Source organism: Triticum urartu, chromosome 5A, assembly GCF_056163025.1.
Source record: "Triticum urartu cultivar PI428250 chromosome 5A, HENAU_Tu73, whole genome shotgun sequence".
NCBI lineage: Eukaryota > Viridiplantae > Streptophyta > Magnoliopsida > Poales > Poaceae > Triticum > Triticum urartu.
Window position 1 is genome coordinate 281,707,578 of NC_141877.1, and position 72,089 is coordinate 281,779,666.

Consider the following 72,089-nt stretch of genomic DNA (forward strand, 5'->3'; position numbering starts at 1 on the left):
CTTGCCGGGGCCCCGGCAAGGGTCTTGCCATGGCGCCTGCTGTCATCCCCGGCAAGGCTCTTGCCGGGGGCCTTGTGGTCCTCCTTGGCTGGGATCCCGCCAAGGATCATCATCTTCTAAAGGGTGTATCTGATCTTGAATGTCTTCACAAAGATCTTCATGCCACCACGGGGATGTCTCCCGAATCCTTGCCCCATGGGGGCAGTGGACTCAAGGGTGACTCACTCCGTAGGTGTGGGGCGAGCTGCCACGGCAAGGGTCTTGCCGGGTTTGCTAAAACCGCCTCCCGGCAAGATCCCGCTTCGTCCCCTTTGCTCTTTGTGGTCTTGGTCTTGGCGTCGTTTTGCTTCCCCTGGGCTTCGTCCTTACCTTGGCTCACCTCCCTTGCCTTGCTCAGTGTGATGGTGCCCGTGGCTCAGACTGCCCGTGCACAGTTATAGGGGTACAAAAAAGTGTACCCCTCTTTTTGTACACCGACAGGAGCCCCCGGGCCTGGGCCACACGTAAGCGCAATCGCGTCGTTGGGCTAGGCCCAAAAACGGTGCGCGGGCAGGCGGGGCGGTTTTTACCGCGGTAAGTCTCTTCGCGCGCTGCACTTCCCATGCTTCCCGCGCGTGGCGGTGCGTGGGGAGGCGTGTGTGACGTGGGTGGCATGCGTGGGGCTGAGCTTTGCATGCCTGCGTCACGTCGTAGTAAAGGGGGCGGTTTGCGCCTTCCCCATAAACGGAGGGAGGCGTGGAGGCGCGGCCCATTTACTGAACGGGGCCGAGGCGTGGTCTTCAAGGCGTCCACTCCCCATGATCACGGGGTGGGGAGAGGTCGCCTCACCCATCGCCTCGGTCCTGCACGCCTGCCACGTGGCCCTCATGCGCTTGGGGTGGTGAATGGTGGAGGCGGGAAACCGGGCCGCCGCGGGCTGGGGCGGCGGGTCGGTCCTAGTTCCCTGCGCCTTCCGCGTCTTGATTGGCTGAGCAGGGCGGCCGAGCCCCCACCCCGTTCCTTTATAAAGAGCGGGAGGGGGATGGCGTCCCGCATTCCTTCATCTCCTCCTTCCTTCAGTTTCTGCTCCCCCTTCCATCCGTCATGGAGAGAGGGAATCCTGGTCCTTCAATGGTGGCGGCGAGGGTCGCCGCTCGACAACGCGTCCCTCCTTCTCCTGCACCCGCAGTGGCAGAGCCAGCTGCGAGGGGAAGGGGGAGGGGGCGAGGCCGTGGGCGAGGCCGAGGCGCTCGGGGAAGAGGAGGACAGGGCGGCGCGCCGGCCTCGCCTCCGCCAGCAGTTCTTCCCCCCGTGGAGGGCCACGTTGGGGATGACCCTTGCAAGTTCTTTGTCAGGCTACGCTAGCCGCCTCGCCATCGCCTTCGTCTCCCGACTCCATTCGCGTGGGAGATGGAGCTGGATCCACCGGAGTCGTTGTGGCTGCACATGAGGGGCTGCGCGATCAGTGGCACGCGGGCCCGCGTCGATTTCCCCGCCCCTCACGTGATGTATCTCCGTCGGGGATGGAAGACGTTTTCCCATATCCACCGCTTGACGGAAGGGCTCACTCTCCATTTTAAGCTGATGGAGGGCGGCCTTCTCTCCGTCAAGGTCTTTGGGTGCTTTAGGACCCGTGCAAGGTGCTGCGTGGAGAGCTCTTCTGATAGTGAAGACTCCTCGGGCGGGAGTGATGAGGAGGACAGCGGCAGCGACGACGAGGCTAGTAGGCGGCAGGATGACGGGTCCGATTAGGTGTCGGGCGCCGCTCCGTGCGGCACCGGCGATACCATCATCCGCGTCGCCGGCTCCCTGAACTTCTCGGGGTCGTCTCCTTGGGCGGCTGGCATTGGGAGGCTGCGGAAGAGGAAGAGGGCGGGCGGCAAGGCCGTCAAGTCGGAGTACGCGGGCACCGACGCCTTCGACGCATGCTGAATTCCTGCCGCCTCGTCTTCGAGCTCTGCTTCCGGCGCTGCCATCACCATCCAGCCTTCGGTCGGCCACCGAGATGTTCTCTTGGTGTCTTCTGCCACCCGTAGCTCGCCTAGGCGCCCCTTTTGACCTTTTCGCCTCCTTGACCTACCTCCTGAGGGGAGGGACAAGAAAGGGATTACAGGCACCTTATCTCTTTTTAGTTTGTAAGCCTTCGGGCCTTATGTGAATTTAAAACTTGTAATCCCATCATTCATGTTTTTCATTCCCTATGGACTGTACCTGAGTGGAATGTTTTTAATGAAAAAGGGATGCTTGTCGGGTCATTTGTTTATGGGTAGAACCCACGACAAGGAGTACATCCTTGATATCCTTAAGATAAACATTTCCTTGCCTAGCAACAGGCCTTGCCGTCTCCCCACTTCGCTCGACCTTCCTCACACCTTTGACGGAGGCAGGGATGAGGTGGGTTCAGGCTCCTTGTTTCATCCTCTTGCTGCCGCGACTACTACCAAACCTGGCCCCAGGAATGAGCCCTAGAGCCTAGAGTTAGGGGAGCACGGTAGTTTTAGGAAAAAAACGAGTTTTCACATACCTCAGTCCATAAGGGAATGCATGATAAGGGATGAAGAACTTATCTGAAGCTATAGCCCCCGGCAACTCTGGTTTGCCGTGGGTGAATCTTTGCTCTTGCAGCCCCCGGCAATACTGGCTTGCCGGGGTCTAGATGTTGTTCTGTCCCTCTTCTCTTTTTCGTCCTCAAGTGATCCGGCAAGGATACCTATGAGTTCTGCGAACCAAAGAAGACGAAAGAATGACAAAGAGACGCACACTCGACCTCTAAGCTAGGGGTTAGTCGCCGCTAAGCACTATCAACCCTAACCAAGGACGAGACTCGACCTAGCATGCATGCTATAACTTAGGGCGCCAGCGCTTCATTTATTTATGCTCAGGGTCTGCGCCTGGCTTTGTACAAAGGGTTACATGCATCATCGGCAATGCTTGTACAAAAGGTGGCTTGCCGGGGGGCCCGGCAAGCCATGCCTCATGGGTAAAACTTGCGAAGATGCTCAATGTTCCAGGAGTTACTCACCGGAACGGCATCTTCGGTCTCCAGGCGGACTACGCCGGGCCTGGTGACTCGTATTACCCGATAAGGGCCTTCCCACTTTGGCGTCAACTTGTTGGAATTCTTGGCCGATTGAACGCACTGAAGGACAAGGTCGCCTTCCTCAAGGCTTCGGGCATGTACCTTGCGGCTATGGTAGCGGTGCAAGGCTTGCTGGTAGCGTGCTGCTTTCACAGCCGCCCGAAGATGATCTTCCTCAAGGAGCATTGCGTCATCTTGCCGCAGTTGCTCTTGCTCAAGCTCATCATAAGCGAGCACTCGTGGTGACCCGTATATGAGTTCAGTGGGGAGAACTGCTTCTGCCCCGTATACCAGGGCAAAAGGTGTCTGGCCGGTGGCTCGATTTGGCGTCGTCCTGATCGACCAAAGAACCGTCGGCAACTCATCAATCCAGTGCCTTCCACTCTTGTGCAGCCTATCAAAGGTCTTTGTCCTTAAGCCTCGCAGTACTTCAGCGTTTTCCCTCTCAGCTCGACCATTGCTTCGTGGGTGAGCAACGGAAGCGAAACAGACTTTGCTGCCGAGGTCTTGGATATATTGCATGAAGGTGCGGCTTGTGAACTGTGTGCCATTGTCGGTGATGACCCTTTTGGGTACACCAAAACGGCACACTAGTCCCTTGAAGAACTTGACGGCCGACTGAGCTGTGACCTTCCTCACTGCCTCCACCTCCGGCCACTTTGTGAACTTGTCAATTGCAACGTACAAGTACTCAAAGCCCCCGACAGCGCGGGGGAAAGGGCCCAGTATGTCGAGCCCCCAGACCGAGAAGGGCCAGGAGAGAGGAATGGTTTGAAGGGCTTGAGCTAGCTGATGAAGCTTATTTGAATGGAACTAACACGCTTCACACCTGGTGACTAGTGTCGTCGCATCCTGGAGGGCGGTGGGCCAGAAGAAACCTTGCCGAAATGCCTTGCCGGCAAGGGCCCTCAACCCGATGTGGGATCCACATATGCCTCCGTGTATCTCCGCCAACAGCTCCAGTCCTTCCTCCTGAGGGATACACTTCAATTTCACACCATTCGGCCTCTTTCTGTACAGGACGTCATCGACAAACTGGTACATGGTAGAGCGACGGGCTACTTTTTCTTCTTCTTCCTGCTCTTTAGGAAGTTCCCCTGTTTGGAGGAATCGGACGGTATGTTGTGCCCACGCTGGAGCCTGGGGCTCGACGGCGAGGACTAAAGGCATTTCCTCCGCTATAGGAGCGGCTGTCTCGACGGCAAGAGCTCGACGCTCCGCCGGAGCTAGCCGTCCCGTGGCGGGCTCAGTGTCCCCGGCAACATCCTTGTCGGCGGCTCCGGGGAGCTCGGCGGGAAAGTACTTGCCGGGTCCTGATTTCCTCCTCTTGTTCTGCTCTTTTGATGGATCAACGGATGGCTGAGTTAGCTGGAGCACAAAGGTACCTGGTTCCACAGGTAGCTTGAGGGCAGCGCGTTTTGACAGGTAATTGGCAATATCGTTCTCCGCTCGGGGAACGTATTCAGCCTGTATACCGTCGAAACGCTCTTCCAGCTTTCTCACTTCATCGACGTAGGCCTTCATCAACGGGCTCTGATAGTCCTTGTTGACTTGCTTGACGACGAGCTGCGAGTCGCCCCTGACGATGAGCTTCTTGATTCCGAGGTCCGCCGCGATCCTAAGACCGGCAAGCAGCCCCTCGTACTCTACCGTATTGTTTGTTGACACCTCCCTGGGGAAGTGCATCTGTATCACGTACTTGAGGTGCTCTCCGGTGGGCACGACAAGCAGTACGCCAGCCCCGGCGCCGTGTAAGGAGAAAGCTCCATCAAAGTACATGATCCAACTGCAACTTGCCTCCTTGTTGGGGAGAGTAGTTTCTTGGGCTTCTTCGTCAGGCGTTGCGGTCCATTCTGCAGTGAACTCCGCCAGGACTCGGCTCTAAATCGTCGAAGTACTTTCAAACTTGAGGCAAAGCTGGGCAGCTCCAGTGCCCATTCCACAATTCTTCCCGTTGCATCTGAATTGTGCAATATCCGTTGCAGAGGGAGGCGAGTGACGACAGTGATCTCATGTGCCTGGAAGTAGTGACGCAGCTTCCTCGAGGCCATAAGGAGGCCGAAGAGTAGTTTTTGCACGCCGGAGTACCTTGATCTAGCCCCCTGCAGGAGGGAACTAACAAAGTAGACCGGGTGCTGCATCATTTTCTTCTTCGGCGGCACTTCAACTGGCTGTGTCGTCACTGCAGTGGTGGTGTCGGGCTCTGTCGTTGCCATTACCTCGTCGTCAACCTCTCTCTGCGCCACTAGTGTGGCGCTGACCACCTGGTTCGTTGCCGCCAGGTATAGCAGCAACGGCTCATGTGGCCTAGGCGCAACTAGTATTAGCGCGGAGGAGAGGTACTTCTTCAAATCTTGCAATGCTGCTTCGGCCCCTGGCGTCCACTCTATCGGGCCCGCCTTTTTCAGGATCTTGAAAAAGGGAAGGGCGTGCTCGGCAGACTTGGAAATGAATCTTCCCATGACGGCGACGCAACCAGCAAGCCGACGCACATCCTTGATTCGCTTGGGTGCTTCAATCTGCTCTATAGCTTTGATCTTGTCCGGATTGGCCTCTATCCCACGCTGTGATACAAAGAACCCGAGAAGCTTGCCGGACGAGACGCCAAAGACGCACTTCTCAGGGTTCAGCTTGAGATTGATCTTGCGCGGGTTTGCAAATGTTTCTTGCAAATCCGGTATGAGGGTTGCCCTGTCCTTGGTTTTGATCACTATGTCATCCATATAAGCTTCCATATTTCTATGGAGCCGGGGTTCAAAACCAATCTGGACCACCCTTGCAAACGTCGAACCAGCACTCTTCAGCCCGAAAGGCATCCGTATGAAACAATCCGTACCACATGGGGTGATGAATGTTGTTTTCTCTTCGTCCTCTCTTGTCATGAAGATCTGGTGGTAGCCGGAGTAGGCATCGAGGAATGACAACAAATCACACCCAGTTGTGGAGTCAACAATCTGGTCGATGCGCGGCAACGGGAAGGGGTCCTTAGGACAAGCCTTATTGATATCTGTGTAATCAATACACAGCCTCCACTTCCCATTAGCCTTGCGCACTACGACCGGATTGGCCAACCACGTTGGATGGAGCACTCCTCTTACCAAACATGTTGCTTCCGGTTTCCGGATCTCCTTTGTGATGAACTCTTGTCGTTCCAAAGCTTGCTTTCTGACATTCTGCTTGACGGGCCGCGCATGAGGACAGACAGCAAGGTGGTGCTCAATCACCTCCTTGGGAACGCCGGGGATGTCGGAAGCTTGCCATGCAAACACATCGACATTCGCCCGCAGGAAGGTGACGAGCGTGTCTTCCTATTTGTCATCAAGGGTGGAGCTTATGGTGAAAGCCCCTCCCGTGTCGTCCTCATTGACAGAAACTTTCTTGGTTCCCGGTGGTATGGCCCTGGGCTTCTTGTTTCCGCCGGTGGAGCTCTCTGGCACGTCCTCGATGGGAGCACTACACTCCGAAGAGGTGCTCTTGCCAGAGTGGGTGTCCGAGGTCTCACCGGTCTTCTTCTTCTTCTTCCCTCCCGGGGTCCCAGCAGCAGGAGCAAGTTCCCTAGTGGCGGCAGCTGCTGCAACTGCTTGCTGGTATAGTTGGTCAGCGCAAATCAACGCATCTTTCTTATCGGAGGGGATGGTGATGATCATCACAGGTCCTGGCATCTTCAGGGTGTTGTAGGCATAGTGTGACGCCGCCATGAACTTGACCAGCGCTGGGCGACCAAGGATCCCATTGTAGGGCAAGGGGATCTTGGCAACATCAAACACGATCCTCTCCGTCCTGTAGTTTAGATCGCTTCCAAAAGTCACGGGCAGCGTGACCTTTCCCTTAGGTTGGCTTCTTCCCGGGTTGACCCCCTGAAACGTGCCCGTCTCCTCGAGGTCTCCATCAGGAATCTGCAGTTTCTCGATCACGGCAGGCGAGATCAAGTTCAGACCGGCCCCGCCATCGACTAGCATCATTGTCACCTTGAGGTTGCATATTGTTGGTGAAACCAACAATGGCAAGCACCCGACCGCAGTAGTGTGATCAGGGTGATCCTCAGTGTCAAAAATGATAGGTGTGTTGGACCACTTCAGCGGCCTCTGGGCATCAAACATGGCTCTGCCGCTGTAATCTCTCGCGCCCACTGTTTAAGCTGGCGGAGAGAAGTATGCAGCGAGGTGCTGCCGTCGATGCACATGGCCTCTGTAGCTTTCTGAAACTCTTGGTCGCCGGATTCTTCGTCCTCTTCGTGATCGTCGTCTTCTAGCTTTTTGTCACGGCCCCGGGCGGGCCTCTCCTGTTGTTTATCTTTGCCGCGACGGCCCGCCTGACCGTCACGCTTCTTGTCGGACCCCTCAGCACCGTCTTGGCCCTTCTCCTTGTCCCGCCTCTCATATTCAGCCCTCTGCTTCTCAGCGAGGAGCTCAACCTGTCGGCAGTCTTGGAGAGCATGGCCTTTGGTACGATGGATCTTGCAGTATCGCTTGTCGGAGTTCCCCGGCTTCTCGGCAACCTCCAAGGCCCGGCAGGCGACACATCCGGCAATTTCCTTGCCGGGGTCATCTGCCTTGGTTTTCTTGGTGGAGCCGGTGTCCCCAGGTCCCTCGACGGCAAGCACGACTTTACCTTTGCGCTTCCTATTGCGGCGCCGGCCCTTCTTCGCCGGGGCGGCAGTATCTTCATCTAAGGAGTCGGTTTCCACGCCGGCGTCTTCGCCGGGGTACTTCCTTCCCTCTTCAGCCCGGGCACATCTGTCAGCAAGAACATAGAGTTCTGCTACATCTTTCACCTTGTTCATTGCCAGGTCTTCGCGCATCTTGCGGTTACGCATGTTCTGATGGAACACGCTGATGATGGCAGCAGGGTGAACATCAGGGATATTGTGCTGTATCCGGCTGAACCTCTGTATATACTTAGGGAGACTCTCGCCTCCCTTCTGGGGAATGACGTGCAGGTCGCTTGCTTGGCCATGGGCTTGGTGGCCTCCAGTAAAGGCGCCCACAAACTCATGGCACAAATCCGACCAGGAGGAAATAGAGTCTACTGGCAAGTGCATCAACCATGACATGGCGTTGGGTTTAAGAGCCAACGGAAAGTAATTCGCAAGCACCTTATCGTCGCGGGCTCCGGCAGCTTGCATCGCAATGGTGTAGATGCTGAGGAACTCGGACGGGTGGGTCTTGCCGCTGTACTTTTCGCCCACGTCAGGTTTGAAGGTGCGGTGAGTGGGCCATTGGAATTGCCGCAGCTCACGGGTAAAAGTCGGACAGCCTACCTCGTAAGGTAGGCCTCCAGGGCTCTTCGGTGCCGGGTGGTTCAGAGCAGGCCCTGCTCGCTTGTCTGACTGGTGGCGCGCTCCGCGCCGGCGCTTGATAGTGGTTCAAGCGTCTTCATGTTCTCGTTCTCGAAGGACTTGGCGCTGGTCACAGTGGGTCCGCGGGTCGGACGACGCTATGGAGATTTCGTCGCCCGCAACGTCGCGACGGGCTAGCGTCCGCGATACCGGGCGAGGAGGAGGCGAGTGCACCGTGGTCGCGGCGCCGCCGGCTTTCCTGCCACTGGTGCGTGGGACTCCGTCGGAGCATCAACCCGGGGGCTCCATCGGACTCGGTTCGTCTTTGTTGGCCACCGCAACAAGGCTTTGGATAGTGGATCTCCATTCGTCGAGTTTCCCCGTAGTGGGAGGAAAATCGAGGAGCAACTGCGCGCGCGCCAGGGCTTCTGCTGGCGTCGGTGGCAGCGAAACCTGCACGGATCGCGACGCGCTTCGACTTCTGACCATGTCAGAAGGAGCTCTATCACGACCCCGCGGTCGCATGCCATCTTCACCAGTGCCTCGGCGAGCGGGCAGGTCTTCTACCTCCCGGGAGTGGCACTCGGGGCTCTTCCCGCGGCGACGCCCGGGGTCTTTGGCGTGATTGCGCCGTTCGTCGCGCGCCGCTTGAGAGGAGCGCGCCGTCGGTGCCAGCGTGGGAGTCTTGGAGGCCCTCGCATCGCCTTCGGGCGGGGCGGTAGCGATCTTGGAAGGCCCCGCGCCACCCGCGGAGGGCCTGGCTCCGTCTTTGGATTTGGCGGCGTGCGGCCCATTACCAGGCACACGAACATCGCCGCCTCCCAAACTCCGGCTGCTGGGACGGTGTTGGTGTTCGCGAATGGCGCCACGGGTCCTTTCTGCGACCGGTCCGCTGCTCGCCCACGTCGGGACGGGATGTCCGGCTTCCGACGGGCCAACCGCCACCGCCGTCTTCTTCTTGGGCGCCATGACGATGAAGAAGCGTCGAACTAACTGCTAAAGCCGATTCTCACAACTGCGCGGCCCCCTACCTGGCGCGCCAAAGATGTCGGTGGGAACGACACCTATGGGATCACAAGAATCCCTACTACGGTTGCGGGGCGCGGGGTCGTGAGAAGAGCGGATCAAACAGATAACACACGGTTCGTTTATCCAGGTTCGGGCCGCGGGGATGCGTAAAACCCTACTCCTGCTTTGGTGGATTGTATATCAGTGTTCTTGAGCTAGCTATGGGGCGTGAGGAGCTCCAAAAAGCCGAATCCTCCTCCTGGTCGCCTCGGGCCTCCTTTTATAGGAAAGGGGGTGCCACGGTAGCACCAGGAGGTGGAAAGGGGACAGTGATGTGTGGTTATCCCTCACATTACATGACAAGGCGCATTTAATGCGTCTTGCTCAGGTGTCCTTGCTTTATCGGGGACGGGGGAGAGCCCTGTCTCGTCCGTCGCCGCTCCCTCTCGCGTCGACACGCGCCCTGGCCAGCGGCACCCGCGGTGCCATGTAGGCAAGCAGGCAGCTGAGGTGGCGCAGTGGTGGGTCTCCATGAAGATCTGCATGCTGCCACGCAGGTGCCTGCCCAGCTGGTTGGGTCGGCAGCTGCATGTGAACGGCGGTGGAGGTTTGACTGGCGTGGGCCTGATGGTGGCCCAATGGGTGTGCTTGGCAAGGGCCTTGCCGGGGCCCCGGCAAGGGTCTTGCCGTGGCGCCTGCTGTCATCCCCGGCAAGGCTCTTGCCGGGGGCCTTGTGGTCCTCCTTGGTTGGGATCCCGCCAAGGATTATCATCTTCTAAAGGGTGTATCTGATCTTGAATGTCTTCACAAAGATATGCATGCCACCACGGGGATGTCTCTCGAATCCTTGCCCCATGGGGGCAGTGGACTCAAGGGTGACTCACTCTGTAGGTGTGGGGCGAGCTGCCACGGTAAGGGTCTTGCCGGGTTTGCTAAAACCGCCTCTCGGCAAGGATCTTGCCGGGGGGGCTTGCTTCGTCCCCTTTGCTCTTTGTGGTCTTGGTCTTGGCGCCGTTTTGCTTCCCCTGGGCTTCAGCGTTACCTTGGCTCACCTCCCTTGCCTTGCTCAGTGTGGTGGTGCCCGTGGCTCAGACTGCCCGTGCACAGTTATAGGGGTACAAAAAAGTGTACCCCTCTTTTTGTACACCGACATTTTGTGATAGCATCCAACACAACGGAGTGTTCCTTAAGTTCTTCAGTAAAATACTTATTATGCTCAAATTGTGTAGCCATATATTCCTTAGTACTTTTCTCAATTTCAACAAAATATTTGGGAAGGAACATCATAATATTTTCTTTGAGGCATCATGACTACGCAAATAAGAACGCACACAAAAACAGATCTGGCAAGAAAACGGCGAACGGAAAAAGAGGGGCGAATAAAATGACAAATTTTTGTGAAGTGAGGGAGAGGAAAACGAGAGGCAAATGAAAAATAATGTAAATTGCGAGGAGATGAGAATTGTGATTAGGAACCTGGTATATGTTGAAGATCCTCCCTGGCAACGGCGCCCCTTTTGATGTCACTTGAAGCTACGTCGGTATTTTCCCAAAGAGGAAGGGATGATGCAGCATAGCGGCGGTAGGTATTTCCCTCAGATGTGAAACCAAGGTTATCAAACCAGTAGGAGAAGAAAGCAACACAACGTAAACAGCACCTGCACACAAATAAAAACTTCTCGCAACCCGACGTGTTAAAGGGGTTGTCAATCCCTTCCGGGGTACGGCGCCTCAAGATAGGCAAACAGATGTGAGGTAAATTTGTAGTACACTGATAGATCGAACGCCAAATAAAATAAATAATAATAAATTGCAGCAAGGTATTTTTGGGTTTTTGGATTAATAGATCTGAAAATAAATGTGAAGTAAAAGTAGATCGCAAAGGCAAATATATGAGAAAGAGATCCTGGGTTCGTAGGTTTCACTTGTGGCTTCTCTCGAGAAAAATAGCAAAGCGGTGGGTGAACAAATTACTGTTGGGCAATTGATAGAACTTCAAATACTCATGACGATATCCAGGCAATGATCATCACATAGGCATCACGTCCAAGATTAGTAGACCGACTCCTGCCTGCATCTACTACTATTACTCCACACATCAACCGCTATCCAGCATGCATCTAGTGTATTAAGTTCATGGAGAAACAGAGTAATGCAATAAGAACGATGACGTGATGTAGACAAGATCTATCTATGTAGAGATAGACCCCATCGTTTTATACTTAGTAGATCTGATGCATACGTGTCGGCTCCCCTTCTATCACTAGGATCAAGCACCATAAGATCGAACCCACTACAGATCAGCTCTTCCCGTTGCAAGATAAATAGATCAAGTTGGCCAAAAAAACCCAAATATCGGAGAAGAAATACGAGGCTATAAGCAATCATGCATAAAAGAGATAAAAGAAACTCAAATGCTTTCATGGATATAAAAAGATAGATCTGATCATAAACTCAAAGTTCATCGGATCCCAACAAACACACCGCAAAAGAGTTACATCATATGGATCTCCAAGAGAACATTATATTGAGAATCAAGAGAGAGAAAGGAAGCCATCTAGCTACTAACTACAGACCTGAAGGTCTACAAAGAACTACTCACGCATCATCGGAGAGGCACCAATGGAGGTGGTGAACCCTATCCGAGATGGTGTCTAGATTGGATCTGGTGGTTCTGGACTTTGCGGCGGCTGGATCAATATTTCATCGACTCCCCTAGGGTTTTGGGAATATTGGGGTATTTATAGAGCAAAGAGGCGGTCCGGGGGCACCCGAGGTGGACACAACCCACCAGGGCAAGTGCCGGGGATATACCCCGCGGTATGACCTAGCCGGAGATATGTCCCGGGCGGGACTTGGTATTTCATTGATGGCAAGGCAGATTATAAGCGAGATTGTAAGCCGGCAGACAGTTATAAGTCAGATTGTAAGCCGGCAGACAGTTATAAGTCAGATTGTTAGCCGGCAGACAATTTAAGCCAGATTGTAAGCCGGTAGAAAGTTATGACTCAGCAAGTACTTAGCCATGAAAATGAGTCGCGTGGTATTATGAAGCCCAAGACGTTAAGAAGCCCATGGAGAGAAGCCCGAGATGGGAAGTCAGAATAGTTTAAGTTTTAATCCGACTAGGACTCTACATGTAACCCACCCCTTTAACTTATATAAGGAGGGGCAGGGCACCCCAAGAGGGACAAGTTTCAGAAGTTTCACGAGTTGGACAGATTAGGGTTAGACAAACAAGTCTATAGCTCTCGAATTAGAGCACTCTTGTAATCATGATCATCATCATCAATAATAATGAAGCATGATGTAGGATTTTACCTCCACCGTGAGGGGCCGAACATGGGTAAAAACCTTGTGTCTCTCGTTCCGCTCAACCCCTCTCAAGCTACCACATAGATGCGTTGGCCTTATGACTAAGTCCTCTCACTAGGACATCTGCCGTGACAATTCCACGACAGTTGGCTCCCACCATAGGGCAAGACACACGATGGTGTTGAGTTCTTGGTGGGATCTTTTCTAGGGTTCAAGAAGTTTGCAATTTTCCAGTTCAACGAGAGCCGACGTGGAAGATTCACATCAACATCAAATTCACTAGATCCCAAAGGGGAGAGTCTCCGTTTGATTCAGCAAGGATTCATCGGGTCTGGTGGGTGCAAGTCGCCGATGCGTACAAGGTTAATTCCCGATCGAGTTATCGGATGAGACGAGGGATCGGGCACTATTTGGAAATTTACTAGCCTTATGTCCGATGGATCAAAACAAAACAGAAGAAAAAAAGGACCAAAAGTAATCACGTCCACGACCTGGAAAAGACGGCCACAACCCGTGGCTGACCTGGACACCGTCTCCCGTCCGAGTCGCCGTCGTGCTCACCTCTGCGGGTTGGTTTTGAGCCGCCATCGCTAAGTCGCCGCTGCGGGCAAATCGAACTGCCGCCAAAAGTCGCCAGCCTGCCACCTCAATCTGCTTCCTCGGGGCCTCCTGAGCTGCCCGGCCTTGCCTTTGCTTCCTGCGGGCTACCAATACGGCGTTGACCCGCTGCCCTCGTGACTCGCCTCCCTGCAGCCCGTCTGGCCGGTTCAGCCGCAGTTTCTCACGATCTCGAGCCACCTCGTTCCAGCACTCTGAGCCGCCCCTGCCTTGGAGCCTCTCCGTATTAAGTTGCCGACGCTGACGAGCCTCCGCGTGGCACATACCTAACCGCCCCCACAACGCTTGCCACACCGAGCTGCTTGCTCCGCTGTGGCCGGCCCTGAGCCGCCCTCGTCGCGTCCGGGCTGTCCTGCCTTGCACCGTCATCGGAGGGCTTCCCCGCGTTGAGTCGCCACCGGATAGCCTCCTCGCGTTGAGCCGCCACCGGATAGCCTCCCCGCGTTGAGCCGGACTCGGACTGATCGACCGCGCACCCGCCTGGAATCTGATCTGAGTCACCGTCATCCTCGTGGTCCAAACCGCCCCAATCTCGACTCCGCCGTTTCTTCTGCTGAAGGCGTGGCCGTATGAGCCGCCGTTGCCCTGGCTCGCCCTCTACATCAAGCTGCCGTGGCCGCCTCGCCGTCGGGTCGCCCCTCCGGTTTTCAAGTCGCCTCCCCAGGCGCGCGTCCACACCTGCGGCCTCGCCTCCCGCTGCCATTCTACTGTGGCTACCTCTTGAGCCGTCGTTGCCGGTGCGCCAAGCCGCTACCGCCTAGCGTCGTCTCCCTAGCGATTCTCTGAGCCGCCGTCGCCTCGAGCTCTTGTTTCCACTTCGCCGGGTGGCCCTGCCTCCAAATCAAGTCGGCCCTGCTGCGCCTCTGCTCCACCATGGTCCATGGCCTTGCCTCCGGGACACCTCTGACCTCGAGTCACCTCTGTGGCTACGACCGTGTCAAATCACCGTTGTTGCTCGCCTCTGCGCGCCTCCGCTGACCCGCCGATGCGCCGATGCGATCACCCGCTGGAGCTACTATTGCTCCCACGTTGCATCGCCTCCGGCGTAGGGACCCCAAGTTGGCTATAAGTATGCCGCTACGGTCAGCGGTCGCACCTCGGGCCACCGTTTCATCGACTCACCTTTGAGCCGCTGCGTTTTCACCTCTGCCATGGATGCGCCTCGGCCTCACGTCAAGTCGCCGGAAGGCCTCCACAACAACCTTCTCCACCATAGCGGACTGACTCTGCCGTCACGGCCGTTGAGCCGCCAGTCCCCAGCAAGATTTGCCTCCGCCTTGAGACGATGTGTTCCTTCAAGTAGTCAAGTCAAGCTGCCAAGTAAATCGAGGCGTCTCACGTGCATATTATGTACTGCAAAACATATGGGAGAGGCTCGAAGGCCACCATACGAACACTGATGTGTCGTCTGGTCAAACTTCCACGACTCCTCAAAATTGTCCAAGTAAATGTCATGATAGGCGTTGGAACGTGCTGCTAGCTACTGCCTATTGGTCCGTCTACTGAAGAAAAGAAGAAGGAGAAGCAGACGACGAATCGGAAGCGGACGTACTGCGGCCGACCCGAGCCGCCCATCTCCGACGATTTGAGTCGCCCGCACAAGTCGCCCCTGCTGGCTGCATTCGTGCGACCCGACCATAACCACTACCGACGAGCCGCTGCTCCGCCACTGCAAGTCGCCGCTGCTGTGGTCTCCGACGTGATCCCCGTTCAAGCTGGCTTGCCACCTCTGCAACGACAGCCTATGAGTCGCCAAGCGGCCCTGCTGTTGCCGTTGCCGGGCATCACTTTGTTTCCACCTGTTCAACCTCTCTGCGGATAACCCGCCCCTGACACCTTGTCGGCTGACGATGTTCAGTTGTCGTGTTTGTTTGCCCATCTGGATAAGAAAAAAAGATAAGAGGAGGCCAGTTGAGAGAAAAGAAAGTCAAAGTGGTCAACAAAGGTCAAACATGACCCGGAGGATCCCTTCTGAGCCGCCCGGTGCCGCGCTTAAAGCTGCCACCTCTATCATCATTGCTGGAACCCTACGACTGATAATTCTTGATAAAAACATATCAGGTGAAATCCAGCGTGTCAAGTTTCTATTGATATATTTTTATTCAACAACAAATTACTCTCATCTGTGAATTTTTTTGTGTAGAATAATTCATCGTTGCAAAAGAGACAATCAAACTATGGCCCTTGCTTGCACCGGATGGATCAATGGACATGGTCATTTATAACCCGTCGAGATTCAACATATTTCAGCAATCCATTGTTCAACTATATGCCGGTTCGTATCACAGTCAAGTATGGAGAGTCTCAAGCCAATTCCTTAAGTAGTCTTAAGACTCAGGGGCTACGATGACATGACTCAGTAAATGTTGCCAGTTTGAGAAGATTCAAGAACTCCAGGTCATTGGAGGAAAATAATAACCCAGTCCCGGAGGCTACTGCCCTATTGGTGACAATTTAAAGGCCGTCAGAAATCTCCGGCTCAAAACGAAGATTCCGGTTTAAAATCCAGCTCAAGAGACATCTCTCTCCCATAAAGCTTTGAAGCTCTCAATATCCGGTTTAACATCCGGTTCAAAAAGAATCCATATCTCGCAGGTTCGAGTTCTCAGAAAAAACTAAAAGGTTGCCAAAGAGAATTTGCTGCCATGATGCGCGGTTCAGACATGGGTATCATGCCTTATTGGCTTATCTTATTGGTCATTTGGGGGCTTCCTACTCAAGGAGCATAGCTGTGAATATCCCTCTAGATCCGGCCCATTGCCACAGTTACAGGACATTTGGGGGCTTCCTGCTCATTGAGCATAGCTGTGAATAGCCCTCTTGATCCGGCGCAATGCCACATCTTTAGATGGTCACTTGGGGGCTTCCTGCTTATTGAGCATACATGTGAATATCCCTCTTGATCGGCTCAATGCCACAAGTCACTTGGGGGCTTCCTGCTCATTGAGCATAGCTGTGAATATCCCTCTTGATTGGCTCAATGCCACATGTCACTTGGGGGCTTCCTGCTTATTGAGCATAGCTGTGAATATCCCTCTTGATCGGCTCAATGCCAGAGGTCACTTGGGGGCTTCTTGCTCATTGAGTATAGCTGTGAATATCCCTCTTGATCGGCTCAATGCCACAAGCCATTTGGGGGCTTCCTGCTCATTGAGCATATCTGTGAACATCCTCTTGGTTCGGCTTATACGCCCTAAAGCACGTGGGGGCTTCCTGTTCAAACAAAGGTGTATTCACCAAAGAGAACATAGTGTTACTACCCTCGTGAACTGGTTTGGAACACCAGGTGTATTCACCAAAATTTTCCGGGTTATCCTGCTTTGTAGAATCTGCCACTCCGCCTGAGGAATCCCAGAATGACAAGCCGGACTCTTGACAGTCAATCTTACATAGACCCTGAACTTGTCAAGGTTAAAATGGCGGTCTTGTGAGGCCGGATTCACAAAGTGTAAAAGGTTAACTCAGTGGCTTGGAGGCCCATGAAAGCCTTGGAGCTTTAGGCTTGGCGGCCTATGAAATCCTCGTTTTCTCGATTTTGATTCATTGTATTTTTTCTGAGCATTTTTTGTTGTCATGTATTTACGCCATATTAACATATGGCTTGAGACAATTCAGGCCATGAAGCCTTCATCCTTATGGATCATACTTAAGCATATCTAGAGTTTGATAACCCGGTCTGGCTTTGGACGTTAAGTCGCCAGTATATATTTGGATTGCGCCATTGGAATCATGCGCTTATAAATCATTGGGTTATATTATTCAAATCTTTAATAGGAAACATGGCTGGATTTGTATTATGGTTATCAATAACCAGTATTATGATTAAGGTTTTCAAAGTCGCTTCAGTGCAATGGCTATTATTTATCAATGGATATGATTTATTCTACAATGGAAGGAATAGTCCTGAGTCGCTGCACGCTTACGACCCGGCACTTGGGGGCTACATTATTCAAGTTGAGATTACATCAAATATGCAAGTCCCATGTCACTTCCAGCATGCACCATGGCACTTGGGGGCTAATGCAAAGTCATTTTTTGCTCACTTTATTGAAGACCCGACTCATTACATCGTAATGAGACGGCCCTTGGGTGCTACTAATTTCTCCTGTCAAAAATTCAAGGTACACAAACCTTAATCCATTATATTAAAGGGTCCACTGCTCAGTTGGTAGAGTACAAGGCTCTTAACCTTATGGACGTGGGTTCGAGCCCCATGATGGGGGTTACATCATATGATGATATTTTCATTGAAGAATATACGAAGTCCCTGCTCATTATTGTATAATGACCCGGCCCTTGGGGGCTACACTGGTTGAAAGTTTTTATGAGCTTAAGGCAATTACAAGTCCCAGGTTGCTGCAAGCATGACAACCCGGCACTTGGGGTCTACATATGTGGAATGTTCAGTTTTGTCTAGTGATTGAGATGAACAACCTGGATTTCTTCAAGGTTGCAACATTTATATTGAAGCAAGTCTGAAGCTGTCACTACACTCCCGTCTTAAGACTTGGGGGCTACAAGTGATATACATATAAGGAAGTTCTACATCTTCAAGATGGCTGAAGATCAGATGAGTATTCAAAAACCAGTATTTTTGTTAAGCATTGGGAGCTGAGTCAAATGAATTATTCTTCACAATTTTTCTCTGTGAGAAACCAACGTCAGCAAATTGATTATGAAGCTGGCCTATTGACCCGGATTTTCTAGAAGAAGGAAATGACAAGGACTTAAGAATGATCAGGTGCCAGCTTACAAGAATATTTAACCCGAAGCACAACCTGTCAAATTTGTTCTTGTGTTTATGTTTCAGGATCAGTTTAACATGACTAAATCCAAATTAAACTGGGGGCTAAATCGGGGATATACCCCGCAGTATGACCCGGCCGGGACTTTGTATTTCATTGATGACAAGGCAGATTATAAGCCAGATTGAAAGCCGGCAGATTGTAAGCCCGCAGACAGTTATAAGTCAGATTGTAAGCCGGCAGACAGTTATAAGTCAGATTGTAAGCCGGCAGACAGTTATAAGCCAGATTGTAAGCCGGTGAACAGTTATGACTCGGCAAGTACTTAGCCATGAAAATGAGTCGCCTGGAGTTAAGAAGCCCATGGAGAGAAGCCCGAGATGAGAAGTCAGAATAGTTTAAGTCTTAATCCGACTAGGACTCTACATGTAACCCGCCCCTTCAACTTATATAAGGAGGGGCAGGGCACCCCAAGAGGGACAAGTTTCAGAAGTTCCACGAGTTGGATAGATTAGGGTTAGACAAACAAGTCTATAGCTCTCGAATTAGAGCACTCTTGTAATCGTGATCATCATCATCAATATCAATGAAGCAGGATGTAGGATTTTACCTCCACCGTGAGGGGCCAAACCTGGGTAAAAACCTTGCATCTCTCATTCCGCTGAACCCCTCTCAAGCTACCACATAGATGCATTGGCCTCACGACTAAGTCCTCTCACAAGGACATCTGCCATGACAATTCCACGACAACGAGCGTGGGCGTGCAAGGGCGCGCACATCGTGCGGCGGCAACAGCGACAGCAGGTGGCACATGGGGGAGGGAGGCAGAAGCTGATGACCTCACCGGTGTTTGCAGGTGTTCGGTCGTCGAAGCTCAGGGAAGAGGGTCGGGGAGCAGGACGAGGTGGCGCTCCGGTGAGCAGTGACGACGGTCTGAGGCGGCAAGGCGTCGGGGGTGATGAGGCGATGGCGTCGACAGGGGTTCGTACCCGATCCAGATTAGGATGGGGGGAGGGGGGTGGCGAACGTGGGAGGGGGGAGTGGGGCGACGGGGGTTAGGGTTTCATGTCGGTGGGGGTTATGGGGGAGCGACATGGCCGGCTGGGCCGTTTGGCTCAGTTGGCCAGGTGGAGTTTTTTGTCTTCTATTTTTTATATATTTTTCCTTTCTTGTTTTCTTTTATTTCTTTAATAGTTATAGTTTTATAAGATGTAATACCCACACCTAAAAATAGAGTTGTAAATCCAACTACTGCCACAAAAAGTTTGGTGACTAGATAAACTAGTTTAACATTTGTTTATTATGTAAAAGCATTTAAATAATTGTTTTTGCTACGGTTTTATTCATTTTAGAGTATTTAAACATTTTATAAAAGTGTGGTTTCTCCACCATAATTACCTATGCATTATTTGGCACAACCCGGACATTTTAGTTTTATTATTTGAAAACTTGTGTTGTTTGGTTTTAATTAAAATTTGAATTTGAATCGTTTTGGACTAACGCGAGTTTATCAACAGTAACCGAGGTGACGTGGCATCATTAATATAGGTTCACCGTAGCTTAATTAAGCTAGCGTTACAAGACGGATTGCAATTAATATCAAGAACAATAAAATATATGGGCACATAATTTCTATTTGCAAGAATAAGAACATCATTAATTCTTCTATATTAGTAAAACCTAGCACATCACAAATAGATTTCAGAATTATGGAAACACTAGCTCCCAAATCACATAAAGCATTGCACTCATAATTTTTGATCTTGACTTTAATGGTGGGTTCCCATTCACCATATAATTTTCTAGGAATTGAAATATCTAATTCTAGCTTTTCTTCTAAAGCTTTCGTCATTGCTTCAACAATATGTTTAGTAGAAGCTTTATTTTGTTCGTATGCATTGGGTGAATTTGTCATGGATTGCAACAAATAATTACATTCAATCAAAGAACAACTATCATAATTAAAGTCTTTTTAATCCAAAAGAGTGGGCACATCACTAGGTAAAGTTTTTACCTCTCCAAACCTACTTTTATCAATTTTTCAACAAGATTTTCACCCTCCGAATTATGAGGACGCCATCTAGCTAAAGTTGAATCTTCTTTGGTCCCCTTATCATCAATTTTAATATTACTAGACAAGGAATCAATAGAAGAAACACCAATCATCTCAATTTCTTCATCATAGCTACCCTCTAGAGATTCCGGCTTAGCCGCCATTTGATTTACTACTGTAGCTTGTGCATCGGATATTTTACCTAGCAAATTCTCAGTTTGAGCATACTTAGATTGGAGATTTGCAACTTCTTTGCTAACATGATCAAGTTGTTTTGTTATAGCATCTAACACAATAGAGTGTTCCTTAAGCTGCTCGGTGAAAAATTTATTATGCTCAAATTGTATAAGCATGTGTTCTTTGGTATTTTTCTCAATCTCAATCAAGATGTTGGGATAGGGAACATCATAATATTTCTTTGAGACATCGTGACTACGCAGACAAGATCATACACAAACAAAAGATCAACCAAGAAAAAGGCAAACGGAAAATATTTTTGGTATATTTGCAAAAACTTTTTAGAAGGGAGGAGAGGAAAACGAGAGGCAAATGGCAAATAAAGTAATTGCAAGGAGATGAGATTTTATGCATAGGTACTTGATAGATGTTGATGATGTCTCCTCGACAACGGCGCTAGAAATTCTTCCAGGTTGCTTGTATCTGCGTTGGTAATTCCCCGAAGAGGAGAGGATGATGCAGCACAACAAAGGTAAGTATTTCCCCTAGTTATGAAACCAAGGTTATCAATCCAGTAGGAGAACCAAGCAATACTATATATGTAAACAACACTTGCACACAAACAACAAAAACTTGCAACCCAATGCGTAAGAGGGGTTGTCAATCCCTCCTCGGTATTGAGATAGATTAAATTGTATGAGATTTGATAAATAGATCTGACTAAAACACAAAGTACAATAAATAAAGAAAAGTGCAAAAATGTATTTTTAGATTTAATATGATAGGAAATAGACCCCGGGGGCATAGTTTTCACTAGAGGCTTCTCTCAAGAAAATAGCATACGGTGGGTAAACAAATTACTGTTGGGCAATTGATAGAAAAGCGAATAATCATGACGATATCCAAGGAAATTATCATGTATATAGGCATGACATCCAAGATTAGTAGAACGAAACGATTCTGCATCTACTATTACTCCACACATCGACCGCTATCCAACATGCATCTAGTGTATTAAGTTCATGGAAAAACAAAGTAATGCAATAAGAACGATGACACGATGTAGACAAGATAAACTAATGTATGAATAAACCCCATCTTGTTACCCTTAATAGAAACGATACATGTGTGTCATGTCTCTCTCTATCATTGAGATTGAGCACCGCAAGATCGAACCCATCACAAAGCACATCTTCCCATGGCAAGAAAAATCAATCTAGTTGGCCAAACCAAAACAATATTTCGGAGAAGAAATACAAGGCTATAACAATCATGCATATAAGAGTTCAACAAAGACTCAAATAATATTCATGGATAGAACCAATCATAAACCCACAATTCATTGGATCCCAACAAACACACCACAAAAAGGAGTTACATCAAATAGATCTCCAAGAACATCGAGGAGAACATTGTATTGAAGATCAAAAAGAAAGAAGAAGCCATCTAGATACTAGCTACGCACCCGTAGGTACTACTCACGCATCATCTGAGGGGTAGCAAGGATGATGAAGAACCCCTCCATGATTGTTGCCCCCTCCAGTAGGGTGCCGGAAAAGGCCCGTAGATTGGATCTCGCGGTTCTGGAACTTGTGGTGGCTGGAAAAGTGTTTCGTTGACTCCCCTAGGGTTTTTGGGATTTTAGAGTATTTATAGAGGTGGAGGTCGATGGAGAAGCTTCCCGTGGGCTCCACTACCCATCAGGGCATGCCTGCCCCCCCTGGCGCGCCCTAGTGCCTAGTGGGCCCCAAGGGCCTCCTCACGTGTGATCCTTTGGCTCCTTGGGCGTCTTATGTCCAGAAAAAAATCTCCAAAAAGTTTTGTGCCATTTGGAATTCATTTGATATTGATATTCTGCAAAGTAAAATATAAGCAAAAAACAACAACTGGCACTGGGCACTATGTCAATAAGTTAGTCCCAAAAAATGATATGAAGTTGCTAGTAAATGAATATAAAACATCCAAGATTGATAATATAACAGCATGAAACAATAAAAAATTATAGGTACGTTGGAGACGTATCACATACATAAACTCATTATCATTACGAAGGCTACACCACATCATATGCATACCCTGCAAAACCAAGTTAGATGTCCTCTAATCAGTTTTAGAAAAAAATTAGTTACGCGATTAACCGGTTTTATCAAGTAATACTAGCTACCTACGTCTATAATTTAGGCGATGATTCTTGATGCTAGATTAAGTTTCGGGGTGTGTGAAAGAACAAACTTAATTAAAAGTCTCGTCCCCCCACCTTAAACTTTGTCTAATACATGAAGATCATCCATATTCGACACCTTCTTGTGTACGCGAGGTTCACTATTCTCAACTATGGTGAAGCCTAAGAAACTATTAGCAGATCGCCGAGACCCAGAGCCAAACGATTGTCAGAACCTTGTGAAAAGCGATGACGTCGATGAATTGAACCGAAGCAACACTCAAGGGAAGCATAGCAAGAACATCAATCCTCATGATACGTCCATTTTGCATCATGGGCTGTCATTACACATTATGTCACAATACTTATGCCTATTCTCTCTTATTTTACAAGGTTTACATAAAGAGGGAGAATGTCGGCAGCTGGGATTCTGGTTGGAAAAGGAGAAAATATTAGAGACCTATTCTGCACAGCTCCAAAAGTCCTGAAACTTCACGGATGATGTTTTCCAAATAAATAAAAAACATTGAGCACAAGAACTTCACCAGGGGGGCCACACCCTGCCCACGAGGGTGGGGGCGCGCCCTACCCCCCTGGGCGCGCCCCCCTACCTCGTGGGCCCCCTGGTGGCCCTCCGGTGACCATCTTCTGCTATATGGACTCTTTCGATGGGAAAAAAATCATAAGCCATCTTCTCGGACGAAACTCCGCCGCCACAAGGCGGAGCCAATCTAGGGTTCTGGCGGGGCTGTTCTGCCGGGGAAACATCCCTCTCGGAGGGGGAAATCATCGCCATCGTCATCACCAATGCTCCTCTCATCGGGAGAGGGAAATCTCCATCAACATCTTCATCAGCACCATCTCATCTCAAAACCCTAGTTCATCTCTTGTATCCAATTCTTGTCTCCAAGTCCGGGATTGGTGCTAGTAGGTTGCTAGTAGTGTTAATTACTCCTTGTAGTTGATGCTAGTTGGTTTAATTGGTGGAAGATAATATGTTCAGATCCTATATGCACATTAATACCCCTCTGATTATGAACATGTTTATGCTTTGTGAGTAGTTAATTTTGTTCCTGAGGACATGGGAGAAGTCTTGCTATTAGTAGTCATGTTAATTTGGTATGCGTTCGATATTTTGATGAGATGTATGTTGTCTCTCCTCTAGTGGTGTTATGTGAACGTCGACTACATGACACTTCACCATTTTTTGGGCCTAGAGCAAGGCATTGGGAAGTAATAAGTAGATGATGGGTTGCTAGAGTGACAGAAGCTTAAACCCTAGTTTATGTGTTGCTTCGTAAGGGGCTGAATTGGATCCATATGTTTCATGCTATGGTTAGGTTTACCTTAATACTTTTGTTGTATTTGTGGATGCTTGCAATAGAGGTTAATCATAAGTGGGATGTTTGTCCAAGTAAGGGCAGCACCCAAGCACCGGTCCACCCACATACCAAATTATCAAAGTACCGAACGCGAATCATATGAGCATGATGAAAACTAGCTTGACGATATTCCCATGTGTCCTCGGGAGCGCTTTACATCATATAAGAGTTTGTCCAGGCTTGTCCTTTGCTACAAAAAGGATTGGGCCACCTTGCTGCACATTATTTACTTTGGTTACTTGTTGCTCGTTACAAATTATCTTATCACAAAACTATCTGTTACCACTTATTTCAGTACTTGCAGAGAATACCTTGCTGGAAACCGCTTATCATTTCCTTCTGCTCCTCGTTGGGTTCGACACTCTTACTTATCGAAAGGACTACGATAGATCCACTATACTTGTGGGTCATCAAGACTCTTTTCTGGCGTCGTTGTCGGGGAGTGAAGCACCTTTGGTAGGTGGAATTTGGTAAGGAAAAATTTATATAGTGTGCTGAAACTTACTGTCACTTGTTACTATGGAAAGTAATCCTCTGAGGGGCTTGTTCGGGGTATCTTCACCCCGACCAGTAGAGCAAAGAGTTGCTCCTCAACCTACTGAACCTACTGAAAATGAAAATGCTTGCTTCAAAATTCCTTTGGGTATGGTGGAAAAACTGCTAGCTAATCCTTTTTTAGGAGATGGAACAAAACATCCTGATGAACATCTAATATATGTGGATGAAGTTTGTGGATTATGTAAGCTTGCAGGTGTACCCGGAGATGTTGTTAAGAAGAAGGTCTTCCCTTTATCTTTGAGGGGAGATGCATCGACATGGTATAGGCTATGTGATGATATGGAGTCTTGGAACTACAAATGATTGAAATTGGAATTTCATCAAAAGTTTTATCCTATGCATCTTGTTCATCGTGATCGCAATTATATATATAATTTTTGGCCTCGCGAAGGAGAAAGCATCGCTCAAGCTTGGGGAAGGCTTAAATCAATGTTATATTCATGCCCCAATCATGAGCTCTCAAGAGAAATGATTATTCAAAAATTTTATGCTCGGCTTTCTGATAACAATCGCACCATGCTTGATACTTCTTGTGCTGGCTCTTTTATGATGAAGACTATTGAATTCAAATGGGATTTATTGGAAAGAATTAAACGCAACTCTGAAGATTGGGACCTCGACAATGGTAAGGAGTCAGGTATGACACCTAGTTTTGATTGTGTTAAATATTTTATGGATACCGATATTTTTTTTGTAAATTTAGCACTAAATATGGACTTGACTCTGAGATAGTAGCTTCTTTCTATGAATCTTTTGCTGCTTATGTTGATCTCTGATGTCTACTACACAACCTTCTTCTTGTAGACGTTGTTGGGCCTCCAAGTGCAGAGGTTTGTAGGACAGTAGCAAATTTCCCTCAAGTGGATGACCTAAGGTTTATCAATCCGTAGGAGGCGTAGGATGAAGATGGTCTCTCTCAAGCAACCCTGCAACCAAATAACAAAGAGTCTCTTGTGTCCCCAACACACCCAATACAATGGTAAATTGTATAGGTGCACTAGTTCGGCGAAGAGATGGTGATACAAGTGGTATATGGATGATAGATATGAGTATTTGTAATCTGAAATTATAAAAACAGCAAGGTAACTAATGATAAAAGTGAGCGTAAACGGTATTGCAATGATAGGAAAAAAGGCCTAGGGTTCATACTTTCGCTAGTGTAAGTTCCCTCAACAATATTAACATAATTGGATCATAAAACTATCCCTCAACATGCAACGAAGAGTCACTCCAAAGTCACTAATAGCGGAGAACGAACGAAGAGATTATGGTAGGGTACGAAACCACCTCAAAGTTATTCTTTCCAATCAATCCGTTGGGCTATTCCTATGAGTGTCACAAACAGCACTAGAAAAACTACTAGAATAACACCTTAAGATACAAATCAACCAAAACCCTAATGCCACCTAGATACTCCAATGTCACCTCAAGTATCCGTGGGCATGATTATACGATATGCATCACACAATCTCAGATTCATCTATTCAACCAACACAAAGGACCTCAAAGAGTGCCCCAAAGTTCTATGGAGAATCACAACAAAAACGTGTGCCAACCCCTATGCATAGGTTCATGGGCGGAACCCGCAAGTTGATCACCAAAACATACATCAAGTGAATCACGTGATATCCCATTGTCACCACAGATATCCACGGCAAGACATACATCAAGTGTTCTCAAATCTTTAAAGACTCAATCCGATAAGATAACTTCAAAGGGGAAACTCAATCCATTACAAGAGAGTAGAGGGGGGAAGAAACATCATAGGATCCAAATATAATATAAAAGCTCGCGATACATCAAGATCGTGCCAAATCAAGAACACGAGAGAGAGAGAGATCAAACACATAGCTACTGGTACATACCCTCAGCCCCGAGGGAGAACTACTCCCTCCTCGTCATGGAGAGCGCCGGGATGATGAAGATGGCCACCAGAGAAGGATTGCCCCCTCCGACAGGGTGCCGGAACGGGTCTAGATTGGTTTTCGATGGCTATGAAGGCTTCTGGCGGCGGAACTCCCGATCTAATCTCCGTTCTAGAAGTTTTAGGTTACGTAGGTATATATGGGTGCAGGAGGTACGTCGGTGGACCGAAGGGGGGCCACGAGGCAGGGGGCGTGCCCTAGGGGGGTGGGCGCGCCCCCTACCCTCGTGAGCTCCTCCTTCATCTTCTGACGTAGGGTCCAAGTCTATCCGGTAGGTTTCCTTCCAAAAAGAACTTCTCCAGTTGATTTCGTTCCGTTTCGACTCCGTTTGATATTCCTTTTCTTCGAAACACTGAAATAGGCAAAAAAACAACAAATCTGGGTTGGGCCTCCTGTTAATAGGTTAGTCCCGAAAGTAATATAAAAGTGGATAATAAAGCCCAATATTGCCCAAAACAGTAGATAATATAGCATGGAGCAATCAAAAATTATAGATACGTTGGAGACGTATCAATCTCCCCAAGGAGAAGTGGTTTAAATATCATCCTCCCATAGAAGTAAAACTAGTTGCACCTATTAAAGCTGAAGAAAAGACTATTACTTATAATGATCCTATTGTTCCTACTTCTTATGTTGAGAAACCACCTTTCCCTGTTAGGATCAAGGTTCATGCTAAAGCTTCAACTGTGGTTCATAAAAGCAATATTAAAACATATACACCTCCTGAGCAAGTTAAAGTTGAACCTAATATTGCTATTGTTAAAGATCTCTTGTCTGATGCATGTTATTTATTTCTGTGATGAAACTGCTAGAATTGCTAAACCCTGTGATACAGATAAAACTACACCTATGGTAGGTATGCCTGTTATTTCTGTTAAAATAGGAGATCATTGTTATCATGGCTTATGTGATATGGGTGCTAGTGCTAGTGCAATACCTATTCACTTATACAACGAAATTATGCATGACATTGCACCAGTTGAGTTAGAAGATATTGATGTCACAATTAAACTTGCTAATAGAGATACTATTTCACCAATGGGAATTGTTAGAGATGTTGAAGTCTTGTGTGGGAAAACTAAATATCCTGCTGATTTTCTTGTTCTTGGCTCCCCACAAGATAGTTTTTGTCCCATTATATTTGGTAGACCCATCTTAAATACTGTTAATGCTACCATAGATTGCAAAAGGGATGTTGTTACTGTCGGTTTAGATGATATGACTCATGAATTTAATTTTTCTAAATTTAGTAGACAACACCGTGAAGAAGAATTACCTAGTAAAGATGAAATTATTGGTCTTGCTTCCATTGCCGTACCTCCTAGTGATCCTTTAGAACAATATTTACTAGACCATGAAAATGATATGTTTATGAATTAAAGAAGGGAATTAGATGAAGTATTCTTTACACAGGAACCTATTCTGAAACATAATTTACCTGTTGAAATCCTAGGAGATCCTCCTCCACCCAAGGGTGATCCCGTGTTTGAGCTTAAACCGTTACCGGATACTCTTAAATATGCTTATCTTGATGAGAAAAAGATATATCCTGTTATTATTAGTGCTAACCTTTCAGAACATGAAGAAGAGAGATTATTGAAAATTCTGAAAAAGCACCGTGCTGCTATTGGGTATACTCTTGATGATCTTAAGGGCATTAGTCCCACTCTATGCCAACATAAAATTAATTTGGAAGAAGATGCTAAACCAGTTCGTGATCATCAACGCCGTCTGAATCCTAAAATGAAAGAAGTGGTAAGAAAGGAGATGCTAAAGCTCCTTGAGGCATGTATATTTTACCCTGTTGCTGATAGTCAGTGGGTAAGTCCTGTCCATTGTGTCCCTTAGAAGGGAGGTATGACTGTTGTTCCTAATGATAAAGATGAATTGATTCCTCAAAGAATTATTACTGGTTATAGGATGGTAATTGATTTCAGCAAATTAAATAAGGCTACTAAAAAAGATCATTATCCCTTACCTTTTATCGATCAAATGCTAGAAAGATTATCCAAACATACACATTTTTTGCTTTCTAGATGGTTATTCTGGCTTCTCTCAAATACTTGTATTAGCCAAAGATCAATCAAAGACTACTTTTACATGCCCTTTTGGTACTTTTGCTTATAGACGTATGCCTTTTGGTTTATGCAATGCACCTGCTACCTTTCAAAGATGCATGATGGCTATATTCTCTGAATTTTGTGAAAAGATTTGTGAGGTTTTCATGGACGACTTTTCCGTCTATGGATCTTCTTTTGATGATTGCTTGAGCAACCTTGATCGAGTTTTGTAGATATGTGAAAAAACTAATCTTGTCTTGAATTGGGAAAAGTGCCACTTTATGGTTAATGAAGGTATTGTCTTGGGGCATAAAGTTTCTGAAAGAGGTATTGAAGTTGATAAAGCCAAGGTTGATGCTATTGAAAAGATGCCATGTCCCAAGGACATCAAAGGTATAAGAAGTTTCCTTGGTCATGCCGGTTTTTATAGGAGGTTCATTAAGGACTTCTCAAAAATTTCTCTGCCTCTGACTAATTGATTACAAAAGGATATACCATTTGTTTTCGATGATGATTGTGTAGAAGCATTTGAAATACTTAAGAAAGCATTGATCTCTGCACCTATTGTTCAGCCACCTGATTGGAATTTACCCTTTGAAATTATGTGTGATGCTAGTGATTATGCTGTAGGTGTTGTTCTAGGACAAAGAGTTGATAAGAAACTAAATGTTATTCAATATGCTAGTAAAACTATAGACAATGCTCAAAGAAATTATGCTACTACTGAAAAAGAATTCTTAGCAGTTGTATTTGCTTGTGATAAGTTTAGACCCTATATTGTTGATTCTAAAGTAACTATTCAGACTGATCATGCTGCTATTAAATATCTTATGGAAAAGAAAGATGCTAAACCTAGACTTATTAGATGGGTTCTCTTGCTTCAAGAATTTGATTTACATATTGTTGATAGAAAAGGAGCGGAGAACCCCGTTGCAGACAACTTGTCTAGGTTACAAAATGTGCTTGATGACCCACTACCTATTGATGATAGCTTTCCTGATGAGCAATTAAATGTCATAAATGCTTCTCATACTGCTCCACGGTATGCTGATTATGCTTATTACATTGTTGCTAAGTTTATACCACCTAGTTTCATATACCAGCAAAAGAAAAAGTTCTTCTATGATTTGAGCATTACTTTTGGGATGACCCACATCTTTATAAAGAAGGAGTAGATGGTGTTATTAGACGTTGTGTACCTGAGCATGAACAGGAACAGATCCTACGCAAGTGTCACTCCGAAGCTTATGGAGGGCACCATGTTGGAGATAGAACCGCACATAAGGTACTACAATCTGGTTTTTATTGGCCTACTCTCTTCAAGGATGCCCGTAAGTTTGTCTTATCTTGTGATGAATGTCAAAGAATTGGTAATATTAGTAGACGTCAAGAAATGCCTATGAATTATTCACTTGTTATTGAACCATTTGATGTTTGGGGCTTTTACTATATGGGACCTTTTCCTTCCTCTAATGGTTATACACATATTTTAGTTGCTGTTGATTACGTTACTAAGTGGGTAGAAGCTATTCCAACTAGTAGTGCTGATCATAACACTTCTACTAAAAATGTTTAAAGAAGTTATATTTCCAAGGTTTGGGAGTCCCTAGATATTTAATGACTGATGGTGGTTCACATTTTATTCTTGGTGCTTTCCATAAAATGCTTGCTAAATATGATGTTAATCATAGAATTGCATCCCCTCATCACCCTCAGTCTAGTGGTCAAGTAGAATTGAGTAATAGAGAACTCAAATTATTTTTGCAAAATACTGTTAATAGGTCCAGAAAGAATTGGTCTGAGAAACTTGATGATTCATTATGGGCCTATAGAACTGCATATAAAAATCCTATGGGTATGTCTCCGTATAAAATGGTCTATGGAAAAGCATGTCACTTACCTCTCGAACTAGAACACAAGGCTTATTGGGCTATTAAATAACTAAATTATGATTTTAAACTTGCCGGTGAGAAGAGGTTATTTGATATTAATTCACTTGATGAATGGAGAACCCAAGCCTACAAAAATGCCAAGTTGTTTAAAGGAAAGGTTAAAAGGTGGCATGATAAAAGAATACAAAAGCGTGAGTTTAATATAGGTGATTACGTATTGCTATACAACTCTCTTTTTTAAGATTTTTTGCAGGAAAAATTCTCTCTAAATGGGAAGGTCCCTACGTTATCGAAGAGGTCTAGCGTTCTGGTGCCATAAAAATCAACAACTTCGAAGGCACAAATCCGAAGGTGGTAAATGGTCAAAGAGTCAAACATTATATCTCAGGTAATCCCATAAATGTCGAAACCAATGTTATTGAAACCATAACCCCGGAGGAGTACATAAAGGACACTTTCTAGAACGTTTCAGACTCCGAAAAGGAATATGTATGTGGTACGGTAAGTAAACCGACTCCAAAACAGTTTTTAAGGCAATATTTCTCCGTTTTGGAATATTTAGAAAAATAGAAAAATAAGCAGCAGTCCGGAAAGGACACGAGGGTGGAGGGCGCGCCCTACCCCCTGGGCACGCCCCCGTACCTCGTGGGCACCTCGTGTGCTCTCCGGACTCCGTTTTCTTACAGGACACGTATTTTGGTCGGTAAAAATTCATTATATAACCTCCCAGGAGTTTTAACTCCCGTATCACGCAAAATCCTCTTGTTTTTGTTTTGAGCTGTTTCTGTCAGGGTTGTCAAGCCAGGCACTATGTCGTCTCCCTCCTCCTCCAACCATGAGGGCAATGATGCTTGGCTAATGAAGATAGAGCTGAAGAGAGAAGAACCTATGGAGATCAACAAGGATGAAGGGATCAAGAAGGCCATGGAGGACCAAGTTCCAGCAACAGAGGACACCCTTCAACTGGATCACAATCTTCTTACCCCAACAGAAATCGAAGCTTGCAAGATGATTGAGTTGGCTCGTATACAAAATAAGTATCTCACACGTGAAAATATTTTCTTGAAGGAGCATATCATCGCACTCAAGGGCATTATTCGCAAGCTAGAAGACCTCCTACGCTCAATGTGCGACTATCCATCATCAACAACTCCACCTTCTTCACCAACAAAGAAGAATTCAGTATCTGGTATGGGCACTCCACTTGGCAACTGCCAAGCTTGGGGGTGTGCCCCGGTATTGTATCACCATCACCTTTATCTTTACCATTTTTCTTAGTTCGATCCTTTTGGTAATATCTTGATGTAGTAGAATAAAAGTTCTTAGTATGATCTAGTTGTGAGTTTTGCTTTATTATCCTTCTATGTAATCGAGTCCGTGAGCTATATAATAATGATTTGTGTTGAGTCAAGGGCTTGATTATTTTTGCCATGATCCCAAGTGAATAAAGGAAAAGAGAAAGAAATAAAAAGAAACAAATAGATCCTCTGAGTCTTATGGAGAGTAATGAGCTCACATAGAAAGAGTATGATGAATAAAAGTTATTGAGGGTTGACAAACATAGTTTTGGTCATCGTTGCAATTAATAGGAAGTAATAAATAAAGAGAGGTCCTCACATTTAAATATACTATCTTGGACATCTTTTATGATTGTGAGCACTCATTAAAATATGACATGCTAAAGAGTTGACATTGGACAAGGAAGACAACATAATGGGTTATGTTTTCTTACATCTGAGATAAATTATATCGTCTTGGATCCTCCAACATGTTGAGCTTGCCTTTCTCCCTCATGCTAGCCAAATTCATTGCACCAAGTAGAGATGCTACTTGTGCTTCCAAATACCCTTAAACCAGTTTTGCCATGAGAGTCCACCATACCTACCCATGGATTGAGTAAGATCCATCAAGTAAGTTGTCATCGGTGCAAGCAATAAAAATATTGCTCTCTAAATATGTATGATTGATTGGTGTGGAGGAAATAAGCTTTATACGATCGTGTGATATGGAAGTAATAAAAGCGACAGACTGCATAATAAAGGTCCATATCACAAGTGGCAATATAAAGTGATGTTCTTTCACATTAGGATTTTGTGCATCCAACCATAAAAGTGAATGACAACCTCTGCTTCCCTCTGCGAAGGGCCTATCTTTTACTTTTATCTCCTTTACTGCAAAAGAGTCATGGTGATCTTCACCCTTCCTTTTTACATTTTACCCTTTGGCAAGCACAATATGTTGGAAAGATCCCGGTATATGTGGCTAATTGGATGTGGGTTTTCATGAACTATTACTGTTGACATTACCCTTGAGGTAAAACGTTGGGAGGAAAAACTATAAGCCCCTATCTTTCTCTGTGTCCGATTAAAACTCCATACCCATAAGTATTGCGTGAGTGTCAGCAATTGTGAAAGACTATATGGTAGTTGAGTATGTGGACTTGCTGAAAAGCTCTTATACATTGACTCTTTCTTATGTTATGATAAATTGCAATTGCCTCAATGACTGAGATTATAGTTTGTTAGTTTTCAATGAAGTTTACGATTCATACTTGATATTGTGATTGAATTATTACTCTAGCATAAGATATCATATGACAAGAATTATATAAGTTGTTGTTCTAAGAATGATCATGATTCCCTCATGTCCGTATTTTATTTTTATCGACACCTTCATCTCTAAACATGTGGACATATTTTTCGATTTCGGCTTTTCGCTTGAGGACAAGCGAGGTCTAAGCTTGGGGGAGTTGATACGTCCATTTTGCATCATGCTTTTATATCAATATTTATTGCATTATGGGCTGTTATTACACATTATGTCACAATACTTATGCCTATTCTCTCTTATTTTACAAGGTTCACATAAAGAGGGAGAATGCCGGTAGTTGGGATTCTGGTTGGAAAAGGAGCAAATATTAGAGACCTATTCTGCATAGCTCCAAAAGTCCTGAAACTTTACGGGTGATGTTTTCCAAATAAATAAAAAACATTGAGCACAAGAACTTCACCAGGGGGGCCACACCCTGCCCACGAGGGTGGGGGGCGTGCCCTACCCCCTTGGGCGCACCCCCCTACCTCGTGGGCCCCCTGGTGGCCCTCCGGTGACCATCTTCTGCTATATGGACTCTTTAGATGGGGAAAAAAATCATAAGCCATCTTCTCGGACGAAACTTCGCCGTCACAAGGCGGAACCTTGGCGGAGCCAATCTAGGGTTCTGGCGGGGCTGTTTTGCCGGGGAAACTTCCCTCCTGGAGGGGGAAATCATCGCCATCGTCATCACCAACGCTCCTCTCATCGGGAGAGGGAAATCTCCATCAACATCTTCATCAGCACCATCTCATCTCAAAACCCTAGTTCATCTCTTATATCCAATTCTTGTCTCCAAGTCCGGGATTGATGCTAGTAGGTTGCTAGTAGTGTTAATCACTCCTTGTAGTTGATGGTAGTTGGTTTAATTGGTGGAAGATCATATGTTCGGATCCTATATGCACATTAAAATCCCTCTGATTATTAACATGTTTATGCTTTGTGAGTAGTTATTTTTGTTCCTGAGGATATGGGAGAAGTCTTGCTATTAGTAGTCATGTGAATTTGGTATTCGTTCGATATTTTGATGAGATGTATGTTGTCTCTCCTCTAGTGGTGTTATGTGAACGTCGACTACATGACACTTCACCATTGTTTGGGCCTATAGGAAGGCATTGGGAAGTAATAAGTAGATGATGGGTTGCTAGAGTGACAGAATCTTAAACCCTAGTTTATGCGTTGCTTCGTAAGGGGCTGAATTGGATCCATATGTTTCATGCTATGGTTAGGTTTACCTTAATACTTTTGTTGTATTTGCGGATTCTTGCAATAGAGGTTAATCATAAGTGGGATGTTTGTCCAAGTAAGGGCAACACCCAAGCACCGGTCCACCCACATACCAAATTATCAAAGTACCGAACGCGAATCATATGAGCGTGATGAAAACTAGCTTGACGATATTCCCATGTGTCCTCGGGAGCGCTTTACATCATATAAGAGTTTGTCCAGGCTTGTCCTTTGCTACAAAAAGGATTGGGCCACCTTGTTGCACCTTATTTACTTTTATTACTTGTTGCTCGTTACAAATTATCTTATCACAAAACTATCTGTTACCACTTATTTCAGTACTTGCAGAGAATACCTTGCTGGAAACCGCTTATCATTTCCTTCTGCTCCTCGTTGGGTTTGACACTCTTACTTATCGAAAGGACTACGATAGATCCCCTATACTTGTGGGTCATCACCTCACAATCACATGTCATCTTGATCGCAACCTGCACCTACTCATAAGCCTGCTCATGATGCCACTATTGGGAAACATAGTATAAAACAAAAAAAATCGCACCTTCGATCACCCAAGATCAATATGAATATGCATTACGGGTTGGGATCATGATCGTTACCGTCCCGAGTTGTAGCGAAAGAAGAATGTGTCAGTGTACATCATACTTGGAGTCCCAAGAACTGTCGATTAACGATCCCTGGTACCACCCAGGAATGATCCCTCGAACCAAAGACCGAAAGCACGACCTCTCTACTTGGTTGCAAGCGTGCTGTGACGCCCCCGATTTAATCGTACACTAATCATACACGCAAACGTGTACGATCAAGATCAGGGACTCACGGGAAGATATCACAACACAACTCTACAAATAAAATAAGTCATACAAGCATCATATTACAAGCCAGGGGCCTCGAAGGCTCGAATACAAGAGCTCGATCATAGACGAGTGAGCGGAAGCAACAATATCTGAGTACAGACATAAGTTAAACAAGTTTGCCTTAAGAAGACTAGCACAAACTGGGATACAGATCGAAAGAGGCGCAGGCCTCCTGCCTGGGATCCTCCTAAACTACTCCTGGTCATCGTCAGCGGGCTGCACATAGTAGTAGGCACCTCTGGTGTAGTAGGAGTCGTCATCAATGGTGGCGTCTGGATCCTGGACTCCAACATCTGGTTGCGACAAGCAGAAAGAAAGAAAAGGGGGGAATAGGGGGAGAAAGCAACCGTGAGTACTCATCCAAAGTACTCGCAAGCAAGGAGTTACACTACATATGCATGGGTATATGTGTAAAGGGCCATATCGGTGGACTGAACTGCAGAATGCCAGAATAAGAGGGGGGAAAGCTAGTCCTATCAAAGACTACGCTTCTGGCAGCCTCCGTCTTGCAGCATGTAGAAGAGAGTAGACTGAAGTCCTCCAAGTAGCATCGCATAGCATAAACCTAACCGGCGATCCTCCCCTCGTCGCCCTGTTAGAGAGCAATCACCGGGTTGTATCTGGCACTTGGAAGGGTGTGTTTTATTAAGTATCCGGTCCTAGTTGTCATAAGGTCAAGGTACAACTCCAAGTCGTCCTGTTACCGAAGATCACGGCTATTCTAATAGATTAACTTCCCTGCAGGGGTGCACCACATAACCCAACACGCTCGATCCCATTTGGCCGGACACACTTTCCTTGGTCATGCCCGGCCTCGGAAGATCAACATGTCGCAGCCCTACCTAGGAACAACAGAGAGGTCAGCACGCCGGTCTAAATCCTATGGCGCAGTGGTCTGGGCCCATCGCCCATTGCACACCTGCACGTTGCGAGGGCGGCCGGAAGCAGAACTAGCCCCCTTAATACAGGAGCAGGCTTACGTTCCAATCCGGCGTGCGCCGCTCAGTCGCTGACGTCACGAAGGCTTCGGCTGATACCACGACATCGAGTGCACATAACTGTCCCCGCGTAGATGGTTAGTGCGTATAGGCCAGTAGCCAGACTCAAATCAAATACCAAGATCTTGTTAAGCGTGTTAAGTATCTGCGAACACCGACCAGGGCCAGGCCCACCTCTCTCCTAGGTGGTCTCAACCTGCCCTGTCGCTCCGCCACAAAGTAACAGTCGGGGGCCGTCGGGAACCCAGGCCCACCTCTACCGGGATGGAGCCACCTGCCCCTTCAGCCCCCAACTCCGAACAGTATCATAAGTAATGTAACAGTATAAAGTATATAGCATATGCCCATGATCACCTCCTGAAGTGATCACGGCCTAGTAGTATAGCATGGCAGACGGACAAGAGTGTAGGGCCACTGATGGAACACTAGCATCCTATACTAAGCAGTAGGATAGCAGGTAAGGGTAACAACTGTAGCAACAATGACAGGCTATGCATTAGAATAGGATTAACCGAAAGCAGTAACATGCTACACTACTCTAATGCAAGCAGTAGAGAAGAATAGGCGATATCTGGTGATCAAGGGGGGGGGCTTGCCTGGTTGCTCTGGCAAGTAGGGGTCGTCTTCGATGTAGTCGAACACACGAACATCGGCAGCGGTCTTCACGTTTAAAGAGGGGATACCGGCGAAGGGGAAACATCCGGGAAAGTATCCCCAGTGTTTCACGTTTTCGGGCAAATGAACCGGAGGGGGAAAGTTGCGTGTTCGCTATGCTAGGAATGTGTGGCGGACGAACGAGCTGCGTATTCGATTTCGTCTCGTCGTTTTGAGCAACTTTCAAGTACAAAGTTTTTTTCATCCGAGTTACGATTTATTTTATATGATTTTTCGAAGTTTAAATCAATATCCAGAATTACTAATCTATTATTAATATGAAAATCAAATAGCGAAAATTCTAAGTGCACCCGGTGCAGTGCACCCAGAGTGCACCAGGGGTTGACGATGGGGCCAGTCAACTGCCCAGTCAGCAGTTGACTGGTCCATGGTTGAATAGTCAATGGGTCTGGTGGGACCCACATGTCAGTGCCTTATCTATTGCTTATCTATTTTTATTTTATTCTAATTCCTTAATTATTTTCTTCTTTTTTTAATAGGCCGGCCCCACGTGCAGTGGCTCAGGCCATGGTTGGGTGGCTGGGAACGCACACATGCGCTCCCAGAGAGACGCCGGCGACAACGACGCATGACGAGGAGGCGAGCGCAGGGGCGAACGAGATGGGCGAGGCTGGCGAGGCCATCGCGCGGGCGCGCGGTCAGCTAGTCGGGGCGAGTGGCAGACGGAGCCGGCGAGGGCGAGTGGCGGCATAGGAGAGGAGCAGCGGTGCCGGGGGAAGTGGGGCGCGAGCGGGCTGTCCGGTGCAGTAGAGCAACACGGTAGCGACGGCCGGAGAGGGGTGCGACTAGTCACGGCGGGGCCAGCAGCAGCGGCTCGGGCCAGCGAGCCGCAGCAGAACGCAGATGCGCAGCGGGGCGTAGCAGTGGGGGCGAGCAGGGTCGACGAGGGATCTGAGGCAGCTGCGGGGCACGGCCGGCGAGCAGTGCGAACGGCCACGGCTAGCGGACACGGGACGCGGCCAGGGAGTGCCCCTGGGGCGGCCAGGACGCCCTGAGCGTGACCACACAATGGTGAGCGACAGTGGTGAGCGCGAGCTCCGGCGCGGCGGCGTACAAGTTCTACGGCGACGGATTCGACAGGAAAAAAGGGGGGGAATCGGTGGAGGTGATCACCACGGAGCTCGTGGACGTGGTTAGGAGGTCGGGGGCGCTCGGGAGGCGGCGCATCTAACGACGAACATCGGTGGCCGTGGCAAAGATGGACGATGGCGAGCTTCCGGTGCATCCGAGCTCGAACCGATGCACGTAGTCGGTGGAGGCGGAGGCACTGAAGCTCCAGGGCATGCTCTCGGGTGACGGGGATGCCGGTGGCCGCGGGATCGACGCGACAACGACGACCATGAGCTTCAGGCGACGAACAAACGAAAGAGATAGAGAGCACGAGGGGATAAGTGACGATTAGGGTTTGTCTATGGGGTTGGGGGTCTTCTTATCCATCTCCAGGGTACTCCAGATGATCGACACGGCGACAATCGGCAGCGTGGACGGCGTGCGTGCGTGCACAGAACCATGGCCTCCTCTGCACTGTACAGAGGTGGGAGTAAAAGCCTTTGTGGGCTGGGCCAAAACACTATAGCTACATAGAGCCCACCAGCACAGGAGCTTGTTGGTTTTTTTGTTTTTTTGTTTTACTGATTTTCCTATTATGTTTTCTTTTAGTCTCTAATTTATTTACTATTCTAAAAAGATAAAAGTAGTTCCTGATTTAGTATAACTAAATATACTACTGCCATATTTAACTATGGCACCCAAATAAAATAGTTTAGTATTTTACTAAAAATAAAAGGCATTTATTTAATTGTTTAAGATGTTTTATTTATTTATTGTAGTGTATTAAAATAATTTATAAAAATGTGGTTTCACCACCATAATCATCTAGGATTTATTTGCTACATTTCGAACACTTTAGATTTAATATTTGAAAACTTTTATTGTTTGCTTGATTTTGAATTTGAATTTGAATCGGTTTCGAACTAACTCGAGTTTATCAACAGTAACCGAGGTGACGTGGCACCATTAGCAGAGTTTTACTGTAGCTTGATTATCTGGGCGTCACAATTCTCCTCTACTACAAGAAATCTCATCCCGAGATTTAAGAGGGAAGTAAAGGGGGAAGGTTCGGGTTACGAAATTCTAGGGAGTGTTCTTGGTCTTGGTTGTTCTTCTCGAAGAGGTTGATCCATTACATTGATGTCTTCATTTCGCTGTTTCAGGTCATCATGATGAAGTTGTCGTCCTTTTGGTCGTTCTTCTCGAAGAGGTTGATCCATTACATTGATGTCTTCATTTCGTTGTTTCAGGTCATCATGATGATGTTGTCGTCCTTTTGGTCGTTCTTCTCGAAGAGGTTGATCCATTACATTGATGTCTTCATTTCGCTGTTTTAGGTCATCATGATGAAGTTGTCGTCCTTTCTTCGGGAACTCCATCGTACTTCCGAATAGGTAAGGGGCAGCTTTACAACAATTGAATGTTATAAAGGAAAATCATCTGGGCGGGGGTATCCCAAGAATGATCATAAGAGTATCTCTCGAGTTGAACAAGTGAAACACATCGAGAGCAAAGTAAGAAGGTACCATAAGAAGTTTGAAGCGGTAGACAACCGTCGTTGCCTGAAACAAGGCAATGGGTATAGGTATTGTGTTTAATACCAGAATTGATGATCACATGGAAGGTGGCTCGTGAATTACATATGAAGCCAAGCGTGACGAATAACTTTAGAAATAGGGTTGTACATGAGAGTCGGGTTTCGATCCTGTGGAACTTTGGGTTATGGGCCCATCGTGTGGGTTAAAAGTAGCAAGGCGATGACGATTTGCACGATCATGTAAGCAAGGCATGTCAGAGGATAGCCTGTCAGCTATGTCGGCAACAACATCGATACCAAGGGCGAGGGACGAAGAGAACCATTTTCCTGCTCGTTGAAACGAGGCGGACCAATAGGCAAAGTTCTCGTCCATCGGTGGCTACCGGGATGTCATCAACAATAGTAACAAGGTCGTGCTAGCAGAATTGTACACGTGGGTGTTTACATAAGCATGAGAATATTACTTCTTAGATCATATAGACCTCAAGAAGGTTAAACAGAACAATGGAAAGGAAAATATGATTATCAGATTAAACAGAACAATGGAAGGGAAAATGTGTTTAAACATATATTGCAGGGGTATATCCTTCCCAAGGACAAGCAGAGCATGATATCCATGTCAGGATATAATGTAGAAAACTCTTTAGGTAAGGTGAGCGAAATTTCATGACTTTACCCATACAGCGGTGTTTGGATATTTGAGCAGGAAACATTTAGCATCTGGGCTTCAAATGTTCTTGTTGAAAATCGGAGTACCACCGACATGCTTCGAGATAGCATTGACAAGGTCTTCAAGCAAAGGTCAGACTCAGGATGCCTGAGAAGAAAAAGGTGCGCCACAAATTGACGAGATGACATTGTAAGATCCTCGGGAAATGAACTATGGAAGAGAGTTCTGAAACAAGAGTTCTTCATTAATCCAAGGGAATGACGAGGGGGTGGCTGATGGACTCAGCGACAATTCATCAAGATTAGCCAAAGATGATTTCCACAATTATGTGAACAAGGAGATAACATTAGTCAGACCAAATGATATAATGATGTATGTCCAATGACAACATAACCAATTGAACAATGATAGAAAGGTGCACCCGGAAATCTGGACTAAGTAGCACGATCAATGTTCGAATGATATTCAATAAGAAATAGACTTAGAATGAAATTGTAGACCAATAACTTCAAAGCAATAGGGTTGCTAGAAGTTTAGAATTTACACATCACAGACCATTTGTCGGTATTCCGGTTAGAAACAACACGGAGACCAAGAAATGAACGCAAAAGGCGAGAGATATTACTATATCAAGAATTCTCAAGAGGTGGTAAAATTACCACGACATCCTTGACATAGAAGGTGGTAACATTCCAAGGTAAATAAGAACAAATGCTGGATAGCAAGGATCTCAAGGTATAACACAAAACACGAATAAGTTTGTGTTGAAAGGAAGGCGATAAAGTGGTCGGTGATAACACAAACCATTGAGGAGCGAGGATGGTATTTCTCATCAAGAATTCGATATATATCTTGGAAGAGCTCAGGATGTTGCTGATGACCACGACACATTTGTCGAGAGATTTCATGAAGATGTAATCGGTCGGCGATGACATCAAGTCAAATGATGATGCAGCGAAAGTCAAATAATACTTGAAGAAGAACTCATAAGAAGTTATGCATTTCCGTGGTAATCTCGAGATACCAGAGGGGGTAATACTCGATGACAGATCAAAGTAGAGGTTGGACTGGGGTATTGCTCTACCGAAGACAAGCGCTTAAACTTGCACGTGAAATGGAATCAAGGAGAAACATGGTCAGAACCATGTCCACAGATACAAGATGAACTTATAACAAGAGGATAATTATTTTAAGAGAAGCTTCCATGATAAGGTATACATCGTTTCCATGGGCATGAACACAGGGTTCAGGTCGACTCCCACTTGTTCAATGCATAACCTTTCATTCACCTCTCGTATTTTGAAAATGACATTAGTTGTTGAAAGTTTTACCTGGTGCAATACCAGATAAGTATGACCCATGAAATCTTCCGGGTTTGCACAGATTAGGGAAGGAATTAGTTCAAACCATCGGGTATCTTAGGAACATATATCGCAAACTTCAGGAGTAAATAACACAAGCTCAAAAGTAGAGCATGGTTGTCAAGGCAGAGGATACAATTTACCAAAGGCATTATATACCTGTGGAAAGGCTCACAAGGTTATTGAATATTAAGGACGATGTCGGATGAAATCCAACAATGGATCTGACGATCCACAACAGAGCTGATGTGAGTATCGGTACTCTACCAGAAGAAGAAAGAATACAAGGGGATCAGATGATAGAAACAACTGACTAACTCAAAGCTTAATTGCACAGGAATTATGATTCCAATATAAGGGATCAGAAGCAATGCTCCGAATAGGGATGGATAAGTTGAATAGTCTTAGAGGTACAATCGTTGGCAATTTGATTGGTCGAGAACCGACTCATGTTTAAAATGGCGTCTGAGCCGGAAGGATGAATTCTAGGATTTGGTTGAGGATTGCGAACATTCGCACTCATTGAATCAATGGGCTCAAAATGATAGTGGCAAGGGACGCCAATAAGATTACTAGACTTATGCGGTTAACCATAATGCAAGCAAGTAAGAATTTCTAGAACAACATGCTGTTGAGAATTTTCGAAAGATCGAATAGTATTTCGAAGACTTTTGTGAAACAGATGAACAACTGGGAGAAACAAATCCTCGGTATGTGTGAGGATTAATTTGTAGGTGTATTCAGGCGAGCAGAAACTACAACGCAGTAGGCACAGAGTTATGTCGTAGCAATACAAAGAATTTCGGGGTATCTTGTAATAACAAGATCGATTGGGAATAAAAGTAAGAACGACAGGTGTAAGCATTTATCCATAGGGATATTTTGGTGGTAGGGAATTGCAAAAGCAACGGGCACAAGGTCTCGAGAAAATATTGGAGAGTATCTTCGAAATCTTCTTGTGCAGCAGACGATCATCTCTAACAAGGGGCTCTCCGGGAGAAAGTTGTTACGAGAACCTAATGTTAGAGTTTAGCAAATTCATTTAACCCGAATAGAAGAGAGATCAGAGTCTCAGAGTATAGACAAGGAGTAAAAGATACTAATACCACCCAGATGGCGACGTGGGCCCGTAAGGCACACAACCATGTTAGTAAAAAGTTTAGTAATGTCTAGACTCGACTTCGGCCAAGGAGTGTGGAAGGGGGATTCCTACAAGCAGTCGGCTCTGATACCAACTTGTGATGCCCCCAATTTAATCGTACACTAATCATACACGCAAACGTGTACGATCAATATCAGGGACTCACAGGAAGATACCACAACACAACTCTACAAATAAAATAAGTCATACAAGCATCATATTACAAGCCAGGGGCCTCGAAGGCTCGAATACAAGAGCTCGATCATAGACGAGTCAGCGAAAGCAACAATATCTGAGTATAGACATAAGTTAAACAAGTTTGCCTTAAGAAGACTAGCACAAACTGGGATACAGATCGAAAGAGGCGCAGGCCTCCTGCCTAGGATCCTCCTAAACTACTCCTGGTCGTCGTCAGTGGGCTGCACGTAGTAGTAGGCACCTCCGGTGTAGTAGGAGTCGTCATCAACGGTGGCGTCTGGATCCTGGACTCCAGCATCTGGTTGCGACAACCAGAAAGAAAGAAAAGGGGGGGAAAGGGGGAGAAAGCAACCGTGAGTACTCATCCAAAGTACTCACAAGCAAGGAGCTACACTACATATGCATGGGTATATGTGTAAAGGGCCATATCGGTGGACTGAACTGCAGAATGCCAGAATAAGAGGGGGGAAAGCTAGTCCTATCGAAGACTACGCTTCTGGCAGCCTCCGTCTTGCAGCATGTAGAAGAGAGTAGATTGAAGTCCTCCAAGTAGCATCGCATACCATAAACCTAACCGGCGATCCTCCCCTTGTCGCCCTGTTAGAGAGCGATCACCGGGTTGTATCTGGCACTTGGAAGGGTGTGTTTTATTAAGTATCCGGTTCTAGTTATCATAAGGTCAAGGTACAACTCCAAGTCGTCCTGTTACCGAAGATCACGGCTATTCGAATAGATTAACTTCCCTACAGGGGTGCACCACATAACCCAACACGCTCGATCCCATTTGGCTGGACACACTTTCCTGGGTCATGCCCGGCCTCGGAAGATCAACACGTCGCAGCCCTACCTAGTCACAACAGAGAGGTCAGCAGCCGGTCTAAATCCTATGGCGCAGGGGTCTGGGCCCATCGCCCATTGCACACCTGCACGTTGCGAGGGCGGCCGGAAGGAGAACTAGCCCCCTTAATACAAGAGCAGGCTTACGTTCCAATCCGGCGCGCGCCGCTCAGTCGCTGACGTCACGAAGGCTTCGGTTGATACCATGACGTCGAGTGCCCATAACTGTCCCCGCGTTGATGGTTAGTGCGTATAGGCCAGTACCCAGACTCAAATCAAATACCAAGATCTCGTTAAGCGTGTTAAGTATCCGCGAACGCCGACCAGGGCCAGGCCCACCTCTCTCCTAGGTGGTCTCAACCTGCCCTGTCGCTCCGCCACAAAGTAACAGTCGGGGGCTGTCGGGAACCCAGGCCCACCTCTACCGGGATGGAGTCACCTGCCCCTTCAGCCCCTAAATCTGAACAGTATCATAAGTAATGTAACAGTATAAAGTATATAGCATATGCCCGTGATCACCTCCCGAAGTGATCATGGCCCAGTAGTATAGCATGGCAGACGGACAAGAGTGTAGGGCCACTGATGGAACACTAGCATCCTATACTAAGTAGTAGGATAGAAGGTAAGGGTAACAACTATAGCAACAATGACAGGCTATGAAGTAGAATAGGATTAACCGAAAGCAGTAACATGCTACACTACTTTAATGCAAGTAGTAGAGAAGAATAGGCGATATGTGGTGATCAAGGGGGGGCTTGCCTGGTTGCTCTGGCAAGTAGGGGTCGTCTTCGATGTAGTCGAACACACGGACATCGACAGCGGTCTCGGAGTCTACCGGAAAGAAGTAACGGAGGGGGAATACAATAAATAATGGAGCAATCAAAGCATTACAAAGCATAACAAGGCAATGCGCGGTACTAGAGGTGACCTAACGCAGTAGGAGGGGATACCGGCGAAGGGGGGAACATCCGGGAAAGTATCCCCGGTGTTTCACGTTTTCGAGCAAATGAGCCGGAGGGGGAAAGTTGCGTGTTCGCTATGCTAGGAATGTGTGGCGGACGAACGGGCTGCGAATTCGGATTCATCTCGTCGTTCTGAGCAACTTTCATGTACGAAGTTTTTTCATCCGAGTTATGATTTATTTTATATGATTTTTCAAAGTTTAAATCAATTTCTAGAATTACTAATCTATTATTAATATGGAAATCAAATAGAGAAAATTCTAAGTGCACCCGGTGCAGTGCACCCAGAGTGCACCAGGGGTTGACGATGGGGCCAGTCAACTGCCCAGTCAGCAGTTGACTGGTCCACGGTTGAATAGTCAATGGGTCTGGTGGGACCCACATGTCAGTGCCTTATCTATTGCTTATCTATTTTTATTTTATTCTAATTCCTTAATTATTTTCTTCTTTTTTTAATAGGCCGGCCCCACGTGCAGTGGCTCAGGCCACGGTTGGGTGGCTGGGAACGCACACAGGCGCTCCCAGAGAGACGCCGGCAACGACGACGCATGACGAGGAGGCGCAGCGCAGGGGCGAACGAGATGGGCGAGCCCGCTGAGGCCAGCGCGCGGGCGCGCGGTCAGCTAGTCGGGGCGAGTGGCGGACGGAGCCGGCGAGGGCGAGTGGCTGCGCAGGAGAGGAGCAGCGGCGCCGGGGGAAGTGGGGCGCGAGCGGGCGGTCTGGCACAGCAGAGCAACGCAGTAGCGACGGCCAGAGACGGGTGCGACTAGTCGTGGTGGGGCCAGCAGCAGCGGCTCGGGCCAGCGAGCCGCAGCAGAACACAGATGCGCAGCGGGGCGTAGCAGTGGGGGCGAGCAGGGTCGACGAGGGGACTGAGGCAGCTGCGGGGCACGGCCGGCGAGCGGCGCGAACGGCCACGGCTAGTGGACGCGGGACGCGGCCAGGGAGTGCCCCTGGGGCGGCCAGGACGCCGTGAGCGCGACCACACAGTGGTGAGCGATAGTGGTGAGCGCGAGCTCCGGCGCGGCGGCGTACAAGTTCCACGGCGATGGATTCGACAGGAAAAAGGGGGGGAATCGGTGGAGGTGATCACCACGGAGCTCGTGGACGTGGTCAGGAGGTCAGGGGCGCTCGGGAGGCGGCGCATCTGACGACGAACATCGGTGGCCATGGCGAAGAAGACGGGCGATGGCGAGCTTCTGGTGCGTCCGAGCTCGAACCGATGCACGTAGTCGGTGGAGGCGGAGGCGCTGAAACTCCAGGGCATGCTCTCGGGTGACGGGGATGCCGGTGGCCGCGGGATCGACGCGACAACGACGACCATGAGCTTCAGGCGACGAACAAACGAGAGAGATAGAGAGCACGAGGGGATAAGTGACGATTAGGGTTTGTCTATGGGGTTGGGGGTCTTCTTATCCATCTCCAGGGTACTCTAGATGATCGACACGGCGACAATCGGCGGCATGGACGGCGTGCGTGCGTGCACAGCACCATGGCCTCCTCTGCACTGTATAGAGGTGGGAGGAAAAGCCTTTGTGGGCTGGGCCAAAACACTATAGCTACATAGAGCCCACCAGCACAGGAGCTTGTTGGTTTTTTTTTCCTTTTACTGATTTTCCTATTATGTTTTCTTTTAGTCTCTAATTTATTTACTATTCTAAAAAGATAAAAGTAGTTCCTGATTTAGTATAACTAAATATACTACTGCCATATTTAACTATGGCACCCAAATAAAATAGTTTAGTATTTTACTAAAAATAAAAGGCATTTATTTAATTGTTCAAGATGTTGTTTTATTTATTGTAGTGTATTAAAATAATTTATAAAAATGTGGTTTCACCACCATAATCATCTTGGATTTATTTGCTGCATTTCGAACACTTTAGATTTAATATTTGAAAATTTTTATTGTTTGCTTGATTTTGAATTTGAATTTGAATTGGTTTCGAACTAACTCGAGTATATCAATAGTAACCGAGGTGACGTGGCACCATTAGCAGAGTTCTACTGTAGCTTGATTATCGGGCGTCACAAACCTTCATGATCCAGCAGCGCTTTGATGCAGCTTGAACTACATCAGTATTTCCCCAAATGGGAAGGGATGATGCAACACAACTATGGTAGGTATTCCCCTCAGTGATGAGAACAAGGTTATCGAACTAGTAGGAGAACCACGCAACACTATGTAAACGGTACCCGCACACAAAGAAAAATACTTGCAACCCGACGTGTAGGTGGGGTTGTCAATCCCTCCTGGGTAAAACGATAGATAAACTTGTAGTAGATTGGATAAATAGATCTCGCGGAAACACACAATAATATAAATAACAAAAAATAGCAGCATGGTATTTTTGGGTTTTTGGATTAATACATCTGAAAATAAAAGCAAATAAAAATAGATTTCAAAGGCAAATATGATAAAGAAGAGACCCGGGGGCCATAGATTTCACTAGTGGCTTCTCTCGAGAAAAAATAGCAAATGGCGGGTAAACAAATTACTGTTGGGCAATTGATAGAACTTCAAATAATTATGACTATATCTAGGCAATGATTATTATACAGGCATCACGTCCAAGATTAGTAGACTGACTCCTGCCTACATCTACTACTATTACTCCACACATCAACCGCTATCCAGCATGCATCTACTGTATTAAGTTCATGGAAAAACGGAGTAATGCAATAAGAACGATGACATGATGTAGACAAGATCTATTCATGTAGGGATAGACCCCATCTTGTTATCCTTAATAGCAATGATACATATGTGTCATGTCCCCTTCTGTCCCTGGGATTGATCACCGTAAGATCGAACCCATCACAAAACACCTCTTCCCATGGCAATAAAAATCGATCTAGTCGGCCTAACAAAACCAAAGATTCGAAGATGAAATACGAGGCTATAAGAAATCATGCACATAAGAGATCAAAACTCAAATAACTTCCATGGATACAATAGATCTGATCATAAACTCGAAGTTCATCGTATCCCAACAAACACACCACAAAAAGAGTTACATCAAATAGATCTGCAAGAGACCATTGTATATATTGAGAATCAAAAGAGAGAGAGAGGAAGCCATCTAGCTACTGCCTACGGACCCGTAGGTCTACAATGAACTACTCACGCATCATCAAAGAGGCACCAATGAGGATGATGGACCCCTCTGTGATGGCGTCTAGATTGGATCTGTGGTTTCTGGAACTTGCGGCAGCTGGAATGTGTTTCTTCGACTCCCCTAGGGTTTTTGGATTTTCGGGTATTTATACAGCAAAGAGGCAGTGCGGGAGGCGGTTGAGGTGGGCACAACCCACCAAGGCACGCCTGGGCCCCCAAGCATGCCCAGGTGGGTTGTGCCCCCTCGGGGAACCCCTCTGGTACTTCTTCGACCCATCTTGTGTCTTCTGGTCCAAAACAATTCTTCAAAAAAATTTGCTGCGTTTGGACTCCGTTTGGTATTGACTTTCTCCGAAGTAAAAAACAAGCAAAAAACAACTGTCATTGGGCACTATGTCAATAGGTTAGTCCCCAAAATGATATAAAGTTGCTATAAAATGATTGTAAAACATCCGAGAATGATAATATAACAACATGGAACAATAAAAAAAATTATAGATACGTTGGAGGCGTATCACGCTTCACCGTCCAAAGCTAATCATCACCGGAGAATTACAAGGAGAAGAATACAACCTGTCGGCGTCCTGGGAACGGGGGTCCCCAGACTTGCCTGCCTGCGGCCCGCGGGGTGGCTAAGCCAGTAGGCCGTACGGCCCATCTTCACCAACAAAGCGCACAAGACCCTCGCGAGGGGCCAAGCCTCGCGAGGCGGACGACGCAAGACCTCCTCTGGAGTGGCCTAGCTAGGCAGGCTCACGAGGAGCGGAGATATCAAGGTGAGGCGAACCTCACGAGGCTCTCATGACGTGAGCCATGATGATCGACACCCGGCAGGCGCCAGCGCGCACAGCGTCCTTGTTTCCTCTTTGGTGCAAAGGGGGCAAGCGCAGCCGCGGAGTAGAGAGGCCTCAGGCAAAGTTTGCCATTTCGGTGCAACAAGACCAAGACCATGGACTGCACGACGGAGGTCATTGTGGAGCCTAGAACAGCGTCACCACCAGAACTTTGTGCAGGCGAAGACTACTTTTGTCAGGATAGCTTGTACTAGCTGTCCCCCTTCAAATTAGCCCGCCATTGTTGGCTCCCTTCCCACTCGATATTTGGGAAGAGGACCAGGGCCTCTATAAATAGGACTAGCCACCACAGTGGAGGGCGGATCTCTTTGCTAGAGAGACCACCCCCACACACAAGCTCACCGAGCTCAAGAACGCCTCAACCTCAGGAGGCCGTTCTTCCCTTGTATTGTTCATCATCAGCCCAAGAGGCAATCCACCACCACCATCACACTGGAGTAGGGTATTACACCACAACGGTGGCCCGAACTAGTATAAACCCCATGTCCTTCTGTGTTGTGAGTTTGTCGAGTTCGTCCACGGGATCTTAGCGAGCTAGAGCATAGATCGATTGAAGGGAAAGACTTTGCGCGCACCCCAGTGTTCGAACCTTAAGGGTTTGCCGGAACCCCATACCTTGACATTTGGCGCGCCAGGTAGGGGTGCGACGGAACCTTTCTCCATCAACCAGCGCCCCATACCGCCGCACCGCGCTCCCATGGCAGGTGCCTTGCCACCGACCTCCTCGGCCGACGCCAGCAGCAGGGAGTCTGGGTACCGAGCCCTGCCCCCCGCTCTCCGGCGAGTGCTGTGGCCGGTCAAGTTCATGCCGGAGATGCCGCCGTGTTACGATGGCGCGGCAGACTCGGCGCTGTTCCTACTAGCATATGAGGAGGCCGTCCTCGAAGCCGGAGGTGACGACAAGATCATGGCAAACTTATTCCCCCTGGCCCTCGCCGGCGAGCCGCACGCTTGGCTGCTCGACCTCCCGGGATCCACGGTGACGTCCTGGGGGGAACTCCGTGACCTCTTCACTGCGCGCTACGCGGCACCAGCACACCACACAGTCGCGGCACTGCTGGGCGGCTCCCAAGCACCCCCTTCAGATCGCCACGTCAAGCCTTTCTTCCACCAGATTAGGGCCGCCTGCAAGCGCCCGGGGGCTCCGTCGGGTTGGGCCGCGCCGGAAGCCGACCTCACCTTCGACTCGGAAGACCACCCCGGCTCCACCGCTGGCTCAGGGATGCTTTCGATGCTCTGCATGCCCACCATCTGCAGCATGGCCGTCACCAAGACCCTCATCGACGGCGGCGCCGGTCTCAACCTGCTCTTCGTGGAAGCTTTCAGCCTTCTTCATGTGCCGCTGGAACGGCTTGGTCTCAGCAAGCCCTTCACAACGGTGGGCGGTGGAGCTGCTCACCCCTTGGGGCAGATCCGCCTCCCTGTCACCTTTGGCACGCAGGATAACTATCGCACCGAGCTGGTGGACTTTGACATCGCCCGCATCGGTCTCCCGTACAATGCCATCCTCGGGTACCCGGCCCTCAGTCAGTTCATGGCGGCAACTCACCTGGCCTACAACCTCATGAAGATGCCAGGGAGAAAGGGCGTCCTCACCATCCAAGGGGACGCTAAGGAGGCCGTGATGGCACTCAGGCTCGCCTTCAAGACCGCGGCAGCAGCACAGCCAGCCGGCGCCGGTGCGCCGGAGGCCAAGGAGGCCGCGCCCACCAAGAAAAAGCAGCTGTTCACCCAAGACAAGGCAGAGACCATGCAGGTGCCGTTCAATGAGGATGGGTCTTCAGGAGCCACCTTCACCATAGGAACCGGCCTTAACCCGGGGCAATAAGAAGCTTTGGTGAGGTTCTTGCGCGCGAACAAGGAGATATTCGCGTGGGAGCCCGATCAACTGGTAGGGGTCCCAAGAGAGGTAATCCAGCATCATCTAAAGTTGTGCCCCAACGTACGCCCCGTGAAGCAGCGAGCAAGACGGCAGTCCACTGAGAAGCAGGCCTTTATCGTCCAAGAGACACGCAAGCTAGAAGCGGAAGGTACAATCCGGGAAGTTCGATACCCCGAATGGCTGGCGAACCCTGTTGTAGTGCCGAAGAAAGGCGGGATGGAACGGATGTGCATTGACTTGACCAACCTAAACAAAGCCTGCCCCCAAGACCCGTTCCCCCTTCCGCGCATCAATCAAATCGTCGACTCCACGGCCGAGTGCGACTTGCTGTGTTTCTTGGATGCATTCTCTGGATACCATCAGATCAAGATGGCGGTGGAGGATGTGGAGAAGACGGCCTTCTTGACACCATGTGGGGTGTACTGCTACACCTGCATGCCTTTCGGCCTTCGCAACGCGGGCGCAACCTTTCAGCGACTGATGCACATCGCCTTGGGGCGGCAGCTCGTCAGGAACACAGAGGCCTACATTGATGACATAGTGGTCAAATCTCGCGAGGCGAGGACGTTGATTCAAGACTTGGAGGAGACCTTTGAGAGCTTGCGCCAACTGAACTTGAGGCTTAACCCGGAAAAGTGTGTGTTTGGCGTCCCATCTGGCAAGTTGCTGGGGTTTCTCGTATCCCATAGAGGGATCGAAGCGAACCTGAAAAAGATCAAGGCCATCGAAGACATGAGCCCACCACAGACCCTCAAGGAGATGCAAAAGTTGGCAGGACGGGTGACCGCGTTAGAGCGTTTCATCTCTAAGCTAGGCGAGCGCGCATTGACCTTCTTTAAGCTCATGAAGAAGAAAGGCCCCTTCGAGTGGACCCCGAAGGCCGACCAGACCTTCCTAGACCTCATGAAATACCTCACCAGCCCCCCGGTGATGGTGGAACCGCGGCCTCTTGAGCCTCTCTTGCTCTACCTTGCCACCACCCCGTACTCTGCTAGCGCAGCGCTGGTTATGGTTCGGGAGGAGCGTAAAGACAAGGGTAGAGCTGATACAACACTGGGCCAGAGAGGTGCAGCAAAGCCATCAGCGGCGGAGGACCTAGCTCAGCAGAGCAACATCGCGGAAGCTCTTGAGGGCGGTCAGGTCTCAGGAGACCCATCACCTCAGGATATGTCGCAATCTACGCGGGACCCGAGTCTCAACAGTATACCGGCCCCCGTCGAGCACCCAGTGTACTTCGTCAGCACTGTACTGCGGGATGCGAGGGCGCGCTACCCCATGCTGCAGAAGCTCCTGCTCACACTTTTGGTGGCCTCGTGGAAGCTGCGGCACTACTTCCAGGGGCACCCCATCAAGGTCGTCTCGTCTTACCCGTTGGAGAGGATACTCAGGAGCCCAAACTCAGCCGGAAGGGTTGCTCAATGGAACATCGAGCTGCAAGCATATCGGCTAGAGTTTAGCACCACCAGGGTCATCAAGGGAGCCGCGCTCGCCGATCTTGTGGCACAATGCACAGATGCCCCGGCTCTTGAGGAAGGAGAAGACCGGTCCACCTCCCCAGGAAGCGAGGCGCCAGACGGCTGGGTCATGTATTTTGATGGCGCCTTTGCGCACCAGGGTGCGGGGGCTGGAGCAGTGCTCATCTCGCCCACTCAGGACAAGCTTTGCTACGCCGTGCAACTTTGCTTTCAGCACGGCGAGAAGGTCTCCAACAATATCGCAGAATATGAGGGCCTCATAGCCGGCCTGAAGGCTGCGGCGGCTATGGGGGTGAGGCACCTTACCGTCAAGGGCGACTCGCGGCTCCTCGTCAACTTCTCCAACAAAGGGTACGAGCCAAAGTACGAGCACATGGAGGCCTACCTTGCTGAGGTGCGCAAAAATGGAAAAGCAGTTCGCAGGCTTGGAGCTGCAGCACGTGCCCCGGGGAACCAACAAGGAAGCCGACGACATCGCCAAGAGAGCATCCAAGCGGCAACCGCAAGAGCCCGGCGTCTTCGAAGAGCGGCTCTTCAAGCCGTCAGCTACGCCGCCTCTTTCAAGCACGACTCAGCCTCGGGAGGAGCTCCCTCAGCCCCCAACCTTGAGAGCCCCAGATTGCGGCCCAACCTCAGGAGCTCGACTGCTCTTGGCGCTCGAGCCCCAGGAGGAGTGCTGGACCAAGGAGTTCAGGGAGTACCTGATACACGGGACACTGCCAGAGAAAGAAGAGGACGCGGAGCGCGTGTCCCGACAGGCCACGGCATACTGCATTCAAGACGGCGAGTTGTATAGGAAACGACCGAACGACGTCACGCTGCACTGCATCTCCAGTGATCAAGTGAGGGAGCTGCTGACTAACTTACACGGCGGGGACTGTGGACATCACTCGTCATCACAGACCCTCATCGGCAAGGCCTTCCGCAGTGGATTCTATTCGCCTACATCACTCAACGATGCAGCTGAGCTGGTGAAGTCCTGCAAAGCTTGCCATTTCCACGCCAAGCAAATCCATCAGCCTGCTCAGGGCCTCCAAACCATCCCGCTCACGTGGCCGTTCGCGGTCTGGGGGCTAGACATCCTAGGCCCGTTCCCGCGAGCGCCAGGGGGCTACCGCTATCTCTACGTTGCCATCAATAAGTTCACTAAGTGGGCAGAGGTGGAAGTCGTCCGAACCATTCCAGTCGGCTCTGCTGTCAAGTTCATCAAGGGCCTCGTGAGCTGCTTCAGGGTCCCCAACCGCATTATCACAGATAACGGCTCGCAGTTCACTAGTAACCTCTTTAAAACCTACCGTGCTAACCTTGGAACACAGATCTGCTACACTTCGGTAGCCCACCCAGGAGCAATGGTCAGGTCGAGCGCGCCAACGCTGAGGTCCTGAGGGGCCTCAAGACCAGGACCTTCAAGAAGAAGCTGGAGGCCTGCGGCAGGGGCTGGCACGACGAGCTCCAGTCCGTGCTGTGGTCCATCCGCACCACCGCTACCAAGCCAACGGGCGAGACTCCGTTCTTCCTCGTCTATGGAGCTGAAGTAGTCCTCCCTCACGAGGTCAGGCATCGCTCCGCGCGGGTCCTGTCATTCGACGAAACACAGCAGGACGCCATGCGGGGGATGGATCTCGTGCTGGGGGAGGAACGACGTTACGAAGCTGCATTAAGGGCGGCAAGGTACCAGCAAGCGCTGCGGCGCTACCACTGCCGCAGCATTCGCTCCAGGACGCTCAAGACGGGTGACCTGGTCCTGAGGCGGGTCCTCTCCAGGGAAGGCTTGCACAAGCTCTCACCCATGTGGGAGGGCCTGTTTAGGGTCGTTCACATCACTAGGCCTGGCGCCGTGCGCTTGGAGACGCAAGAGGGGACACCTATCCAAAACGCCTGGAACATCCAGCACCTCTGGAAGTTCTACCCATAAGGCAAGGCCCAGAGCCTATGAAGCAAGGCGCAGAGCCTGAGAAGCAAGGCCCAAAGCCTGAGAAGCAAGGCCCAGAGCCTGAGAAGCAAGGCCCAGAGCCTGAGAAGCAAGGCCCAGTGCCTGAGAAGCAAGGCCCAGAGCCTGTGAGGCAAGGCCCAGAACATGTGAAGCAAGGCCCAGTGCCTATGAAGCAAGGCCCAGAGCCTGTGAAGAAAGGCCCGATGCTTGTGAAGAATCGCCACCCGTGACACTCTCACGTAATAATGAGTTGGGGTTGTACACGCCCAGAGTCTCAGGAGCGCCGACCTCAGGCCCAGGGGCTCCCTCCCACGCCTAGTGGACAACACTTAGCTCCGCGCTGGTGAGAAGACTCAAAGACTATATTAGGTGCCGGATGCGGCTTTTCATTTGCTTTCCGTAGTTGGCTTGCTTTTCCTTAATCGAGTTTGCCTTTGGCGTTCCTTGCTGATTTGGTTTCGTTGCCTTTTACCGCATTTTTCGGCTCTGGTTCACCCGTGATCTCTCTCTCGCATACCTCGCGAGGGGGCTAGGCAGGTGCCCTCGCAAGCTTTTCCTTCTCTATGCCTTCTCGTGAGTCACCCTCGTTCGAGCCTGGAAGCAGGCGCAACTATCCTAAATCCGTGCCCCTCGGGTACCGCGATGCAAAGCGCCAAGTCAAGGTTCGGGTGAATGGCAAAATCCTCTAGCGCACCCCTAACAAATTCTTGCAGTTCCTAAGCAAACGCAGATATCTCGTGAAGGAAGGGGCGTCCCAAACATGCCAGGTTAGGCTATCTCTGCGCAAAATAACAGCATGGCATGGGAATAACATGCACGTTGCATTAACCAAGAACCATAGTTCGATACACGCCCCTCTGGGCCCATACTGGTTTCATTTTCTGGTGCAGGGAAAGAAAGGAAAAAACCAAACAAAGGCGCGTTTCAACAATCTGCGGGGGCAAGCCCTTAGCGACGCCCAAGCCTAGCCGGACCCCTCCTCGCGCTTCACGGAGGTGCGGCGACGAGATGAACCGCTGCCTCCTTTGAAGCGAGCGCGGTGGCGCGACAGCTGATCATAGCCACTGCTGCTTGAGCTGTCGCAGGAGGGAGAGCCGCCGTAGCTGGAGGAGATGGGGTCGGCGCTGAGGGCAGGCTCGCCCTCACCCTCGTCACGACCATCGCCAAGGCCGAGCACCTCCTCACCGTCATTCGTCTCGGGGTAGCACCCGACGCGGCGGCCATCTTCCCCGAACACCCTCACGTAGAGGGTCGACCCGCCGTCACATTTGAAGTGGAGCGTGCACCACCTGCCCAGGCCACGCACGCGGTCGAACGTCTGCCAGCCGCGGGCCAGGGCTATGTTGCCCGCGACAGAAGTCTCGACCGCGACCCAGGAGGCCCTGCTGCAGCAACCATCCGCCTACAACCAAAGCCCCCCTAGACCAGGGGCCGGCAGCTCATCGGCAAAGAAGCGCAGAAGCTGGAGCCAGTTGCCAGCCAGGTTTTTCGACCAAACAACGAACTCCGGCGACGCCTCCGCTGAATGGAAGCGCGGGCGGGGAGGCCTCGCCACCATCGCGCACCTCCCCTCGTCAACTGGACTGCCATGGTTGGGACGGCCCCCTCTGCGTGCCGTGGCACCGCCTCGACGGTGGGCCACGGCGGGGGTCGCAGCATGCTTGCGCGGGCGGCCGCGACCGTGCTTGGGCACCGGGGAACCAGGGCCCTCGCAAGGGGCCTTTCCCTTCTCGGCGGTAGAGAACTTCCTTTGAGGCGCCATCGGAGGCACTACAAGCAATGTAGAAAGAAGGAGGAAGCAAGCAAAGAAGAGATGGGCAACGGGGGCTCCGCGCCCCCCTCCCCATTTATAGCAAGAGAAGGCCAACCGGCGTCCCCCACGATCACAGGTAATGATGGTTTCCCTTGCATGTTACAAGGACTTGTCAAGTCGTGCAGTCATCAAGGCAGCATGGGGAAGCGGAGACGCCCACGCCCAATCAACCGCCACGCATCAACCGAGGCTGCAGGCTTTTGGGGCCCGCGGCGCTTCGATCTTGACCCTTGCCTTCGCCGCGAAGCCAAGCCCGAGCGCACCTTGGGCCCGGGGGCTACTGTCGGCGTCCTGGGAATGGGGGTCCCCGGACTTGCCTGCCTGCGGCCCGCGGCGTGGCTAAGCCAGCAGGCCGTACGACCCATCTTCACTAACAAAGCGCCCAAGACCCTCACGAGGGGCCAAGCCTCGCAAGGCGGACGATGCAAGACCTCCTCTGGAGTGGCCTAGCTAGGCAGGCTCACGAGGAGCAGAGATATCAAGGTGAGGCGAACCTCACGAAGCTCTCGTGACGTGAGCCGTGATGATCGACACCTGTCGGGCGCCAGCACGCACATCGTCCTTGTTTCCTCTTTGGTGCAAAGGGGGCAAGCGCAGACGCGGAGTACCGAGGCCTCAGGCAAACGTTGCCATTTCGGTGCAACAAGATCAAGACCATGGACTACACGACGGAGGTCATTGTGGAGCCCAGAACAGTGTCACCACCAGAACTTTGTGCAGGCGAAGACTACTTTTGTCAGGATAGCTTGTACTAGCTGCCCCCTTCAAATTAGCCCGCCATTATTGGCTCCCTTCCCGCTCGATATTTGGGAAGAGGACTAGGGCCTCTATAAATAGGACTAGCCACCACAGTGGAGGGGGGGATATCATCTTGGCTAGATAGACCACCCCCTCACACAAGCTCACCGAGCTCAAGAACGCCTCAACCTCAGGAGGCCGTTCTTCCCATGTATTGTTCATCATCAGCCCAAGAGGCAATCCACCACCACCACACTAGAGTAGGGTATTACACCACAACGGTGGCCCGAACCAGTATAAACCCCGTGTCCTTCTGTGTTGTGAGTTCGTCGAGTTCATCCGCGGGATCTTAGAGAGCTAGAGCGTAGATCGGTTGAAGGGAAAGACTCCACGCGCACCCCAGTGTTCGAACCTTAAGGGTTTGCCGGAACCCCATACCCCGACAGAACCACACTGGGCTTCTAGTGAGGACAAGGGGATTAGCCAAGCTCTAATTAGTCAACTAGGACCAACTAGGACATGAACTCGAAGAAGGAGGCTCCAAAAACTATATATCGAATAGAGCAAAAACCCTAGTATATATAGGTTGGAGGAGGAGGAGAGGGAAGCCACCAAGGGGGGAAGTCCCCCCTCGGGGCTCCGGCCATGGGGAGGGAGTCCTATTCCCTCTCCTTGTCCAATCCCCCCCCCCCTTACAAGGAAAGGGGGCACCTTCCTACTTGGGCCTTTGTGGCCCAAGTTGCCTTCCACCTCCACTACAAAAAAAAGACACATCCATGACATTTTGGGCCGAGCAATTTTTTTTCTGTCATACTTATGACACTTCTATGATGATAATTGTGACAAAACCCGGTATAATCATTGGGGTCCTACTTGTATGACAAAAAATCATGACAGAAAATGGGCTTTTCGCCCTGGGCGGGCCGAAGACGCAGTTGCATGACATTCTTTGGGCCGTCCTTGACATTCTTTGGACCTCCACGGGATACTTTTTTGTCATAGAAGTAGGACCCCACCACATGGAGTTAATTGTGACAAAAGCCGAGGCTGGAGGAGGTCGACGGTGGAGATGAACAGTATCCCGTGGAGTCCTGTTTTGCAGTATGCCACACCCCTCCCGATGAACAGGACCCCCGTTTCGACCGTAGCGCTCCAACACAAGTCCGTTTCCTCCATTTTGCGGTATGCCACACCCCTCCCGATTAACAGGATCCCTGTTTCGATCATAGGAGGCCCGTTTCCTCCATTTTGCAGTATGCCAGACCCCTCCCGATGAACAGGATCCCGTTTCGAACGTGGCCAGTCGAATAGAAGGCCGTTTCCTCCATTCTGTGGTATGCCAGGCCTCGTTTCCATTTGTTGTTCCGTCCAAGCCCTCCCGATGAACACGATGATGCATTCCGTTGCAACCCAGCCGGTTGGCTCCCCATAAACACGACGACGACGTTGTTTCTCCATTCTAACCCAGCCATGCACACGAGCCCTGGTCGTACATACGCACGAGTAGGCGTTCGAGACCCCGCCCATATGTACGTACGTGGCCGTATTTACTTTCTTGCACCCTGGCCACTGTACGTACGTGTACATGCTATGTGCGCGCCTCTGCTACGACACATGCGCGCCTCTACATCGACTAGTATGTACGTACACGTTCACGATCACAATGACAACGCTACGTACACTTCGACCAGGTGGGTCCCGACTGTCAGGCACTTCCTTGCATGCGAAGATGTAGCTGGTGGGTCCCATCAGTCAGGGGGGCGAATCATTTTTTGCCCGGACGCACTTCCTTGCGTGCGAAGATGTAGCTGGTGGGTCCCATCAGTCAGGGGAAACGTTTTTTTTGCGAAATACGGTAGCCCGTCCGGTGGGTACTCGCTATCAAGTGGAGGAATAATTATTTTGTGCGTAATAAGGAGGCACTTCCTTGCTGCGGCCATGGACCCAGCTGTCAGCCTCTCCACATACAGTCCACGTCCGATGGAAGCCGTTCCTTGACCATGTTGACCACGCCGCGCCGAGAGCACCAGGGCGGTGGACGATGGCGAGGCCTAGGAAGGGGACGACGCGGAGCCGGGGAAGACGCGACAGTGGATGCCCACGCATAGAGGAGTATGAGGGTTCACTGGTTCGCTGCGGTGTGAGGCTTCCGTCGCTGCGGAATAACAGGGGGTGTGGGTGAGTAGAGGGATGGCCTAGCCAGCGGTGGTAATAGTAGGGGGCGGTGAGGCCTCCGGGGCAGCACAGCCGGCCACGGGAGGCCGGAGCATGCGGCACGACTGGCCCTGCTTTGGGCGGCTGGAGCAACACGGCCAGAGGTTCAAGAAGCACTACGGCCGTTGGATGGACATCGTACGGTCACTAGACCTAGAATCGTTCATATTGACTAAGTTGACAAAGCACTCCATCCCCGTCAACTTAGTAGGCCCACAAGTCAGCCTCCCACCAAGGTGGGTCCCAACTAGCAGGGGGAGTATTCATTTTTTGTGTGTAATAAGGAGGCAGCTCCGATGGGTCCGAGCTGACAGCGGGGGGAATGTTTTTTCGCGAAATACGTTGGCCCGTCCAGTGGGTCCCAACAGTCAGGGGGGAAACATTTTTTCGCCAAATACGGTGGCCCGTCCGGTGGGTCCCCGTTGTCAGGTGGAGGAATAATTATTTTCCGCGTAATAATGAGGCACTTCCTTGCGGCTGCCGTGGACCCAGCTGTCAGCCTCTCCACATACAGTACTCTTCCGATGGAAGTCGTTCCTTGACCATGTTGACCATGCCACGCCGAGAGCACTAGGGCGATGGACGACGACGAGGCCTAGGAAGGGGATGACGCAGAGCCGGGGAAGACGCGGCAGTGGATGCCCACGCGAAGAGGAGTATGAGGGTTCACTGGTTCGGCTGCGGTGTGAGGCTGCCGTCGCCGCAGAATAACAGGGGGTGTGGCTGAGTGGAGGGATGCCCTGGCCAGCGGTGGGAGTAGTAGGGGGGCGGTGAGGCCTGTGCGGCAGCTCAGCCGGCCACGGGAGGCAGGAGCAGGCAACATGACCGGCGCTGCTTTGGGCGGCTGGAGCAGGAAGACCTGAGGTTGAAGAAGCACGGCGGTCGTTGGATGGACATCGTACGGTCACTGCAGCTAGACTCGTTTATATTGACTAAGTTGACAAAGCCGTTGGTACGCGTCAACTTAGTAGGCCCACAGGTCAGCTTCCGAAATGATGCGCCCCAAATGTCAAGGGGAGGAATCATTTTTTGGGCGGGTGAAGATAGAATATTCGAGATTGAAGAAGAAGCACGGCATCCGTTGGATGGACATCCAACGGCCACTGCTGCTAGAAGCGTGTATTGACTATAAGTTGCCAAAGCCTTGCATACGCGTCAACTCTCTTTTTTTAGGGGACGCATCAACTTAGTAAGGCCACAGGTGTGTGGCAGAGAACTTATATCCCATTTGAGATTTGTAAGAATGTGCAGCAAATTTTTGAATTCTAATGGAATTTACTACAACCCATTTACAGTTTGTTAAAAGTACAACCCATTTCAACCAACCTCCAAAACAGAATTCAATAAAATTTCCCACATTTTGATGGGATCCGAAATATGTTTATCCTGAAATTTCTAGTCAGATTAAATACAATTCCAATATAAATTTATATTACATAAAAATCCAACGAAACATTGCGCTCGCAACAATTAATTAAATTAAAATTTTCAATATCCAAAAACAATATTTTATAAAGTAATTATGTGTTTGGTGCATTTTTTATAGTTACTGCCCAGTTTTTATAATTACATCCCATTTATTATTTCTTAAAGCCCATTTTCTTGTTAAGCCTAATACATCCCTCCTAGGAAAGATTTGCAGCCCAGCGGGGCGGAGAATAACAGCTTGACCTTGCCTGGGTATTCCTAAAAAAAGTATAGCTGGGCTAACCATTTTCAGCTTGAAAAAAATTAATTTCTTGGCTGGATATCTGGCCTAGGCTAGACGGGCCACAACCCGCCCAGTTAATAGCTGCAGCGATGTTTTCATTGTTGTTTAGAGGAGAAAAATTAATATCTAGGCTAAACATCACTCAAGAAAAACTCTGCAGTGCTCACACCTCAAAAACACAAATAATGCTCGAGCTGCTTGGTCCCAGCTGTCGGCCGCTTCTTGTGCAATTCTCTAGTTTATTGACTACATAGGTTGACAATGGTGTGGGACCCTGATGTCAGGAAACCAGGAGGAAGCAAAAAAAATTGTTTTATATACTAATAAGGAGGAACTTGTGTACATGCGGCTATGGCCCTGGTGGGTCCCCACTGTCATCCTCTCCAAGTAAATTCATCTCCTCATCCTCATGTCCGTTGACCATGTTGACAACGCGAGACGGCGGCGCCACAGCGAGCGCAACAACTCGAAGGACGACGGAGAGGGCCTCGCAGGCTCTACGGATGGTCTGATACAGCGCCCGCTGCTCTTTCGAGAAGCCAGGATCATAGGGCCACATGTCTGCGATGACATTGTCATTCTCTTGTTCATCGGTGCACGTTGAGGAGACGGAGGTTGCAGCACACGTCCTCCTGCGCTAGTAGCTCTTTCGCCATTAGGGCGTCGAAGTGTGGCCACACCTGCTCTATGGTGAACACGGCATGAACTGGCTTGGACAGTGGCGTCGGCTCCTGGTCGGAAGCTACGTCCATTGTCTAATTGTCATCGCTCAGCTCGGCGAGGTAGCTGGTGAGCCAGCATGTCCGGCTGCTGGACCGACCCGCTGCCAAACACGAGTCTGACTGCCCTCGCCCACCCAGACCGCCTCCCTCGCCCGCGCGCGCTTTCCGCCCGAAATGATCAGCGCCGCCCGCCCCACTTCCCAGTGCATGCGATTGCTCCACCTTCAAACGACACAAGTGCCGTCCGTCCGTCCTTCTGCTGCCCACATTAATGATACGCGGTTGCTGAGGCGGCTACTCCAGCGCCACACGCCCATCCCTCCACCGCCCACCATTGCTATATAAACTGCTGCACTAGCCATAGCCGCAGTCATCCGCATCCGTTCCTATTCTCCTGTCCACACCACTACTGCCCACCATGGCTTCCTCGTGCTCCAGCACTCTTTGGGACAGGCGGACGACGGACCACAAGGAGATGGCAGCCATTGCTGCCGACTGGCTGGCAGGCAGGCAGCCGGAGGACGACGACTTCCCAATGGAGAACATGGTAGTCGATGATCCGGCGCCAAACACCTCCTCTGCGCCATCCTCGCCGGTGCATTGCACCATGACCATCGGCGAGGCCCGTGCCCAATATATGGACACGGTGAGGTAGAAGCGTGAGGAGCAGTTCCGGGAGGCACAGGCCGATGCCGCCTACAACCACCATCTCCTCCAAGAGCACCTGCAGGCGAAGGAGCAGATCACCGCAGAGCAAGCGGAGCAGGAGGCGCTGCTCGACTCGTACCGCTCCGCTTCGCCCGCGAGGGCCGCCTCGAGCGCTGGCGGTACCGCATGTGGGTGGCGGAGGCTGCGGCCGCCTACAAAGAGGGCGATGAAGCGGGCGAGGTGCTGTTTGGCGAGACCGAGGACGAGGCAGAGGACAATGCCGGCTCCAACGAGTCCCCGCTCCACTGGCGTCGACGAGGCCCTGCTCCGCCGAGGCCCTACGTCGCCAACAACGAGGCAGAGGATACCGCTGGCTCCGTCGAGGCCCCACCCTGCCGGCAACGAGGGGGAGGATTTCCCCCGCTCCGCCGAGGCGTCGCCCGCCAGCAATGAGACAGAGGACATCGCCGGCTCCGCCGAGGCCCCGCCCCGCTGCCAGCAAGGCTGCGCCACACAGAAAACGAGGAAGAGTAGAACATGGTAGGTCGCCACCGCTCGGGTTCAAGTAAGGCCACCGCTGCTACCCTCGGTTGAAGCCAAGCTAGGCGGGTTGACCACTGACGGTCGGTTAGCTTCTTGGCGGCGATGTGGAGTCGGAGAGCTATGTTGGAGAAGGACGCTGCTTCTACTTAACTGCTGGTGCAGTTGGCTGATTAATACGTGGGCCCAATAGGCATCTCGGCCACATGTCAGTTACGCACCTGCACCTGCAGTTAAGTGACTGAAGCTTCTATTCGGCTCAGTAGGAGACATGTGGGTAGCTTTGGTTAATTAATTATACCTCCAGTGCACCCCTTTTTAGTTGAAGAATATATGAAATGTAATGAAATCCGACCATGAATGAATGAACTTATTTCGATTAGTTCGAATTCTTGTATCACTGGCATTGGATGAACATGCAAAACAATACGTACTAGCATTACTCCCAGGGTGATCACCTCGTTTAGAGCAGTTTCTCATGTACTCCCTTCGGTCCTTTTTAGTCTGCATACAAGTTTTGTTTGCAGTCAAAGTATCTCTACTTTGACCTATCTTATAGAAAAAAGTATGCACTTTCACAAGGTGCGAAGTAAAAAGGAACAGAAGGAGTACAAAGAGTTTGAGCAGCTTTTTAGCGTTCCTGTACATTGCAATCAAACACACAGGCCTGGCAATTCATAGAGAACATTCAAAAAAATCGATGATTATGCATCTCAGTGATTCACATGTCAGAGCCAATATTTACTTCACAACTAAAGAATAAAGAAAAAAATGGATCGACGCTGCTGACAGCAAAGGGTGTCCCATTCGAAAATATCAAACGCATGTCTTCTTGCTAAAATCAATGAGAAAAATTTGACAAGGTTTTCCCATTCCAAAATATCAAATGCCTACGATTGTGGAATGGGCAGGGTTTGCAATCAGTTCTTTTTGTGCAGTTCCACCAAAATCAACCAAATTCGCGCATAGCTAGTATGATTTCACCCTTATATGTTGCAACACCTTGAACTTATCGGCACCTCCTTTCTTGTGGTGGAAATGAATGATTTGATGTATTCATGAACATTTTGTGCAGTTACTATTTAAATCAAGCTGAGCACCCTGTTTGCACAAATAAAAAAAAGTGATTAGTATAAAGCAAACTATACTATGAATTGACAGTTTAAAGAGGCACCGACATGGTCCATGTAGAGCACACTTTTCAAAAAATGGAACTCGCCGGAAAGAATCCTAGAACAACATTGTACTCGCGCATCACAACAAGAAAATGGAGATTTGTCAGTCCTTCTGAGCTGAAGTTAGTTTGGTCTTGTGGGGGGTAATGTAACCATCCTTCAACTGCTCCTTCTGATGAGAAGATAGACAGGGCTTCTTCATCCTGGCATAATTGAAGCTAGTCACTTCACGTACTCCATATTCTTCTTCAGAGGAGGATGATCCTGTTGTGCAAAGACAAGAGGATAATTAAATGCTAGCATCCCTGTTTGCTCGGAAAAAGGAAAGGAAATATTTAAAACATCACAGATGAAGCACTTCTCAAGGACAATACCACTTTTTGATGACAGTATCTAAACCGTAGCACAACACCAATAGAGATGACAAAGCTCAATCACATGGATGAAATCAGTGGGCGAGTACCAACCTTTGTCAGGAGGCTTATTGTGTAGAGCATAAAGATGAAGCACTTCTCCAGAACCATCTATTGCTATCTACTGTGGTGGCCATGCTTCCTATATACTCCTCGATTAGATTAATGTTTCCAACATCTTGTTGTGCAGTTCCACTAAAATATATGGTATCTTCAAAGAAGATCCCTGTTTGCATAAGTAGAGATAATTATGTATTACATTAAGAGTGGCATCAAATCAGTGGCAAAACAATTGATTGTTCTAGCCATAGCAATAAATTAAGATGCAAAACTATATCATCACTTGTGTCATCACAGTTCTAGTGCTTCATTACAGCACCAGGAGTTTATTTTTGTTTTTCTTCCGCTTGTTCTTCCCCTTCATCACTTGGTTCAATAACAGAAAAGCTTCGCCTTCAATGTAAGATTTGGCATGTCAATTAGGTTGCACAAGTATAGCACTAAACAATGACATTAATTTTCTGATGAAAGTGGCAAAATACAGGCCAACAGTTGTGAAATATCCTTATCTTACCTCAATGGGATATTGTGGTGCACATACGGATTGGAAGTCTTGTCTCCATTTGTGCAGTTCACTAAAATAAAGCAACATTACCGTACAAGTAGCACAACATATGAAAGCACACTACAGAATCATGTGAAAGAAGGCTAGTACTGACCTCTGATGACGTGGAATTCAAACAACTCACAAGAAGAAGATCTGAACCAAATTTTCCAACACATATAGGAAGTAAGATTTCCTCTTGTGCGGTTCCACTAAAATCGAGCAATAAACCAACGTTGTTGGTGTGGCATTTTGGTTGAACTACAAAAAACACTCTTAAAACAAAAGTGTTTTGTGCAGTGCAACAAAAGGTCACAATGGCAATGAGGTGAAGTAGATAACCCTGTTTACACAGAGGTGCAAAGGAAACAACTAGTGGTCAATAACGGTGGATGACACAGAAGCCAACAAAAAGAAGCATCTACCTTACCTAAATGGGAAAGAAAGCAAGACATTAGCATTTATCAAATGGTGGCATTGATTAATATTAATAGAGAGATTATATTAACAATAAAATTCGTTAAACATGTAATTTGCTTTTAATTGTGGCATAGCATCAATTTTCCAGCGGCATTATTAGAGGGTGCTTGTTTACAGGGACATTTTGGTGGAGGGACTAAAAAAACTCCGTGTCAGTCCCATCTAAACCAAACAGGAGGGACTTTTAGGGACTAAAAGTGGGCATTTGGGACTAAAGAAAGAAGACCCCGAGGGAGAGTCTTTTTGGGACTTTTTCCAATAGTTGCCCCTGCCACGCATCGCACCTTGCCTCTATTAGTTCATTACTAGGGGTAACATGGTCTTTTAGCATGTCATTTAATAACCTCTAGTCCATGTTTAGTCCCTAGAACCAAGCAGGTAGGGACTAGGGAGTTTTTAACCAAACAGGGACTTAGATTAACAACAGCTAACGAGTTGCACGGGACAGTGGACGCACCAGCACCATGTGCATCTACCGATGTACTGGGGTGATGCACAGTCTGTTGCAACAAAGAACAAACAACCAAGGAGCATATTTGTGTTGGTCCTAGTTTTGTTATCTTTAGACACCTTTCCCTATGTGAGCACAACAAATCTAGTCCTTCTCAAACTCTACAGCCTTGTCCCCCAAAACAAATGATCAGTTCGTTACAGATGTATGTACTGCGTTTGTCATTGTTTTCCCTTTTCGACCAAGGTAGGTGCTGGATAGCCAGTCTGTACTAGTACTTTCCCCACTTCCTTTCCTCTGTGAAACACATCCTAGATTTATGCTATACAACTTTCCCCACTACTTCCCCCCATTCTTGTCCTCTTTGAACCACATCTTAGGTTCATGCGATACAACTTTCCCCACTACTTTCCCCTTCCTTTCCTTTTTGAACCACGTCCTAGATTCATGCTATACAACTTTTACCACTACTTTCCCCCATTCCTTTCCTCTTTAAACCACATCCTAGATTCATGGTATACAACTTTCCCCACTACTTTTCTGTTTGAGCCAACACCTAGATTCGAGTGCAGAAGCGGAAAAAGCCCACATGCAGCTAGAGCAATGCATGTGGAATAAGTAAATTATACCTTAAGGTTCTTGGGGTATGGTTCGGTGGGCGATCGGAGGCCATTCGACCCACACTATGTACGGCGGTGAAGAAGAAGGGGTCAGAGGCCCTCCCGCGCCGCTGCTGGGTGAAAGTGAACAGCTGCGCCGGTAGTGGACTCACTCCTCCCTCACCGACGGCGACAGTGTTAAGCCTCCTTCCCTTCCCGGTGGACGGATCCTGTCGGCTCTTTGACCAGCAGTGAGGGGAGAGAGAGAGGCCAACTAAGTCTTGTTTAGATCTGGAGAGGGTGAGAGAGTGTGAAGAGAGCAGTTACAAGCAGACCAGCAGTGAGGGGAGAGAGAGAGGCCAACGAAGTCTTGTTTAGATCTGGAGAGGGTGAGAGAGTTTGAAGAGAGCAACTACAAGCGTTGAGGCTCCAGCATGTATATATACTGGAGAGAGTGTGAAGAGTTCAAACCCTAGAAAACAAGTGCCGAGGCTGCAACTTATACGTGATGAGGTGATTATACGGTCACTACGAGATCATATAGCTCCGTATCCAGCCATTTTGACCAGTTAAAGAATCCTCCTGGCACGAATTATGCTCAAGTGTAGTTATCGAACCCGAGACCTCAAGTTTGATGAGCGAACAGGCTAACCAGCTACACAACCCTCCCGTTATGTTCAACGAGAGGAAAATAACCTTTTATACATTCCTGCTTTCGTGTGACAAGCATGCCATGTTTTTTTGTGTGTGGGAGTCATTGGGATTTAAATCATAATCGTGTCATGTGGCTTTGGTGGAGAGACTATCTACAATGTTGCAGAAATAATGCAGCCTTAGTCACCTTACCTCTCTCCACGTAGTACGTTGGGTCCCACCAGTCAGAGGGTGAAACAAACAAATTAATAAGAAAAATTAAAAGCGCCAGCAGTGTATCTTACCTCACACAGCTCGCCACTGCTTGGGAACACTGTCCAATTGATGCCTCTGTTCGCTCACGTACTATTTTAAGTGAATCCTTATTATAACATGCACACAATTTTGGGAACTTGTATTCGACCTAAGTCAGTGTGCCATCGTATCTCGTACGACTCCCATCGTCTAGGTGCAATAAGTCATGTTAGAAGGTGCAGCGGGACCAAGGTGCAAGCAGATTGGAGGAGAAGGAGAAACTTGACCGGTCATTCCTCCAATCAAAGCCCCGATTTCTATCTCTAAACGCACCAATTAATCCAAACAACTAAGAGATGCCGTTTTAGCTACCATGCAGGGCCACGTATTAACTCGCATGCAAACCAACTTTGGTTTCTTGACTGATCAACGCGTAGTTGCGCTCCATGCATTGGGTTTCCGGGGGAGATAACAAGGCAGAGTAAGGAGCGTTTTGTTACATTGCTTAGGCTAGTCATAGTGGTGAGTAACTTGGACTAGTACAACATGCATATGTTACTAGTCTATGTTACTACTACGCGAAGTTTGCCGTCGGAAGCTGTCGGCGTTCTGGGAACGGGGGTCCCCAGACTTTCCTGCCTGCGGCCCACGGCATGGCCAAGCAGCAGGCCGTACAACCCATCTTCACCAACAAAGAATCCAAGACCCTCGCGAGGGTCCAAGCCTCGCGAGGCGGACGACGCAAGACCTCCTCCCGAGCGGCCTAGTCAGGTAGGCTCGCGAGGGGCGGAGATATCAAGGCGAGGCGAACCTCACGAGGCTCTCGTGACATGAGCCATGACGATCGACACGAGGTGGGTGCCAGCGCGCACAACATCCTTGTTTCCTCTTTGGTGCAAAGGAGGCAAGCGCAGCTGCGGAGTACCGAGGCATCAGGTAAAGGTTTCCATTCCGGTGCAACAAGACCAAGACCATGGACTGCAAGACGGAGGTCATCCTGGAGCCCAAGACGGCGTCACCACCAGAGCCTTTCACAGGTGAAGTCCGCTTTTGTCAGGATAGCTTGTACTAGCTTCCCCCCTTCAAATTAGCCCGCCATTGTTGGCTCCCTTCCCGCTCGATATTTGAGAAGAGGACCAGGGCCTCTAAAAATAGGACTAGCCACCACAGTAGAGGAGAGATCTGATCAGACCCGGAGACATCATCAGACCCAGAGAGACATCATCAGACCCAGAGGGCTCATCAGACCCCGAGATACACACAAGCTCATATGCACACCTCAACCTCAGGAGGCTGTTCTTCCCTTGTATTGTTCATCATCAGCCCAAGAGGCAGTCCACCACCACCACACTAGAGTAGGCTATTACACCACAACGGTGGCCTGAACCAGTATAAACCCCGTGTCTTTCTGTGTTGTGAGTTCGTCGAGTTCGTCCGCGGGATCTAGCGAGCTAGAGCGTAGATCGATAGGAGGGAAAGACTTCGCGCGCACCCCAGTGTTTGAACCTTAAGGGTTAGCCGGAGCCCCGCACCCGACATTTGGCGCGCCAGGTAGGGGTGCGCCGTAGTTTCCCTTCCGTTGGTTCGTTGCTCCGTTGCTCCATCGTCTCCATGGCGGACGCTCTCCGTGCTCGAGCCGAGTGTCGGGCTGCCCTCGCCGCCCGTGTCGCTCAGATGGCCCCCGTCGGCGGGCCGCCTCGTCGTTCTTCGTCTCCCGCCACCAGCGCTGCCACCGGCCCGGTGGGGAACGAGCAGCAGGTGTCCTCGCAGCATCCTTTGGTGCAGCAGGACGGCCGCACCGCTACTCCATCACTCACCCCTGCTGGTTCTTCGTCCTACGCGCACCGCGCTCCCATGGAGGCATAGGTCGCGCTCATCACAGCGAACGAGCTCCTGCGTTACCACCCCGTCGACGACCTCTATGAGGAGTGGCTCAACCGCGTCGCCGAACTCGTCCGTGCCACAGGGAGCTCTCCGACGCCGTCCCACTCTCTGCCTCCCCCTCAACCAGCCGCGGGCGACGGGGCTCATGGCATGCCTCCACCGCCTCGACCCCAAGACGGTGCCTTGGCACCAAGGCGCGCGCCTCCGCGGTGTAATCCAACGTGCCCGGCGCTCGCGCATGAAATCTCGCGGCCTCGAGAAGCTGCGTCGGCGCTCCCCACGCCACCTTGTCAAGACCGCGTGCCACCTGTAGTGGCGCAGCGCGGACCTCGCCAAGACCAAGTTCCGCCTTAGAAGCGGGCCCCGGTGACCATGGCTGGCTGCCGTGCCTTCACCCCGAACTGCGTAGCATTGCCTGGCCAGGCAAGTTCAAGCCAGATCTACCTCCTCAATACGACGACACCGCCGACCCCGCGTAGTTCCTGCAGCTCTATGAGTTGAGCATCAAAGCGGCCAACGGCGACGAAAAAGTCATGGCGAACGGGTTTCCCATGGCTCTCAAGGATGGGGCCTGCTCCTAGCTCCTGAACCTGCAGCACGGCTCGATCTCCTCCTGGGACGAGATGTGAGACCGCTTCGTCACCGACTTCCAGGGCACTCGCAACCGCCCACCGGCCGCGGGCGATCTACGCCGCATCAAGCAACAGCCAAGAGAGACCCTGCAGAAGTACATCCAGTGCTTCAACAAAACCCGCCTCAAGATCCCCAAGGTCATGGATGAAGAGGCAGTAGTGCTCACAGCGGAGCCCCACACCAAGCGAGGCAGAGATCAGCCCAAGTTATCCAAGAACGGTCGTACGTTCTGCGCCTTCCACAACTTAAACACCCACAACACCAGCGACTGTCAAGAGCTCAGAGCCATACGGGAACGACGCTTCGGTCGACGCTCCGAGCGCAATGACCGGGGCTACGGCCGCGGAGGAGGGTGCGGAGGCGGACGCTGGGATGACCGTGGCCCGCGTCAGGAATTGCGTGACCGGCCTCGTGAGGACCGCTAGTAGGACCAACCTCGCGAGGGCGCCTGGAGGGACCCGCCTCGTGAGGATTGCCCCAAGGGCAACGCCGGTCTTCCCCCGTTGCCGCCACTGAGAAGGAACGACGACCACCACCAGGATGAGGGGGTTGGGGGCTTCCAGGAGCCGCGTGCGATCGCTTGCATCTTGGGCGGTGCTCAGGCCCCAGCCTCTCAGCGCATCTTCAAACAGTTCGCTCGCGAGGTGAACGCGGCGCTCCCCAAGCTCGAGGCCATGCACCCGCTCAGGTGATCCCAATGTGCCATCACCTTCAACTCGGCCGACCAGCTCAAGTGCGCAGCCACCGCTGGCACACTCCCTATGTTGTGGTCCCCAGTCATCAGCAATGTGCAAGTCACCAAGTCTATCATCGACGGTGGCGCAGGGCTCAACGTCCTATCCATTGACACATTCGACAACCTCCAAGTGCCCTATGAGCAGCTCCAGCCAACCAAGCCCTTCTCAGGAGTGACTGACGGTTCCACCACACCGATAGGGCAAGTCCGCCTGCCTGTCACCTTCGGGGAGCGCAAGAACTACCGCACCGAGCTCATCGACTTCGACGTCATGCACATCCGCCTGCCGTACAATGCCATCCTCGGGTATCCAACCCTGGCCAAGTTCTTGGCAGTTACTCACCACGGCTAGAACGTTTTCAAGACGCCAGGAAGCGGGGAATCATCACGGTCCCATGTCAAGAAAGGGATGCGGTGTGCTCCCTTGAGCGCGCCTTCCAAGCCACAGCAATCGACAACCCTGACAGCAGAAGTGAAGGCCCTCCGGAGACCATCCCCAAGAAGAAGCTGCCGCGCCACGCAGGACCCCAATAAGATGGCGTCATGTCAAGAGCCTCGTCAGGATCAGTGCCCGCTCTAGGGGCGCCTCCCTCCACCACAAAGGAAAGCGCGCCCGGCGCCCTCCTCAGGCGGGACTCAGGGGCTCTCTCCTAGAGAGCCTCTAACCTTGCCAACCTCACGCGGGAGGCGCTTGGGCACCACTTGGAAGCATGCTTCACGACATGCTTTCCTCAGAAGAGCACAGGGCAAGGAGTGCCCACCACCCAGGAGTTCATCACCAAGACCACCCAAGAGCTACAAGACGCAAGAGCCATGCGCAGCGACAGCCGCTCACGGAGTGTGGCTCACCATCCAGGCGAGGGTGCTGAGCTGCGCGTCTGCATCGACACCCCAGAGCTCAATAGGGCCACTTCTCAAGAACACTTCTGGCCATCACGTGCGGGCCGCTGTGAGGGTCAACCACACAGCTTCGTTCGCATGCCCTTCGGCTTGCCGAGCGTGGCGTCGGCCTATCAGCGCAACGTGTGGCAAGTCCTGGCGGCTCAGGAGGCTAGGTTCCACGCTGGTCTGGAGGAGATGGGGACGGTCTTCAGGGAACCTCCTGAGCCCCCAGAGCCTCCCGAGGCTCAGGGTCCCAGTGGCTCATGAGGAGCCATTCCTTCAACGCGTGGCTTCAGCTGCACCAACTCTACTTCGTCTACAGGACCAGGTGACATCTTCCAAGTTCATTTAAGCTAGGAGCGCCCCTCGGGCTGCATTATTCCCAGGCCACATGGGTCTGTCCCTGTGGCATGTATCCCTTCTGCTTATGTCTTTAGCTTACCTTGTTGGGGGCACCCCTCAGGCTGCATAATCCCCATGCCGCTCGGGCCAGACCCAGTGGCATGTATCTTCCTGCATTTATCCAAGTCGATCTGCTCTTCATGCTTAACCTGCCAACTGCTATCACCTGCTCGATCATCGCACGAGAGAAAAATGAATGTGTGCGATGGATAGAATGTTGAGGGAGGGGGAGGGCGAGGAGGGCGTGTGCACGCACGAGAGAAAGTTAGTGGTAGCTACAAAGGTTAGAGGATTGTGTGGTTGTAAGAGACTAACAAATATCATAATTTGATATGAAAGTGGATTCATATATTTGAACAGGAGATCATAGTGTTTTAAACATATGCATGCATGAATATAGCGGTGATACGCGTGTTGTGGTTTTGCACATGTTATACCATAATGTGATAATGCATGGCGTTTGCCACTCACAGCTAAATGTTGAACAATCTAACCATACTATACATCGAACAATCTCATATTTTATTTGAATTTGTGATAATGTGTGGCGTTTGCAGCTTACAACTAAATATCGAACAATCTAAACAATACTATATATCAAACATTCTCATATTTTATTTGAATTTGTGGTAATGTGTGGTGTTTGCAACTCACATCTAAATACTTGTAGGCGTAGGGGGCGGGGCACCATACATAATGTGATAAACACATTGTACATATGAGACATGGTTTAGTTTGGGAAGATCTAGCTAGAGCTTGAAATGTACTATGATTTGAAATCAACATAAAGTGGATTCAAAAAATCGAGTTCGAGTTCATATAGTACACATAGTTCATATGTAACTCGAGACTAATCATGTGGTGTGCTGTGAAGATAATACACAAACGATGGTTTAACTTGACAATAATGACGATTGTAGATCTTATTAAAATAGAGAAACGAA